The sequence below is a fragment of the Nycticebus coucang genome, chromosome 12, assembly GCF_027406575.1.
Source record: "Nycticebus coucang isolate mNycCou1 chromosome 12, mNycCou1.pri, whole genome shotgun sequence".
Classification (NCBI taxonomy): domain Eukaryota; kingdom Metazoa; phylum Chordata; class Mammalia; order Primates; family Lorisidae; genus Nycticebus; species Nycticebus coucang.
Window position 1 is genome coordinate 18163028 of NC_069791.1, and position 70951 is coordinate 18233978.

At 49.2% G+C, this 70951-nt stretch overlaps 1 protein-coding gene across 1 annotated transcript; it reads left to right on the forward strand.

Moving 5' to 3' along the window:
• Positions 1-19731: 19731 nt before the first annotated feature.
• Positions 19732-57520, forward strand: VDR (vitamin D receptor). Its single transcript, XM_053555456.1, has 9 exons — positions 19732-20145; positions 24785-24932; positions 35640-35770; positions 43169-43353; positions 43608-43728; positions 46042-46213; positions 53180-53331; positions 53477-53593; positions 54855-57520. The coding sequence occupies exons 2-9, from the start codon at positions 24787-24789 to the stop codon at positions 55112-55114; spliced, it is 1284 nt and encodes a 427-aa protein (XP_053411431.1). The 5' UTR covers positions 19732-20145; positions 24785-24786; the 3' UTR covers positions 55115-57520.
• The last annotated feature ends 13431 nt before the right edge of the window (positions 57521-70951 follow it).

The window sequence follows — 70951 nt, forward strand, 5'->3', positions numbered from 1 at the left end:
CCAGGTTTCGGGACGTACTCTTTATCTCCTCCCTTCCCTTCACACCAATGCCTCTGTGGGGAAGGGGGAACTGGGGACCAGGGATCAGGGAAGCTGAGACTAGGCCCGCTTCTAAGAGATTCGCTGCAAGCCGGGAACGTGGTCAGCAGCCGTCGCTGCCGCGGGTCCTCGGGTGCGAGCGATGATGCAACTCCAGGTTCCACTTCAGCCGGTGCGCTCTTTTATCCTAACCTGTGGGCTCGGCCTGAGCTCCCGGCCTCTGAAGTAACTCCACGGCGAGCGGCACCCAGGATTCCCCACGAGTGCTGAAGAGAGCCGCTGATACTAGTCGGGAAGCGCGCCCGAGTCCCCGGACTTCTAAGTTCTGGGCGGGTCAGCTCAGGTGGGGGTGACGCACCTGGCGGAGGCGTCCGCAGGAGGCTGGGTGGAACCATGGCCGCCGGGGCGGCGGGGATGCATCACCAATTACCGCAGGCAGTAGCGTGGCTCTGCACGCACATGATTATCTACAACTCCGACCCAGAGGGCAGACGCATGCCTTGCCCCTTGGACTGCCGTCGTAGAACGTTTCAGGAGGCAGAGTCTCCAAGGCGACAATGCAGTCAGTGGTTGATTCCAAGTCCAGATGGTTGCAGCGCCAGGGGAGCGCTCGGCAAGGGAGGCCCGGGCGTGTGGGCGGGGCCGGGGCCGGGGCGGGGCCTGTTCGTGGGGCGGGGCCAGGTGCTGGGTTGTCTCTGCTTGTCAAAAGGCGGCAGCCGAGCCCGAGGCGCCGGGAACGCAGAGCAGCTTGTCCGCGGGCCGGCCAGACCAGGTGCGGACTTGGGAGCGGCTGGGAAGTGGGTCTCAGGATAGGGAACAGATGCTCGGAGCCTGCAGGGTGGGAGCCTGAGTGCCCGGGGTCAAGCAGTAGAGTGTAAGTCTCAGTACAAACTTGGCGACTGAGATCCTGGCTGTCGTGCCATGAATTTGGGACACTGAGGGGGCACTGAGGTCTGAGAAGGCTCAAGTTCGCCCCAGACTGGCGAGGGGATCGGGCGGGCGGCTTAATGCAGAAAGGCTCCGCTAGCACAGTGCTCCGCACTTGGGCAATAAGAGGCATTTGTTTCCTTCCTCTGTCCGGGCACCTTGGCATGGAGCGGAGGACTAAGAAAGAGAGCAGTTGGTTGACGGCGCTAAGGTCTTCTGAGGGTGGAAGTGTGTGTAGCCTTATTTTTTGTCTTGTAGGGCCCACGTATGGTCACCTGCGGTGGCAGAGTTGGGGCTTTTAAGTAGAGTATTTTTCTTTCTTTTTTTTTTTTTAATTTGGCCGGGGCTGGGTTTGAACCCGCCACCTCCGGCATATGGGACCGGCACCCTACCCGCTGAGCCACAGGCACTGCCCTAGAGTATTTTTCTTTCTTGACTTTTTGTTTTTTAACTGCCAAAGACCTAATTGGTCCTAGAGTACTGCATTTATTTTTTCAAGAGAGCCTGTCAATAGATGTCCAGAGGACCCTGGGGACAAGAAAAGTGAGGAGGGGACACAAGGAGTAGTTTCTGTTTGGGAAGTGAGGTGTCCTAGTCTGTGGTTGGTGTGTGAGGATTCAGAGACAGTATCTAGGGAGCAACAGCGTGTGGGCTCTAGGGCCAGTGGACAGCTGCCCCTCCTTCCTGCCACCAGCCCATGGACCAGAGGCTGAGACCCAGTCTCCTGGGGGAACCTTGAGTCTCTGAGCCCAGGCCCTTGCTGCTCCACCTCCTCCTCTTTCTCCTTCTCCTCTTCCTCCTCCTCCGTGTGGTGAGTGAGTCAGCCTCCTGTCTGGGCTCAGTTGCAGCCAGAGGGGCCAGAGCCCAGGCAAGCAGTTGGGCAGGCATTTTCTGAGCATTGCAGAAGCTCTCCTGGGCAGAGTTCAGCTCTGCTCCAGCTCCCTGCTGGAAGGTAGTCTTCCACACGGGGGTGGAGGGGAGGGAGCAGGGGCTATGGGATGATTCCAGAAGGAAGTGACTGTGGAGGGATTGTGGTTTTGTGGTAATTCCACATCTCTTATCCATCTTTTAGCATCAGGAGATGCATCCTGGCACTGTAGACTTTTGTAGCCCCTCATTCCATTTCTGCCTAGTGGTCTTATTTGCTGCCCATCTCTGCTAGTAAAGTGAGTAGGCAGAAGAAACTAAGAAGGTTCTGGGACCAGAGAAGGCATGGCATTGGCAAAGGTTTTAACCCAGTCTAGGGAATGGGGGTGATTTGCCAAGGTGGAGATAGGTTATCCAAATACTGGAGACTCAACTGTATTAACTGACAGTGTTGTGTGTTGGGGGACCTTCCCCCATCCCTTCCTAGCCAAATATAGGAGGTTAATTATGAATCTTTCTGGAATAGTTTCAGGACTGGCAGACAGCCTGGCTAAGAGGTAGCAAAACTTCAGATTTCTTGTGGCTTTTTTTTGAGCGCTAGAGATCCTTATACAGAAGTCGCCCCCTCACCAAAGTCCATGGCCCCATTCAGGCCCCAAAAAGCAGCCTGTCTGGACCTGTTTGAAAAGAGTCTTGGGAAGCCAAACAAGCCATGGGGCTGACTCAAAGTGCAAAAAGCTGGGGAATTTACAGTCTGTGTTCTGGCTGTGTCCTGTGGCTTTAGGTTTGGCTAGTCCTGATCAGGTATGACTTGGACCCTAACACACTATAGGAGGGACTGGAAAATGGGTTAAGAAAGGAAATAAAGAAGAAGAGTTGGTAAGCTTTCTCAGCCCATTACTCTTTTTTTCACCAAGGCCATAAACTTTGTACAAATACTATGGAAGGTTGCGTGTTGTTCTGGGATGCCCTGATAATCTGTGGTTCTCTCTGTCCACCTTCTCCTATTTGATCTCAGACCTGATGTCATTTTGGTACTAAGACTCAGGTGAAGTTCCAAGAGGACCTCCAAGAGGGACTCTTCTGCCCTCTACCCTAGAATAGATAGCAGGTGTCCAAAGCCTTGGCCTTCAATGGCCTGGGCCTAGTGGGCCGGACCAAGTGGTTATCTAAGACAGGAGAGGGAGTTCCAGTTGTTCATTTCTTCACCACACATCCTAAGGAGGCAGCATCATGCTGGCTGGGATGGGCCTCTGGCTGGAGACCCAAAGTCAGAGTACCTGGCTGACATTCTGTTTGTTACTGAATAGAGAGTTACAGGGCTCTGGCTTCCATTTGTCACTGCTATAAGCCTGTTGTGGATGCAGGTAAAGGGAAGTAAGGAGACACCAGATCTGATTAAAAGATTCTTGTGTGCCCAGCATGGTTCCAGGAGCTCTAAGGAATGATAGGAATCAGAAGCTACCATACCAGGCCTCAGCTGCAGGATGATCTGAGCCCCAGGATGGGCAGTAGCTCTTGGGTTCACCCTCCATGACTGTCAGTTGTGAGAAGATCCGCACGGCCTAAGTCAGCCTGGCTGTTGCTTTGGGGCATTGAGACCTCACTTCTAGTTCTGCTTCTCTCTGATTTGTCCTCAAACTTTTCCTGCATCAGTTCCCTCCTAGATATGCTAGAAAAGTGACTGTGTAATTTATCATCCAAACTGGGATACTTTTGGGGGGTGAAAGGAGATGCTTTGCATATGCCAGGACAATGAGCACAAAGCAAAACCATCCAGGGCAGAATGGGGTCTTCTAATCATCCTAGTGAACCCCATTCCAAAGCCAGCAGAAGTTAAACAAAGTGATGAGGAGTGATAGGGATGGGAGAACTTAATGCTAAGGGAAATATGGGGGTAGCTTAATTCTGAGCACAGCCCCAATACCCCAGCCTGCTCCCTGCTATTATCAGCCAGTTTCAGTCTTTGCCCTGAGGGCAGCACTGCTCCCAGACACTCTGTCCCAGGACACAGCCCACCACTCCGATGACTTCCCTTCACTCTTGACTTGTGATGGCCTCACCTTTGGTTTTCCGGCCCCTCCCCTACCTCAGACAGGGACAGGAAGGCCTGCCAGCTCCTCTTCAGCTTTCCCTGGGGGAATCAGTGCTGATAGTGCAGCCAAGACTCAGTCTATGCTTCCTCTTCCCTCTTCCCCGTATCAACAGCCTCCTCATTTTGTCCATCCAGCTTCCCAAACCTCTTCCCTATGTGGGGGCCATACTATCCCACAGGGAAGGCTGCCTCTGAAGCATAAACACCAGGAAGGGAAGGATATCAAACCTTGCCCAGGTAGATAAAGGACACAGGTCACTTGTAATCAGGTTCCAGGGAATGGTAAGCAAAGTGGAGGCCAAAGCCAGAGAGAAGCTGCTGAGCAGGAGATGCAGTCAGTTCCCACGGACACTAAAGTTTGCCTCTCTCATCTGGTCTGACTATTGGGGAAATGGTCCAGGGTGGGGACAGACTGTTCTTGCTCAATCCAAGTGCTAGGCGTTGGTGGCAGCGACTGCATCCTGCTGTGGTGACATATGGAAAAGAAACTGCCCTCCCTTCTGAATCCTTGGCCCTCATGGTCCAGATCCTCAGGGTGGGTTCCCTGGAGAGTCCCCAGAGGTCCAGTGGGAGTGATTTGGCATAGGGCACGGAGGGAGAGGAGGCACTCCCATGACTCTTGTTCACTCTGGCAGGAAGGAAGTCGATCTCATCACCAACACACGAAAGGGCAAGTGGAGACCTCTTGGGAAGTCCCACCTTTGAAGTGACTTGTGGAGAGGAGGCAGTCATAAGACCACCACCACCACCCCCCCTCCCCGGCTGGCTGAGGGAGGACAGGGTGGCTGGGCGGTAAGTGGCAGCAGCAAGAGGCAGAAACGGTCGGTGCTCTGTGTGTCTGAGTGCGAGTCATGCTTTTGCAAACCTGCCCTGCAGGTCCCGCGCCAAAGAATAGACTAAGCAGTGTTCCCAAAACCAGATGCCACACAAAGTCTTCATTCTGCACAGGGCAGAGTCCCAGTCCTGAGCAGGGTGTGGGCAGCTGCACCAGCGGGAAAGTGGAGTCTGGGCAGGACTCCACGGCTGGTTCCTGGGAAGCTGCTGCCTCTCACTGGCCTTCTGTTGTCAAGTTAAAGCTTCCCGGTGTTATGCAAGGTGTGACATTCCAGGCACTGTGGACTACCCAGGAGGCTGCAGGCTTTGCTGGTGACATATCCAGTGTGTGCCACCTGCTGGCACTGGAGTTAGAGCTTCAGTAGTAGCTGCTTGCTGAACAATCACTTGGTACCAGATGCTGGACTGTGTGTGTTACAGTCATGGCCTCCCAGACCCACCACTACATTGAGAGAGAGGAATCACTGTCATGTTCACTTTGCAAATGGGGAGACTGAGTCTTTGTGGGGTTAAGCAATATGCTAAGATGACACAGCTTGCAAAGAAGGGAGTCAGGACTCATGCTCAGGTGTGCAGAAGCTCATGCTCTTAGCATCCATGGAGCTCTATGCTCTCTGCACTCACAAGATGGCCACGGGGCACTCAGTATCCACGTCTTGCATATTATAGGCCTGCAATAAATGTCTGTGAGCAACAAGGTGAGATTTACTAGCCAGTTTGAACAAGTTGACTGGAGAGCAAGCTCAGTTTGCCCAAAGGTTACTCTGAGACAGTGACCTCTCAGAAGGAGGCTCCCTCTGCCAGTACCTTTAGATCTCAGTGCCTCTCTGGCAGTCTTGGACACCTTGGGTACCAGATTAAGAATAAAAAAGAACTTGAGAGAGGCAGTGCTGTGCAGAAAGATTGCCGGGACTTGAATAAGACTCTGGAAGGCAAATAAGAAACACTCTTTCAATTTCAAACAAGCCACTTTATCGATAACCTACTAGGTGTGAGGTGAGTGTCCCACTGGCTAATGGGGAGCTGTTCTCACTTGCCTACCTCATTCCCCTCATGGTTATCCTTTAAGGACTCCTGAACCTAGGCCAGCTGGAAGGAGGAGACCTAGCCCAGCTGGGGGGCTACCTCTAGCCTCCTCTGGTAGCCTCCTGCCAGACCCCTGTGCTGTTCACTTTATCATCTCCTCTAATCTCACAGCTTCTCTCTGGGGGTAAGGCTGTTACTCTCTCTAGTATATATATGGGGGAAACCAAGGTTTAGGGAGATGCAATAACCTGCCCACAGCTGCAAAGCCAGCCTATAACCACTGCTTTACATTGCTTGCTGGCCCTGGGCCTGCAAGTGTCAGAGCCTGAAGACAGGAGCCCCCCAGCTCTGGGTCCCAGGGTTCTTTGGTATATGATTGAAACTTTTAGATTTTTTTTTTCTTCTTTCATTTATCCACCACAAAGAGTTGTAATGACTGAAATTTTAGATAGTGCCATTAGATAGTGCTAGCAGCAGGGTAGAACAGAGAAAAACAGTCTGAGTTAGACATTTGGATTCAAATCCTAGCTCCATCATTTTCTAACTCGTGAACTTGGACAGGTTTGTTAATCTCACCAAATCTCAGTTTCCTTATCTGTAAATTAGGGATAATAATAGCTCCCTTGTAGAACTGTGTGAGAATTAGATGATGTAAGTCGAGTGCTTGATCCAGTAAGCACCCATATTAGTAGATATGGGTCAAGGGCCTACTGTGTGGCAGGAGCTGTCCAAGATGCTGTGGATTGAACAGAGGGAAAAAAAGAATTTTTGGAATTGTTTTCAAATTTTCTAGCCCAGCACCCACCATTGGCATGAGGCCCCTTTAGAAATCAAGAAAAGCTGTCCTGGTACCTGGCTAAACTCAGATTGGGTAAATTGATTTCTCTTTCTGTCATTTGTTAGCTGATAAGCTTGGAAAGGTTATTTAGCATCTCTGGGACTCCAGTTCTTCAATTCTTTTGCTTATTTTTTTTTAACTGTGTAAATATATCATGTGCACAAGAGTCTGTAATATGCTTGTGTATAGATTAAAGGATAGTACAGCAAACTCTGTATCTGCCACCTAAATTAGGGATGAACACTCAGGACACCTTTGAAGCTCTCTCTGCCTCTTTCCATTTGCATTCCCTTTCCTCACTCCTCTTCCCAAAGTGAGTTTTGCTTAATTCTTTGCTTTTCTTTGTAAGTTATCATCAATGTGTGTTTTGCAGAACAGTAGAACAGTATGTGGTTTCATTTTACATGGCTTTGGCATTTACATACATGTACGCTTCTGTGATGCACTTCTTTTACTCAAGATCCTGTTTCTGAGATTCGTCAATGCTGGTGCACATTACCGTGGCTCGTTAGTTTTCACTGCCGTGTGGTATTCCAATGTACAAACACACCATGTTTTGTGTGGCCTTTCTCTTGTTGATAGACATTTGGGTTGTTTCTAGTTGGGGCTACTATAATTGGATGACACTGCTAGAGACATGTTATACTTGTCTCCTGGTGCATGTGGGAGGGTTTCTCTGGGGCATATCCCTAGGAATGGAATTGCTGGCTCAGATGGGGGCATATGCCTGGGAGTGGACTTGCTAGATCACATGGGGGCATATCACTAGGAGTGGAATTGCTGGCTCACATGGAATTCCATGTTCAGCATCACTATCTGAAGCCAAACCATTTTCCATAGTAGCTGCCTCAAACAACACTGCTTTTCAACAGCAGATGAAAGTTTATAATGAAAAAGAAAAAAAAAGAAAGTTTATAATGTTCCCATTCCTTTTCAACACTTGATACAGACTTCATTTCTAAAATAATAAAACTGTACTTGCCGAATTTCTATAGTCTATATTAGAAATAACAGAGCCCTTGACTCTGTAATTACTCAGTCAACTAGTGCCTGTCAGTTCCAGGGCAGGCAGGTGCCTCTGCCCTGGCCTCACCTTGACTGTACTGGGCTCAACAGCTCGGCCCCACCTACTCTTCAGCCACCCCCTCACCCTCAACTCCACCCAGAGTCTCTTTCTGGACACCAACCTTTGACCCTCGTGAGATTACCATATTATATAATAGTTCACAATCATAGTAACCAATAGTTATTTATAACTGACTATATTCCAGGCACTGTTTTTCATGAATTTTCTCATTTCTGTCTCTCAATAATCCTACAAGATAGGTAATATTATGCCCATTTTTATGGAAGAAGAAAGTGAAGTTCAAATTTCTTGCCTAAAGTCACTGAGCTACTAAATCAGAGCTAGAGACCAGAACACACGCCCTTCCTCACTTGTCCACTGCTTGCTTGTCCCTGTGTGGTGTCCTCAGGTTCCCCTGTCCTACCTGTCTGAGGAGGGCTGGAAAGAGGCAGCAGGTGGTGTGAGGGGGAATGGGGCAGTTCCCAGCTGGCCAGGGAGATGCTGGAAAACACCTTCAGGGCAGAGTTCTTTGTTCCAAAGACTCTGAATTTCCGGACTGCTGCCAGGGGTGGGAAGTTACTTTGCCCAGCCTATCTGGCAAGCACATCAACATCTTGGGTGCCATGATGTTAAGACGTGGGGGATGGGCTGCCTCAGGTAAAATTCCATTATAATGAGCTCCATTTGAGATCTGACCAGCTTTATTAAAATCATGTGTGCAGCCTGGGAAACTGGAGGTGAAGTGGAGCTAATTTGAAGTTGGGTGTCTTTTAGTAAAGCCTCCCCGCCCAAATGATTGGAGCCTGGAAGGAGGAGAAGGGTCAGACCCACCTCCAGGTCCTTCTTAATGCCAGGCTCCTGCACGGTCTGGGCAAGGCTGTGTTGGGAGAGCTTCATGCATGACTTTACCTGGCAGTGCTAGAACCTTTTGTTCCATTGGCCATCCCCCTCATTTAGCTGTGTGCCCCTGAGAACAGGTCCACATCCCATCTCTGAAGTTTCACTGCTCAACAGAGTACCTAACACATATGCTCAATAGATTTTTTTTTTTTTGAGTCAGAGTCTCACTATGCCACCCTTGGTAGAGTGTGCTGTGGCGTCACAGCTCACAGCAACTTCAAACTCTTGGGCTTAAGTGATTCTCCTGACTCAGCTTCCCAGGTAGCTGGGATTACAGGCACCCACCACAAGGCCTGGCTATTTCTTTTTTGTTGTTGTTGTGGTGGTGGTCATTGTTGTTTAGCAGGCCTGGGCCACTTTCTAACCCGCCAGCCCCAGGGTATGTGACTAGCACCCTAACCATGAGGCTACAGGTGCCGAGCTGTCAATAGATGTTTATTGGATGAAAATATGTATGTAGACCAGGTTCCCTGAGCTAGAAAAGAGAGTTGAAGGGCAATTACTTTGTGTGGTTAAATCTTTGAAAGCTGGGCTGCAATTCAGATGAATTTCTCTTTGTTATTGTAATGTATCAGTGTCTGTCACAGGAACAGACACTGTGACATTTACTGAGCAGGTACTAAGTGCCAGATGTCATCTCACTGAATTCTCATTTCACAGGCAAAGAAGCAAAAGCTCAGAAAGGGTAGGTCACTGGTTTTGGTCACACACAGCTAGTGGTAGGGAGAAACCTGGATTTGGACCCACTGGGCAGGCTGCCTGCAGAACCTGTTCTTTTAACCAAGTCTCCCTGACCACAGGGCTTTGCTGTCACTATGGGTGGGCTAGTCAGGGGCCAGAACCAGGTGAGTAATAAGTAAGTGTGGTGAGATGCAAACCCTGAGGAGAAGGACCGGAGGACACAGGCCTGGTTCAGAGGGCAGTCTGCCTCGGGCCAACAGGGTCTATGGAAGCCCGCTATGGCCAGATTATTCAACTTTTTCATAGAAAGCTGGAAAAATCATGTGTGATAAGTCAAAAGGAAACTTAATAGTCAAGGAAAGGATCTCTAGGCAAAAAAAATAAATAAAAATAAAAAACGTGGACGCACAATTTAGAATGGCTTGGTAGACAGGGAATGGTGCTCCTCCTGCATTATATGAAACCTCTTGTGCTTCTGGTGCTCCTGGTGGCGGGAGAAGATTATTCTCCCTGTAATCCTTCAAGGTCTTTTTTCACAGCCTTCCCCTTTAGATCTGAATTATTTCTCCTCTTAAAATACCCAGGAGAATACTAGTAGACCAATAGTTAATACTTTTATAGTGTGTAACAATTTTTATCACACATTTTAAATATTTTATCTTGGCTGATGTAATTGTATAGAATTCTCTTTTGAGGGTTGGTAAAATAGTAGTGTTTTCTTCTTCTTCCTTCCTTCCATTCTCTAGTCTAAGAGCTGGAGCCATAGAGGATGAAGACATTTCTGGCTCCCACAGGCCTTCTCCGGTCTGCCACCCTCTTGCCCCATATTGGTCCCCATAAATCCCAGCTCCAGGGGGAGTGCAGGGAAAGGCCCTAAACAGGTGGTGGCCCATGGCCAGCCTCCTCTTCCTACCTACTGCCCGCACCCTGAGCTATGGTTCCGAAAGCTGGGCAATAAATAACTCACTGCAGGAATTATTTTTGTCTCTGTTAAACTTCAACCCCTGGCTTCTGATGAGCCTGGCTGCAGGGCTGCCTTTCAGTTCAGGAGAGTTCTAGAGCAAGTGAGGGTGGGGAGGAAAGGGGAAGCACTGGGTGGAGGGGTGTCACGATACCAGGCCCTGACCACTGGTATCGTCCTCTAAGATGCTGCCCCTCAGCTGTCTGACTGCCCGCAACTGACGTAGTGGGTTCCAGCCCAGGCCACAGGAGCAGGGCTTCACCCACAAGTCCTTTAATTGAGACCAGGCTCTAAGATGGTCCATCGAATTCCTTCCTAGGAATGGTTGCCTCTGCCGGAAAGAGTGTGGAGTGAAGGCGGTGGAAATTCTGCTACCTGGCCTAGCTCAGGCCAGTGGGGGCAGGGGGTACAGACAATGACTGCCAGGAGGGAAAGAAGTTGGTCTTGAGTCTAGAGACAGTGGGTTTAGCTCTTACTCTGTCCTTAAGCCCTGGATACCAAAGAAAAACAAGGAATAGGAAGATGGCCAATGGGAAGGGGCAGCGAGGGGGCACTGCATTTTGGAAAGGGTTCACGGGTTAGGACAGGGGCAGCTTTTCCCTACCACTGTGTGGTTCTGGGGAAGAATTCTCCAGACAGATTCTGGTGTTTGGCCTGAAACATTGAAATAAGAGGGTTACGTTCAGTTATGGCTCTGAGGGTGGGGCCAGCTCGTGTTCTGTTGGACTCTGGAGATGGACGGGCATGTGCCTGTGTGTGGATGGACTTTCCACACGTGTCCATGGTGCAGGCTGTTTGTGAGCACCATGTGTTTGTACCTGGTACACTTCCCTAGAGCAATTCCTGGCAACAAGGAAATGACCTTGTGGACCAGGAGAGCAGAGCAGGCTCAGTGGACCAGTAGAGATGGGTTTGGGGATCTGGAGGCTGGGTGGTAGTCCAATGCTTTCTTTGCCCAGCAACTGTATCTGGCCACTCTGGACAGATGGATAAATTAAGTAAGGATTAGACTAGTGATCTACAGCTGAATTGTCACTAACTTTCCTTCCATCTGCCCTTATTGAATCATTTGTTCTTTCTTTTGATTTTCTCTTAAAGAACATATTTTCCCCTATTTGGCTGTGCTGAATTTTTCAGAGCTCCTTTTTCTACCAATTCCCTCTAGTTCAATAAGTGATGGTCCTTGTATCTCCCCAAAGGGCTGTGGGGGACATGGTTTTGTATGTACCCTGGCTGACACTTCAGTTTTGCTGCAGAAGAGGCCTGTTGCTTGGCTAACCTCTCAATGACACAATGACAGAGACCCCATTTTTATTTTCTTCACAGCACTCAAGGTGGATTCAGGTTGGAATGGGAATCTGAGTGGGCTCTGAAATGTCATTGCAGTAATTTAAAATTCCTGGTACTCCACATTCGTTGGGTTTAACTGGAAGAAGTACTCAGTAATGGAAAGAATGGAATGTACTTCCTACCGTCTTGAAGATGAGTGTGGTCAGTTGGCTCATCTCTCTCTGGCACCCTCTCGCTCTCCAGCCGCACTGGTCTGGTCTCTGCCCTAAACATGCTCTTTCTCTTTTGTTCTCAGCCTTTGCATGTGTGGTAACCTCTGCCTGGGACTCTCCTTACCCCTGTCCCCATGACCTCGTTAAATTCCTGGGCTCCTCCCAGTTTCTGTTGAGGAGTTGAGCGAGGACCTCCTCCAAAGAGCCTTCTCTTTTCATCAAGATGAGGCCAGGGGCCCTCCCATGTGCTCCCATATGCCTGGTGCTCACCTGGAGCATAGTGTGTTTTATACTGGGGCTTCCTGTTTGTCTCCCCTGGAGACTGTAAGCTTCAAGAGGGCAGGGTTTGTGTCTGGCTCGCTGCTGTATCTCTGACTTCTAACACAGGCTTTGCCATGTTGTAGGTGCTTAAAACTAGGCATGGTTACCATCTGTGACAGCAGAACTGATGCCCACCACCGTGTGAAGCCATGAAGAAACGCCATAACCTCCTTGGCCCTCTGAAAGGGTCCCCAGAAGGGAATCTACACAGAGGGATGGTCAGGAGCTGGCCCAAACAGGAGCTCTGGACAAATTCTTTAGGAGGAAATCATTCTAATCACAAACCGAGGAGCAGCTGGTATCACTGCTGCTCTCTCAAGTAAATGGCAACCTCCCACTTGGCCTAGGTCCTGGGAAGCTTCATAAATACTGTCCACCCTCTCACTGATAACCCAAAGGATGGAGAGGATGTCTTCGGGTAAATCAGCCCCTCCTCAGTCTAGTGCTGCCTGGTAGAGAGGTATCTATCCTAGCCCTGTCCATCTCAGAGGACCCTGGGAGCCTCAGAATATATCCCAGGATAAGTGAATGGCCTTCCCCAGGCCTTCAGAGCTGGGGAAGCCAAGAGTCTTGCCTAATGGGCAGAGCCAGCCCAGAGCCTGGAAGAGGGGCCACCTCGCCATCAGGGCTGCTGCAGCCTTCACTGTCACTACCCAGCTCCAGCCCCTTGACATACACTTCAGCCTTTCCCAAGCTCTGCCCTTTTGCTGCACGTGGTGGTGGGAAGGCATGGGTAAGGAGGTGCTCTGGTGACAGACAGAGGGGCCATCCTGGAGGTTGCCAAGCTTCGGGGTTCTCGGGGGTGAGAGCAGATGCAGCATAAGGAGCCAGCACTAGACGGGGGCTGTGGGGGAGGGGCGGCCCTGGAAGAGAAAGGGCGGTGGGCAAAAGGGGTGAGCAACCAGTGACAACTAGGGAGCCACAGGCCTCACCTTCCTTCCAAAGTCTGCATTTGTGGCTTATCTTCTCTGCTTGTTGGGGGAGGGATTGGAATGACCCATCTCTCTCCATCCCAAGCAGCCAGAGTTTTGGAAGCCACAGACAGTGGGTGGGATGGTCAGTTTTGTCCCGGCTCAGCAAAAATGTGGCTTCCTGGGATATGTTTGTTTGGCGTGGAGCTTCTAGGACTGTGAGCAGACGTCCAGCCCTCCACAGCACCTCTCTGGGGCCTGCAGCTCTCCCCCTTGTTGTCCTGGCTTCTCCAAAGATTGTATTAATGACAGACACAGTGCTAATACTGACAGCTGACTTGCAGACCAGTCATTTGATCCCCACAACAGCCCCGAGACTCGGGTGCCATCACATCCCTATTTGTAGATGAGGAGATGGGAATGGTTTGGTGGGAACCTGGGTAGTGGCTAGGTGGCCAAGGATTCAGGCTGGCCCAGGTGGCTGGATGTAGGCAAGGGATCTGGTACCAAGAATCTCAAATCTCTTGGAGCTGGCAAGACCCAGGCTTTGGAGACTGACCTTTCACACAATGCAGGAAGAGTTTGAGTGATTCAGAGATCATGTTGGTCCCAGAAGGAAAATAAGGGGAAGAAGCCCAGCCAGGGTGTGGGTTGGGGAGGAGAGGAGAGTGGGCCTCAGAGGAATCTTCATGGGCAAGAGTAGACTCAGGCCTACGTGGATGTGGGACAAACAAAATGGATGCTTGGCCTGGAGACAGGCACACGGGTGCTAAAAGCTGGGCTTGGGAGTCACTTGGAAGAAAGAAGCAGCTCTCTCTTAGTGTCCTGAAGCCATTTTTGTTAAAAAAAAAAAAAGAAAAAAGAAAGGAAGAAAATTCCCTTTAGCCATCAGCTGCACCAGCAACAGCAGAGGTTTGGGTCTGCCCAAAGGAGGGCTGGGCTGCTCTCCCTGTGTCCTTGGTGCTCTCGCTTTGGGGCTCCCTCCGTTTCTGTGTCTTGGTCTCCTAGTAATTAGACAAGCAGCCTTGTTGCCCTGTCAGTTTTCCCCTGTGCAGATATCCTTGGGAAGTATCCACCTCCTGGTATCCCAGGAAACTCCACCCAGAGAAGGGCAAGATCACGCCAGCCACATCCCTCAGCTCGTCTCTGAAGAATGAGGTACACATCCCCTTCAATGGCCCATGTCTCCTTCACACCACACTCTCCCTGGAAGTTGCTCAGGCAGGTGACTGGAGTCCTCAGGGCTGGGCCAGGTGGAGCTGAAGAAGCACACACCCTCACTGTGTGGCCTTGGACAAGTCACTTGCCCGCTGATGGCTTCAGTTCTTTTGTTTTTTGTTTTTGACTTTTCAATTTTTTTTCCTTTTATCTGTAGTCAGTAGATAATAATTGTACATATTTATGGAATACAGAGTAATATTTCAATATATAAAGATAATATACAATGATCAAATCAGGGATTCGATACCACATATCCCTCATCTCAAACATCTGTCATTTCTTTGTGTTGTGAATATTCAAATTCCTCTCTTCTAGCTTTTTGGAAATACATAGCAAATTATAGTTCACCATATTTGCTCTGCAGAGCTTCATAACACCAGGACTCATTACTCTAACTGAGCTATAATTTTGTCACCACTAACCAATCTCTCCCCCTCTTCCTTCCCATCTCCCCTTCCCAGCCTCTAATCCTACACTCCTGCTCTCACAGCCTCAGTTTCCTGAGCTGGGAAACCAGAGGGATGGGGCTGCAGCCTGTGCTTTCCTGTGCTTTACCAGCCACTGCTGGTGTCCACACATCCCAGCGGTGACAGGGCATAGCCTGCCCGTTACCTGGAGAGCAGTAATCAGCCCAGAAATCTTGTTGACAAAGCTGAGGGCAGAGTTTCCACTGGAAAAAAGCAGCTTGCAGGAATAATTGTTATCGATAAGAAGCGGAAATCTATTCAAGGAAGCCATGTATCGCCTGCCTCATCTCCTGAGGTGTCATGAATTCCCACCTCTGAGTCCTTCTGGGAAACTGCTTGTGCTCTCAAGAGTGGGAGGGCAGCTGGCCAAGAAGGAGCATGGGTGATTGGGAGCTGCCTGGTCTTGGTGCAGTGCTCCACTAGTCCTGACACCAAAGTGGGTCACCATGACTTTTGCCACGTTCTTCAGGGTATACCCGAAATGGTAACTAAGAACTGCCTTTATGGGTAAACTCCCTCCTGTAACTGCTGGGTCAAGAGCCACTCACTCTCCCCTGCACAGTCAGTCATTAAGAACGTTTGGTAAGCCTTGTAAATGTTCTTTGAGCTGCCGTGCCAGGGCCCAGCCTGGGAACAGCTGAGTGGCAGACCTCTGTGAAGTGAAGGCCCCAGAGGCAGATGCTGTCTGTACGGATCACCTTCCCTGCTGCTCTCACAAGGATCACAATCATACCTGGGAAGTTTGGGGGGTTAAGTCAAAATTAAATGTGACCCTGGCCGTCTGCTACCACTTCTCCCCTGCCATTCCATTCACAACAGCAACATTGTAGATTTTTATATTTTTTTAGGGTAATTTTCTGACTGATGGAGGTAAAATGTCTTGAGGAATGAGCCCCTTTTTCTAATTTGCACCATGGCACCCTATAGTGACCTTGCCAAACCCTCCTCTAGCAACCCTGTATGAATGGCAATAAATTCGTCTAAGCTGGCTGTAAAAAGTTGGTCAAGGACCAGCAAGTGAAAGTAGCATGGGGCCTGTAATCCCAGCCGCTCCAGAGGCTGAGGCCAGAGGATGGATTGAGCCCAGGACTTCAAGGTTACAGTGAGCTAGAATAGCGCGACTGCACTCACTCTGCAAGACATAATGAGACCCTATCTCTAAAAATTAAAATTAAAAATTAAAGCTGCAGGGGCTGTTTCATCTGTACATAACGAAGAACTTTCTGAGCATAGAGCCATCCAGAGAGTGGACTTCTGTGGGAGCTAGTTCCACATTAGGAAAAATATTCACACATAGACTAGAAAACTATTTGGCTAGAACATTATAGGTAGGATTTAAGATCCTTGGAGTAGGGGATGCTAAGTTACTTTCCAATCTTGAGATTTTCTGAGATGACTAGTAGTTAGTGGGTTTTACTTGGGACATCATACTCTGCAGAAAACAATTTCCATCCCTTCTCACCCATGTGTATGAAAGAACTGAGGAGATAGTTGCAGGCAACAAGTAGTTTGGATAAGTTCTATTTATACAACACACCCTCTCCCCTTTCCCTCATTTTCACTCTGTTTTCCCTCAACTTCTTCCGGAAGGTAATGCTGAGACTGTTCTGGGTGGAGAAAGTGGGTACATGTTGGTGGTGGTTGGGGGGAGGTAAAATGGGTATCTCCTTAGCTTGCCATGATAATTGCTAAGCCTAAGTTATATATTAAAATAAAGAAATGACAAATGGAAAGTTACGTAGGTCATGCGGTGCTCAGCATTCTAGGGGCAAAGTCAAAAGGATGATGACAAATGGCACATGCGTATGCAGAAGTGCGTGTGCAGTTGTGGTTGGTGGACACACGGGCTTATCTACTCCAGAGAAAGCCCAGCACGTGGGTGACTCTGTGTGTGCCAACTTTAGAAGGAGGAAGAATTTTCTCCCCCTCTATGGGGAAATCGCTTAGTTTTCCATTTTTATCTTGGAGTAGGAGCTTTGAGCCAATGTCAACAATGAGAAAGCCCAGTTTTAATTACTTTGTCCTTCCCAAACTGACTGAGGGAGGACCCTCTCCTGGGCTCCCATCCTCCACTGGATCTGTTAGGGGCCACATCTGCCATGCCCTTCCTGCCCACCGGCCTCTGGGATGAGTGGATCCCATTTACTCAGACGTGTGTTGGGGCTTATCTGTTACTGAGGGGTCTAGGAGAAAGCTCCATGAATGACTCTTCCAAGGCCTCCTTGCATGGGAATTCTGGGCTTGAGAATCGCACACTTTCAGAGCTGAAGAAGACCTTTGTGGTCAGACCTCTTGTTCACCCTGTAGTCTTCCTAGAGTCATAGCTTTTCCACCCTCAGGACTCTGAGGAGAGCCCAGTCTGTAGTGGAGTTAAATTGATCCTTGTCTTCCCAGGGCTCTGCCCAGAATACACCATAGCCACCACCCCACCAGCTGTCTAGGCAAGACTTCCTGGGGATGCCCCTTTAACAGAAGCTGCTGGAAGGTGTGGGTGCCTGTTGTGTGAGCTGACAGGCAGACGTGTAGGAGAGGCAAACAAAGTTTGTGGCTTTGGTGACTGGAAGGAAATATGTTATCTTCTCATTTTTGCTAAGACAAGGTCAAGACTGAGGTCAGCATCAGGCAGGGTTTTGATGTGGGATGCAGGCCAGGAGGAATGGAAGCTAGGGGCTTTCTGCAGATTCAGGCTCCTCCCCCTCCACTTCTCTGAAGCTCAGTGCTAGGGAATTGGGTATTTCTGAAGCAGGGTCAGGAGAGGGTCCTCTGGGGACAGCCCCCACAAAACCAGTATGATGCTGTACGTACTCAGAACATGAATTACTGGTGGGTGGGCATGTGACATGGCAGAGGCAGGGGACTGAGCAGGTTTTCCACCTGCCCTCTTTTTCACCCCGTGTCTTTGCCCAACAGGCTTGCACTTGGACGAAGAACTAAATCGAGGATAATCTGTCCTAAACCGACCATCCAGTAGTAAAAAGTTGAGACGGGGCGGGGAGCGGCTGAATAAGGTTTTCCCAGAGGAGAGGGGCTGGATGGCTGAAATCAGATCCTGGCTGAGGCCTGCTGTTCCCTGGCCTGGGCATCCTTGGAAGGAAAAAAGGCTGCACATTCCTCCCTTATGACCTAGGGGCTGTTCTCTGCATTGCTCCCCAACTTAGTGGAAGTGAAGGGCATCCAGGGCTTAGGGTTGGGGAAATGAATTTGCTAAACTGCCTAGATTCAAACTTCAGCTCCAAAGACAATCAATCTCCCCGTGCCTCAGTTTCTCCATCCCTAAGGTAGAGATAATAATGGCACCCACCTGAGGACCGTGGGAGTGGAGGTGTGCCTGCTGTACGTACAGCATCATACCACTTTTGGGGGGGCTGTGCCCAGGTTGGTGAGTGAGTATTCATGAAGAACTTGGAGTGGGGCCCAGGGCAGAGCAATAGGGGCCAACTCTGACGATTATGGTGGAAAATGGGAGGAGGTAGCAGGGGCAAAACCATGCACATGGACGCTGCAATCAGTCTGTCCTCTTTGGCTCCTAGTGCTACCACTCGTCTGCTCTGGGACCTGGGCAAGTCACTCCAAGTGCCCTAAATTCTGGCTTGGCCATCTATGAAATAGAACTTCTCCCCACCTCACAGAACGGTTGTTGAGGATTAACTGAAATAATGTAGGTAGAGCTTAGCAGGCCTGGTAGCTAGTAGATCCTCAATCAACTTTTTTTCTTAAGCTCAAGGGTGCCGAGCTACCTGGATGTCACCTATGACCTCTGAAAACCTTAAGGGCTGAGGATAGGAAAGCAATATCCTTTCTTTTTTTTTTTTTTTTTTTTTTTTTTGTAGAGACAGAGTCTCACCTTCTGGCCCTCGGTAGAGTGCCATGGCCTCACACAGCTCACAGCAACCTCCAACTCCTGGGCTTAAGCGATTCTCTTGCCTCAGCCTCCCGAGTAGCTGGGACTACAGGCGCCCGCCACAACGCCTGGCTATTTTTTGGTTTTTGCAGTTTGGCCGGGACCGCCACCCTCGGTATATGGGGCCGGCGCCTTACCGACTGAGCCACAGGCGCCGCCCGCAATACCCTTTCTATACCCACTTCACCCTCACTTCAGCCTTCCTGAGCATCAGGATGGGAGGCTGAGAGATTGATAAAGCCATAGGGTAGAGTCCAGAATGGTGTGGTCAGCTGGAGGGCACCGGGCAGTGTGAGCAGAGGGAGCAAAGGGGAGCCTGGTGTGCAGGGCTGCAGCAGCACGCTTGTTCCCAGCAGGCACACCTCCACTCCCACGGTCCTCAGGAGTGGGCTGGCCTAGCTCAGGCCATCTCAACTCGTGGTCCACTGGGGTTTTCCTTGGGTGTTCCCCTGGGAGCTGGCAGTGCTGGAGAGGGTGCAGATGAGTCAGTGTGCTGGTAGTTCTTGGACTGGGTCCAGGTCTTGGAAGCCTCTCTGGTTGTCCCCTTCCCTGCCTAATCAGGCCACTAGGAGACAGAGGTCTCTGAAGAGAGATAAAAACTGGGCGTCTGGACCTGCTCCATCTGGGGTTTGGCTAAAGGTCTTTGCCACGGTTCAGGGTCAGATACCTGCATGTCTATTTCCCCAGTCACCTCTTGTTGGTATCAGGGAAGAGAGTATGTGTGTGTCTGTCTCTATAGGTGAAGCAGCAGGGCCAGGATGGGTAGAAGTGGGAAGGGTGAAATTGTGCCAGTCCACCCCCACCCCCCGCCACCTTGGTGACCTGTCATGCTGCTGAGACACAGAGCCTGGGCCACAGAATCAGCTCCCCTGCAGCCTTTGCTGAGGCGGGGGGGTGTTGAGCATGTCTGGGGAAGAGCTAAAAGTGGCAGAAAACATCCTGTTTGAAAGCAACGTGTTGCTGTATTTAACCCCTACAGCACCTCCACCATACACCCAGTCCCCAGAGATCTCAGATGCCTGCCTTTGAAGCCGGCTGTCTCCACCCACCACCGCCAGGTTCAGCTTCTCTCCAGCTGCCCTGCAGTGGACTCTCAGCAGCTGCTGCGCTGCCCCAGGGCCCTCTCCAGAGCAGCAGCAAGCCTACCGTTGGGACGTGGCAGCGTTGGGGGTGGGGGGGGGCTCCCTTAGATAGTCCCCCTTCAGACCACTGACAGCCTGGGCTGGGAGAGGAGGACAACTGCAGCAGGGTGCTCTCCTCCGGCCTATTGCTTCTTGCTGCTCCCTGTCACGGGGAGGGCCCGTCCTGGTGGCTGCCCAGCCCTGCCCCACAGCCCTGTGCCGGTGATGACATGGCATGCCAGCCCCCAACAAGGCTCTTCAGCTACAGTCCCCAATGTTGGGGCTGAAGTCCCTGGAAAGAGCCTCTCATGCGCTCTCACTGGGCTCCTCAGGAGAATGGCTAAGAGGTGGGAGCTGTGCTTTAGAGAAAACCTTAACCCTTCTTTGTTTCAGAAGCTCTTCAGTCTAAAGTGTCCTGGAGCATTCACAGAAGAGCACCTTTGGGCTCCGCTTACCTGCCCCTTCAGGTAAGTGTTTCCCCATTAGCCACAGCTTCCCTGGCTTTTGTTTTTAGGGCATTGCGGTGGTGGTGGGGGGAGTCATAGCAAGGTGGTGGGCAGGGAAGGAAAGGAACACTACCCAAGCTTTGCCAGTGTGTCTGCATTTGCAGCTGAAACCTACAGGCATAGGGTGGGCATGGGTGCTAAGAGGGGCTCAGGAAGGTCCTTGCTGGCTCCCAGCCAGGATTCCAGGGGTCCGTCCCGCCTGTGTTTCCTACACAGCCTCCATCTCCTCTTTCTCTGTCCTGCCCTCTTTAGTCTCTGCCTGTCATTCCTGGGACTTTTAGCTCTCAGGCCATAGAATCCTAGGCCTCTTCTCCACATCTGGGCTCTGCTCCTGGCCTCTGGCTTTTGGTAGCAGCAAATAACCCTGAGCAGATATGTGTCTTCTGTCAGCTCCCCTAAAGTGGCCGTGCACACTTTGGGCCTCTACCTTTCCGTCCAGCCTAACCAGTGCCTGGCTGGCTTTTGTTTTTAGGGCATTGCGGTGGGGTCTCACCCTGGGTGAGGAGACCCTCAACCCACTGCAGGACTGGACTGCCGCTGTGCTGTGTAATACATGGTCCAACTTGCTTGTGCCATAGTATCTCCCAGTGAGCTCACATGATGCTGAACATTTGTTGAACTGATTTGACTGATAAGCCTTTCTACTCCCACCACCCCTGGAATTCTCTGTTTTCCACCAAATCCACCAGATGTTTGGAAGCCTGGATGATGACCTAAACTCTGCAAAAACATCATGATGACTGGGAGCTATAACATCTCAGCCAACCCGGGGTTAAGCCACAAACATCTTAGGCAGTTTCTCCTATTACCCAACCATGGTATTGGACCTCTGGGATCCCTGCCCACATCTTGGACGGGTACTATGTTCTAAAAATCTGTAGGAGTCAGCTGGGACTTGGGATGGTCTATAGCAGTGTTTTTCAACCTTTTTTTTTCTTTTTAATCTCACAGCACACTTGAACTTGTAGTTAAACTTCCATGGCACACTTAAACTATGTTAATTAAAAAAAATAGAGTGAAAAAAAAAAACCCCAGTCGCCATGCTTTGAACTTCTCTCAAAAATAATTTCATTAAGGATCCTTAAAAAGTTTTGTGGCATACCTAAGATCCCCTCACGGCACACTGGTTGAAAAGTCACTGGTCTATAAGGACAATGATGACAAACCCACAGGCATTTTTTCTATTTTTCAATTATGAAATATTTTATATATATAGAAAGGCATACAAACATAGACATAGTATTTTCCTTGTAATAATAAGATACCATATACCTGCCACTCAAAAAATAGAATGCTTCTGCTACGTAACACCTTACATACTACTCCTTGTCTCTTCAAAGGCTTCTGCTAATCATTCTTTTGTCCTTTTTTTATGTCTCTCTCTCTATATATATATGTATATATATAATTATATATATATAGTGTTATATATAATTATAACGCTCGAGTCACATCTGACTTCTGAAATTACAAAAGGTGCTCAAACACTGACATGTGTTCATCTTTTGTTACTGGTATATATTGAGTACTACAATTTTTTTTTTTTTTTGAGACAGAGTCTCACTTTGTCGCCCCCAGTAGAGTTTTGTGGCATCACAGCTCACAGCAACCTCAAACTCTTAGGCTTAAGCAATTCTCTTGCCTCAGCCTCCCAAGTAGCTGGGACTACAGGCACCCACCACAATGTCTGGCTATTTTTTGGTTGCAGTTGTCATTGTTGTTTAGCAGGCCCAGGGCAGGCTTGAACCCTCCAGCTTCTGTGTATGTGGCCGGCACCTTACTCACTGAGCTACAGGCACCGAGCCACAATTGTTTTTCTTTCTTTCTTTTTTTTTTTTTTTTTGAGACAGAGTCTCAAGCTGTCACCCTGGGTAGACTGCCATGATGTCACAGCTCACAGCAATCTCTAACTCTTGGGCTTAAGCAATTCTCTTGCCTCAGCCTGCTAAGTAGCTGGGACTATAGGCATCTGCCACAATGCCCAGCTATTTTTTTGGTTGCAGTTGTCATTGTTGTTTACTAGGCCTGGGCTGAGTTTGAACCTGCCTGCCTTGGTGTACATGGCTGGCACCCTACCCACTGAGCTAAGGGCACCGTCGGGAGTATTACAATTTTAATATAGTTTTCTCCTTTCCTAAAATGTATATACACATACATTTTGGGCATCCTGTGTATATAGATGAACATTATAGTTTAGCAAGTATAAATCTAGCAGTAAAAGGGATAGGCAATGGTGTCACTATTATGTTGAAGTTTCCAGGAAAAGTAAAGGTGAAAGAGAAGGTCAAGAAATCTCCTGTGTCTGAGACCAGGACTCGTTCTGTCCTTTCAGGACTGACAAGACTGTGTCCTTATTTATCTGCCCTATTTCTTTTTCTTGGCATGAAGCTCTTTATGAAATTTTTTAAAAGTAAGTATTTGGCTTGTGCATTTGGCAATAGTAGTTGCTAGAGCTGTCTCAAGGCTTGGGCATCTCTGGGGTCTCATTCAAAAGGGGTGGTACGAAAAGGAAATGACATGAGACTAATGAGCTTCGGTATTACAAAGCCTGGATCAGAGATCGGGGATCTCGGCAATGAAAAGTAGCTCAGAGCCTCACGGGGACCCCCAAAATCTACCTCTCTCTCCTAGGAGTGGGAGAAAATGGTAACCCTGAGCTGGAGGGGGGACGCTTGTCCCTCATTCTTGGCTTTCTCTCTTATTTTTCTTCTGACCTGAGGGAACTTCTTGCCTTAGGTCAGCCTGTAACATCCCTTGTGAGGATTCAGATGAAACTGGGAGAACTGGCTCAGCGCCTGTAGTTCAAGCAGCTAAGGCACCAGCCACATACACTGGAACGGGCTGGTTAGAATCCAGCCCGGGCCAGCCAAACAACAATGACAACTACAACCAAAACATAGCCAAGCATTGTGGCAGGTGCCTGCAATCCCAGCTGCTTGGGAGTCTGAGGCAAGAGAATTGCTTAAGCCCAAGAGTTGGAGGTTGCTGTGAGCTGTGACACCACAGCACTCTACCCAGAGTGACAGCTTGAGACTCTCAAAAAAGAAAAGAGAGAGAGAGAAGAAAGAGAGAAAGAAAGAAAGAAAACGAAACTGGGAGAACTGGGAGTCAGCAGGGTCTGAAAAAGTTTTACTGAGGCCTGGGATGTTCTGGAGTCAGCTCTGAGCCTGTCAGTGGTTGAGATCAGCGGCAGCAGCCAAAGCCAAGGGCCCAATTTGCCTAATGGAAGAGGCAAGCCAGCTGCCGCAAGCCAGCTGCCTCCCGAGCAGGGCCTCTCGAAGCTGTTACATTGTGTTCCTTGTCTCCCTTTTGCTCAAATGTGAAATCCATGTCTAGATGCTAATGCCTATTTATGAAAAACGGCCATGAAAACAAAATTAGTTTATTGCATATGATTCGCATGACCCAGGAGGATATTCAAACTAGTGGGTTTTTTTTTTTTTTTAATTGAGATGGAGTCTCACTCTGTCATCCTCAGTAGAGTGCTGTGGTGTCATAGCTGACAGTAACCTCAAACTCTTGGGCTCAAGTGATTCTCTTGCCTCAGCCTCCCTAATAGCTGGGACTACAGGTGCCCATGGTAATGAGTGGCTATTTTGTTTTGTTTGTTTGTTTAGCAGGTCCGGGCTGGGTTCAAACCCACCAGTACCAGAACATGTGGCTGGTGCCCTAACCACTGAGCTATGTTTTTATTTTTTCTGAGACAGTCTCACTATGTTGCCCTTGGTAGAGTGCTGTGGTGTCATAGCTCACAGCAACCTCAAACTCCTAGGCTCAAGCAATCCTCTTGCCTCAGCCTCCCAAGTAGCTGGAATTACAGGTGCCCATCACAATCCTCAGCTAGTTTTTCTATTTGTAGTAGAGACAGGGTCTAGCTTTGCTTAGGCTGGTCTTGAACTCCTGACCTCCAGCAATCCATCCACCTCAGCCTCCCAGAGTGCTAGGTGTGAGCCACTGCATCCGGCCCCTAAACTAATGTTTTAAATATTATTGCAAACCAAATGGAGGATGTGTTTTGATCACCTTGGTACCAGGACACTGTGGCAGGTGCCTGTTAGTCCTGAGCTGTATGCCCAGGGTGCTGGCTTGGGCGCTTGAGTCCTCTGTTTCCCTCATGCTCATGGGGAGAGAAGCTGAGGATTTGTTGCTGTTGGGGGGGGGGGTGTTGAAGTTGTGGGAGGGCCCCCCGTTTTCTCTAGGAGAATATGCTGAGCCAGAGAGAGGCCCCTAAGCTGGGTTGGGTCTGCTACTGAGGCAGAGCCGGTGCATGGCATGCATTATGTCCACCCATAGGATCATTGCTCATGCCCTAGAAGTAAAATGCCTCCTCAGACGAGGACGGGACGGGGCACCTCTTCCAAAGTAGCCCAGCAGATGCAGCCTCTGCTCCTGGGCAGTGCTGTGAGACAGCAGAGTGAGCAGAGCCACGTAGCAGGTGCTCCAAAAAAATCCGCATCCAGGCCTGGGCCCTGGGGAGCTACCAGTTTTACCGAGCCCCCTGGTGGCAGTGGGGCAGTGGGGGAGGGGTAGGTACTAAGGATGACAGCAGATCCTGGCACTGACTCTGGCTCTGGCTGTGACTTGCCTGCTGTTCTTACAGGGATGGAGGCGATGGCAGCCAGCACTTCCCTGCCTGACCCTGGCGACTTTGACCGGAATGTCCCCCGGATCTGTGGAGTGTGTGGAGACCGAGCCACAGGTTTTCACTTCAACGCTATGACCTGTGAAGGCTGCAAAGGCTTCTTCAGGTGAGGCTTTCTCCCGGCTCTCTCTAGGAACAAGGGAGGGAAAGGAAGGAGATGTTCCCGTGAAGGAAACCCCTGCATTTTCCATGTCTCTCCCTCCCCTCCGTGTACTGGAACATGGCAGCTCTCACAGCCGTGGGAGCAACAGCGTCTTGGTGAGGGATATCCTCTCCCCACTCCCAGCTCTACCTGTGGCCTCCAATCCTCTCAGAAATCGCCTTCATGAGGTTTCTGTGTGGGTCTACGTCTTCCTGTCACCCCTTGGAGCACAGCCCCCCCACACTGACCCATGTGTCTGTCCTTCCACAGGGAGGACAACTGATGAGCACAGCCTCCCAACCCACAAGATAGGCAGGTCTTTGGGGGAAGCCCAGGAACTTGGCTTCAGGGCAGACCTCCCCACTAGATCCAGCTGCACCCTGCTCTGTGCCCATGTCTTCACTCACGGCTTGTCTGTCCAGCCCTGAAAGCTAACCCCAGAATGCCCGGGCAGGGTCAGGAATGTATCAGCAATCTGGTTCAGTCAGGGCCAGTTTCTCTCCCGGCACCGGAGTCTCCTCCCCTTATGTGAGCCCAGGATTCCAAGTGAAAACGGTGTGGAGAAAGCCCCAGAAAAGCCCAAGGAGCTTTCCATCCAAAGCCAGGGAGGGATTATGGGAAAGGGATGGATTGCAGGTCGGAATTGGGAACCACAAGGGATTAGCACTGGTAAATATTGGAGAGAGAGTGAGTAATTGGAAGGTGGCAGCAGGAAGATGGCATCTGTCTAACAGTCCAGGTGGGAAGTGGCACAGTGGAGGACAGGGCTCTGACTGTCAAGTGAGGAAAGAGTATGTCGGGTCCAGAATGAGCACACTGAGTCTGGCCTGGCTCCTGTGTGAACGGAAGAGCCCACCTCACCTTGAGGGCAGAGTGAATCAGAGTGCCAGGGACTCATGTGGTACATACTTCTCTGGCTCAGGGACTCTGGGGCTCTCTGTAAACATAGGCTCTCGACTCCCCTGCCCTAAACCCCAAGAACCAGCAGCCCCAGGGTTTCATGGCCTGGAGCAATTGCCAGGCAGCAATGCTTCTATGGGTGCTAAATGTTCCCAGCTCAGGGGGTCAGACCAGCAGCACCGCTGGCTTTAGGATCTGTGGATCCTCAGGCTGGAAACCCACACTTCCTGCAGGGTGGACCTTCCACAGCCCAGGCTGTGTGTCTCAGCTGCCACCTGGATCCTTACTGCCAGAGCCTGAGAATGGAGGAGCTGCCTCCTGCCTGGTAGTGGTGAAGGAATCTGGGTGCACACATTGGGACCCAGTTCCTGCCGTGGAACCTGTCAGAAATGTGCCCCTGGATGCTGGCCATGAATGAATGGATGTCCTTGCTCAAACACCTTGACCATGTTTCAGTTAACTCACCTAACCCCCTGAGTGTGCCGATATCTGACCCCCCTGCTCGTAGACTTATCTGAGCATTAATGAGATGATGTATATAAAAGTGCTTTGAAAAACATGAAGAACAATATAAGTACATTATTTTTGAGCCAAATGGGCCACTACTACTGCTCTCAGTGGAACCGTGGCCTCATAAAATAAATACAAGTCTCTGTAGCCACCTGGCCAGCCACCCAGCCAGCCACCCTCATTTTGTGTTTTCTTTCACTCCCTCCCGCCTAGGTTAGAACAGACATCTGTGATCCAGCAATGGGCTAGGCACTGGCAATGTGGTGATTCTTACCAAAGGTCATAGCTTATTAATCTGCCACCAACATGTCCCCAACAGTTTTTGAGGCTGTTTGGTTAATTCATTGACCAAACAGCCTTGAGCTGACTCTTAATGCCCTCACCCTTCCCAGGTTGCCCACCCCCTAGGATCTAGCTCTGGGATATACAACCCTCAGGTGGCTGCTTATTGGATTATGACATGTTGGAGGTCATTTCTTCAATAGAGTGGCTCTAAATCCTGTCCTTGTGGTTGCTGCCCTCAGACATACCACTAGGCTCTAAATCCTCAGGACAGGACCATGTGAGGCATCTGGGTGGAGAAAGGACGAGTCCCCTCATGCCCAAGGCCAACTGTGGGAGATGGCATAAGGGATAGGGATGGTGCATTTACACATGCATGTCACCGGAGACCGACACTTTGGCTGTGTTGCTCGTGGGCACAAAACACTACCATGGCCTATCCTTGGCCCCTCTCGACAGGACCCCTTAGGATCTGTTGCTGACTGACAGTCACAGCCATTGCCTGTGAGGCCTGGCACTATGGCCGCAGGCTGTGTTTGTCTTATTACCCCGTCCTGAGCCTACCTGAATCTTTACTATCCCTCAGTCTGGATGACTGAGCCGGGCTGTACTTCCTAAAAAGCAAACACATCTCTGTCTTTTGGCTTGAATTTCATTTGGCATATAAATAACACACACACGTTGATCCTCATTACTCATGAATTCTGCATTTGCACATTTCCCTATTTGCTAAAATTTACCAAAATTAATACTGGCAGCACTTTTGTGGTCACCTGTACACATGGGCAGAGCAGGGAAGCATTTGCATTGCTCCAGCGCATCTTCTCCGCTGAGGTCGAGCAGGTGACAGCCTACCTTCCTGTTCAGCTTTCATACTATAAACAAGTGTCCTTCTCACAGTCTATTTAGTACTATGTTTTCTGTATTTTTGTGGTTTTTCTTGGTAATTTGCTGTTCAAAGTGGTGCCCACATGTGGTCTCCCTGTGCTGCAAGCTCCAAGCTAACAGAGACAGTGTGGAGAAATGTGTTCTTATTTGCTGGCCCCAAGGTTCTCAGGGACCTTGTTAATCACGGGTCCGGTGGAGTGCAGGGGGCAAAAAGCAGGCTGGTAAGGATCCAGAAACATAAGGAATGTTCTGTCACTCAGAAAGGTCACTCAGCTGGGGCAATGTGTTGCTCTTCTAGGAACGCTGATGTGAAGAGAAGCAGAGAAATGGGGCAAATATTCAGCAATTTAAGACTCAAAGTGCTTAAAGGCAGAGTAAATAGAGAAAAGGGGAAGAACAGCCACATAGGTGTTCTATGGGCACAAGTAAATGAGTCACCAAGAAATCAGTGTTGCTGGAGAGAACTTTGTCCAGGTCAGCTTGGCAGCTAATCTTCATCCACAGATGTGCAAAGAAGCAGATGAAAAAGAATGAATGGGGTTATCTGTGGATGGTCCAAAAGTGATGTTCAGAAGTTTTGGTAGAGGAAGCCAGAGTATTTGGAAAGGAAAAGTCATTGGAGTTGTCAAGAAAGACAGCTAGCGGGGCGGCTCCTGTGGCTCAGCAAGTGGGGCACTGGCCCCATATACCGAGGGTGGCGGGTTCAAACCCAGCCCGGGCCAAACTGCAACAAAAAAATAGCCGGGTGTTGTGGCAGACGCCTGTAGTCCCAGCTGCTCGGGAGGCTGAGGCAAGAGAATCGCTTAAGCCCAAGATCTGGAGGTTGCTGTGAGCCGTGTGACGCCACGGCACTCTACCAAGGGCAGTAAAGTGAGACTCTGTCTCTACAAAAAAAAAAGAAAGAAAGACAGCTAGCTGCAGGGATGTGTAGGGGATCTTACATTTCCTTTTGGTCATGTCCCTAGGAACTCAGAACTCTAACCAGGGTTCATTGGCATGAATTCTCTCTCAGCACACATTCAGAATCCTCTCTGTGCTGAGGCCATATAGAGCCAGTGGCGAGCGTGGCCAGACATTGCTTCCAAACCATCCATCTAGAGACTGCCAGTACCCTAGTGGCTTCTTGGTCCTAGGGAGTCCTTCAAATAGCCTGTTCTTCATGCTGCTGGACTTGGAGGAGGCGCGGTTTGTTTGTTTGTTTGTTTGTTTTGTCTTTTTCTTTTTTTTATTGTTGGGGATTCATGGAGGGTACAAGAAACCAAGTTACACTGATTGCATTTGTTAGGCAAAGTCCCTGTTACAATTGTGTCTTGCCCCCAAGAAGTGAGGAGGCATGTTTTTTATTGGTGCTCCAGTTTGGAATGAGAGGTGGTAGATTCGTGATGAGGACCATGATATGTAAGAAGAACAGATTCTTTGGGGTCAAACAGATCTCCATTCTAATTTCAGCTTTTGGCAGGTTGCAGTGGTTCATACCTGTAATCCTAGCACTCTGAGAGTCTGAGGTAGGAAGATTCCTTGAGCTTAGGAGTTAGAGACCAGCCTGAGCAACACTGAGACCTTGCCTTTAGTAAAAATAGAAAAATTAGCCAGGTACCTGTAATCCCAGCTGCTCAGGAGACTGAGGCAGGAGAATTGTGTAAGCCCAGAAGTTTGAGGTTGCTGCGAGCTAGGCTGACTCCATAGCACTCTAGCCTGGGCAACAGAATGAGACTCTGTCTCAAAATAATAATAATAATAATGTTAACAAAGCGGCGCATGTGGCTCAGTGGGTAGGGTGCCGGCCCCAATACTGAGAGTGGCGGTTTCAAACCCGGCCCCGGCCAAATTGCAACAAAAAAATAGCCAGGCGCTGTGGTGGGAGCCTGTAATCCCAGCTACTCAGGAGGCTGAGGCAAGAGAATCACCTAAGCCCAGGAGTTGGAGGTTGCTGCGAGCTGTGTGAGGCCACAGCACTCTACTAGGGGCAATAAAGTGAGACTCTGTCTCTACAAAAAAAAAATAATAATAATCCAGCTTTTACACTTGTTAGCTGTGTGACATTAAGCAAGTTACTTAGCTTTCTGCACCTTTTTGTATCACTTGTAAAACAGGGATAGTATCTACTCTGAAATGTTGAGCGTATCAGATACTATGTCAAGTACTGACATAGAACGCCTCAGTGGCGATAGCTAGTATCATCAGCCCTTTATAGTGTCCTAGTTCCTAAGGGCAGACAATCTATTACTCCTCTTTCTTATCATGGAACCTGGAAAGTGTGTTGGCAGGGGTCTCTGAAAAGAGGTCCCTGGACAGAAGGCATTAAACGTCAGGTATGGACAAGAAGGGGCTGGGTGGGGAACTCAGAGAGCTTCGTGTCAGTTGGACACTCAGTAGGAACTGCTGGTGCTCAGCAGGACAGGACAGTGGTCTGTGGGGCTAGCCATCAGGAACAACTTACAAAACTCTGTCTGCAGAGTCCTATGCTCAGCCCCAGAGGGTGGGTATAAGACATGGCGTCTGCCTGTAGGGTCTTAGTATCTCACTGGAATGGTTGAAGTCTGTGGCCACTCTTCAGTAGTCCTTGCCACGGCCTCTCCCTGCCAGTTTCTCTCCCTTCCCTTTACTTGGTGCTTCCTTTGTCCAGGTCCTGTTCTCCTTTTCATTAATTAATTCTCACAACAGCCCCCTTGTAGGGTTGTTTCCATTTTATATACGTGGAAACTCAGGCATGGGGAGGTTAAGGAATTTGCCCAAGCTTATGCATTAAGATTTAAACTCAAGCAGATCAGTCAAACCAAAGCCTGTATTTCATTTTTATTTTTTAAATATTTCTATGGATATGAATATTTTTGAGGGTGGTGCCTGTGGCTCAAGGAGTAGGGCGCCGGCCCAATATACTGGAGGTGGCGGGTTCAAACGCAGCCCCGGCCAAAAAAAAAAGATTTATGAATTTTTTTTGAGACAGAGTCTTACTCTGTTGCCCTGGGTAGAGTACTGTGACATCAGCCTAGCTCACATCAACCTCAAATCTTGGGCTCAAGAGATCATTTTGCCTCAGCCTCCCTAGTAGCTGGGACTACAGGTGCCTGCCACAACACCTGACTAATTTTTCTTTTCTATTTTTAGTAGAGCCTGTATCTTTTTGTTGTTCAGGGTGGTCTTGAACTCCTGAGTTCAAGAAATCCATCCACCTCAGCCTCCCAGAGTGCTAAGATTACAAGAGTGAGCCGCTGCACCAGGCCAATGAATTTTTTGAAGTAATGTCTGTATATGGTTTTTAAAAAGCAAACAGTTCAAAAGTAAGTCTCCTACTGAACCCAATTCTCTGTTTTTTATCTTCTCCCATGTGAATTCACCAATTCACCAAGTTCACATCCAGATTATATGAGTGTGTGCGTACACATGCACACGCAGATGGGAGTATACCGTCGTCCCTTCTGCATCTTCAGGCTGTTTCCCATTTCAGCATTCTTCCTTGCCTTTTCCCAGTCTCATGGCCGTGACTGGAAGTTCTCTGACATGCTAGACGAGTCCTCCCTTGATGGGCATTTAGGTTCAGTCTTTGGCTTCTCCAGACAGTGCTGCAGTAGACCACACTCCGGACTGATCTACCCACAAAATAAAGTCCCGGAAGTGAATTTACTGTGTTAAAGGGCCTCTGCATTTAACATGTTTGGTTCCTATCGCTAAAGTAAATAGTAAAAAGAAGTCTGTGCTCCTTACTACAGTGTTTACCCTTCCTTTAAGCTTTTATTTTTATTTTAATTTTTCCCAGTCCCTTAGTCAATTTGCATAAGGCTGATTTAAGCCCACCTGCTGAGAACTCCTTGCCCCTGCCCCATGCAAATCAGAGGCCCCAAACAGGTGACACGGATCTTGCTTTTGTTGTTTCCTCCAGCTTTATTAGGATGTAAGTGACACATAGAAGTGGCATATATTGTAGGTGTACAACTCGATGGCTTCCACACATATGTGTTGTGCAATCGTCGCCATTTCCTATGGCCTCACATAGGCCATTATGATCAGGAGCTCCATCTAGCTCCTGTATCCCGGCCAGGCACAAGGATCTCTGGTGACACTCAGCTGCAGTGGAGACAGAGCCCTGAGGGGGTAGTTGACCCCCTGCTTGGGTTATACAAGGTGTGTCTCTGCTGGCAGAGGCCACCTACTGGAGAAAGGCCCCACTGTCCCAGGCCTGAGGCCCTGGCCCCAGGCACTTGCAGCTTCTGTGAGCTTCTTGTCTCTTTTGTGTTTTTCTAAATTGGTCTCTGGCAGGAGAGTCCGTCAATGCCCTCTCTCACCTCTGGCTTTCTAGAAACTGCATCTATATTTAGCTCGGTCGCACCACCCTTACTTACTCCCCTCCAGAGCAGGGCGTAATTGCCAACTGTGCAGGGGATGACAGAGTTCAGACTCAGGGAGCAGCTGAGGAAATGGGCTCCCATGGAAACCCAAGGCTCTTGTTTTCTCAAAACCAAACCATTTCATAGGCAATTAGCATTGGAAGGAAAGCAGGGTGGGGTGAGGGACAAAGCACAGAGCCAGGGCTGGGCAGACACTAAATGCCATGTGTGGAAGTGCCCTTAGAAGGCGCAGAACAAGGAAGGATAGGACCTCAGATCCAATGGGACCTGTGGCCCAGCAAATAGCCATACTAGTCCAGATATACCTAAGGTATTTGTGTTCTGAGAGGGACCCCTGAACACTTCAGAGTGTGGTGGTATTTTCTTCTCCATTTTCAATACTCTTAGACTTCAGGCTATGACTCTTAAGTGGGAACCAAGGATGCAGGGTCCCTCCTTCCCCCAGTATTTTCTTTTAACCCAGCTCTATATTATTTTTTTATTCCCACTTCCAGCCTCATAGGAGTCCATTCCTATTGTTAGGCAAAGTTGAACCCAGCAGCTATTACCAAACTTTTGGTGTGTAGAATCCTGAGATTGGGCTTCAGAGTTTAAAACAACATGAGAAAGATAAACAAAAGATGGTAAAGTGTCAAAATCTGTTTCCTGGCACTGTTATAGTTTGGGGAGCTGCCCACCAGGGAGGGTCAGAGGCAGGACCCCTGGAGCCTAAGGAAGCACAGGTGGGCCTCTGAAGGGTACCAGGGCTTCCTCCATCCTGGGTCCTCCGGAAAATCGCAGCCCCCAGCTCAGGGCTGGTGAAAGGCTTTGGCTCATTATCTCTGGAGGTGCCCACTGGGCTCTGTGGGCGATGTGTGGTTTTGGTGCCTGCGGTCCTGGAGGCTTAGCAGGAAAGCTCTGAGCCAGAGCAGACGGTGGGCGGCAGGATAGAGCAATCCCACAGACCCTGGGCAAGATGCCTGGTTGTTAAAAAAATAAAAAGAAAAGAAATGAGAATTCATTCTGAATTAGAAGCTTCTGGTCATTGAGTAGCTTTAGAGCAGTGGTTCTCAACCTTTAATACAGTTCCTGTGGGTCTTGACCCACAGGTTGAGAACCGCTGCTTTAGTGATTGATGGGCATTCTGGTGCCTGAGCCTTTGTGGTAACAAGTGAAGCCTCAAGAGCTACAAGGTGGAGAAGAGGGAAAGAAGGAAAGGAGGGCTGCCAATCTCATATTCTGGAATATATAAATAAATGTGCCTGTGGGGATGACTGGATCTCATACCTGGGGGGCCCTAACAGTGCCCAAGCTACTTTCATATTCTCCTGTCCCTCCAGCACGCAGCAGTAGAGGTATAGAGGGGACAGAGAAAGGCTCTTATTTCTGTAAAGGTGAACAGAAGCCTGGCACACAAGTGTCTCTCTGGCTAGTTACTGCAGAGGCATGCCTGGGCCTGAGGCAGGATAGACATGGGGTTCCATACCCCTGATAGCCTGGGACCCCTCTACCTCCTTGTAGCCGTGCTCTGCTGGTGGCCCCTGAGTGATGACGATGTCACAGGAGGGTTCCAGAGCCAAAGGCCAAAACCAACAGCAGTTGCTTCCTCAACCACTGGGTGATTCTTGGCCTTGAGCTGTGCTAGGGCCGGCTGCCTAGAGCTATTCTGTGGGGTCAACTTCATAGAGCCCTTTAAGTTTCTGGGGTTGAAAACAATCCTGGAAGCTAAAAGCTGAGCCTCAGGTCCTTAACACTTCCAGACCTAGGAGCCTTCACTTTTTGCTGAATAGCCTGACTGATCAATTTCTCAACCTTGGTAGTCCCATCTATAAAATAAGGGGGTTATGCTAACCATCTCCTGGGTCCCCTACTGATTGAAGAGTTTGACTGTGACTGCCAACAGAGCCTTACTCTGGTCTCTTCTCCACTATTCCATGAGCCAAGTCAGTTTGGTCCCCAACGGTCCCCTTGCTGGAACACATCTGAACACTAATGAGTGCAATTGTCCTAAATCATGTGTGTTCTCATGAACATGAACAGCGAGTCCTTTTTGTTTTACCAAGAATAATAATTAGTGTCTGACATCTGGAGAAGGCAATGTCCCTAGGTCATTTCTGGGAAGGAAAGGGTTGTGGCTGGGTCTTTGCTTCTAAGATCTGGGCTCTTCCACACTCAGCAGTTCGTTGGAAGATGTTACTGCTCATGCAAAAGTTGATTTTGCCACCATCTTTCCCCAGAGAAATATGTTACCTGTATTGGGGCAAAAAAAGTGGGACCTGTCCCTGGTGGAGTTGGGAGGAGTAACAGGACCTCTAGGACAGGTGATGAGAAGCATAACAGTGGTGCCCGTTATGCAGACTCCCAAAGTCCACATGGTGTGGCTGGCGGTAGGGGAGAGTGTTAGAATTAGGAAATGAGCCCTCATGCCTGCCATGCATGCAAGGGTGCACACACGCGCGCGCGCACACACACACACACAGTACGCACACACGGGTGCACACACACACATGCACACACATACAATTGTATGTAGAATACAGTCATACGATCTTCCTAGCGAAGACCCCTTTAGAAGTTTTCTGTTCTCACCTCAAAGCACTCAAGCTAGACCTCCCATTTGATCCTGCAATCCCATTACTGGGCATCTACCCAGAAGGAAAGAAATCCTTTTATCATAAGGACACTTGTACTAGACTGTTTATTGCAACTCAATTTACAATCGCCAAAATGTGGAAACAGCCTAAATGCCCACCAACCCAGGAATGGATTAACAAGCTGTGGTATATGTATACTGTGGAATACTATTCAGCCATTAAAAAAAATGGAGACTTTACATCCTTCGTATTAACCTGGATGGAAGTGGAAGACATTATTCTTAGTAAAGCATCACAAGAATGGAGAAGCATGAATCCTATGTACTCAATTTTGATATGAGGACAGTTAATGACAATTAAGGTTATGGGGGGGAGGAAAAGCAGAAAGAGGGATGGAGGGAGGGGGGTGGGGCCTTGGTGTGTGTCACACTTTATGGGGGCAAGACATGATTGCAAGAGGGACTTTACCTAACAATTGCAATCAGTGTAACCTGGCTTATTGTACCCTCAATGAATCCCCAACAATAAAAAAAAGAAAAAGAAAAAGAAATAAAGAACTTAGTATACCAGTTTTCATATTAAAAAAAAAAAAAAAAAAGAAGTTTTCTGTTCTCATACAGTCATTGCTTCCTCTACCTTCCAGAAAGCCAAGGCCAGACTTCAGAGCCCCCACCTGCTTATCTGGCCTCTTCCCTTTCTGGGCAGGATTTCTGGGTGTCTGGAGCTATGTTGTGGGCCTTCTCTCCCTTCTGTGCACAAGTCTATCCCTGAAGCGGGAGTGTTCTACTCACAGATCTCTTGGACTCTGCAAGACAATGCTGAGACAGCATCTTTGCCTCTCACAATGGCTCATTATAAGACATTGTGAGGGCTACTGTGCAGTATTTTAACACACTTTTACTTGTGTATTTCCTGTGTAATTTTTAAGAGGGAGGGGAGAGAGATCTCGAAAGTACATACAAGCCATGATGAAGCTGAGCGGGCAGTGCAAGGAGGAGGAGGGGTGGGGGGCGCCCAGCCTGGTGTGAGCATAGCCAGCGGCTGGGAAGAAAGGTCTGGGGGCTGCGTGGGCAGGTGTCTCTGGTCACAGCCCTGGCAGGTGGTTCTCCGCAGCCAGGGCTGAGGAGCTAGAAGGCTGGTGACCCAGGGCAGGACGTGTGCTCTCTCTGCAGGCGAAGCATGAAGCGGAAGGCTCTGTTCACCTGTCCCTTCAACGGGGACTGCCGCATCACCAAGGACAACCGGCGCCACTGCCAGGCCTGCCGGCTGAAGCGCTGTGTGGACATCGGCATGATGAAGGAGTGTGAGTGCTCGGGGGCAGGGGGCATGGGCAGGAGAGGGCCTTGGCCCTGCTGTGTGGGTTTGGGTATGCGCATCTGCCTCTCTTCCTTTGTAGTCACCAGCATCTTTGGCTGGGGCATGGGTAGGACAGGCAGGTGGCAGCAGGAGGGACTGGAACTCCAGGGTCAAATGCTTTGGTCTGTCCTTCCTGCCTCTGTAGGATCTGTCTGTGTGTTTCAGAGACCCTGGGAGGACCCTTCCAGAGTGAGGCTTGAAAGGAGGGAGAGGCAGGGGTGGCTTTCAAGAGACCCCCCTCTATAGTGAGAGTCTTCCTGCAGGACAGCATCATATTCCCATAGCCCCTTTATCCCCGCACCTAGAAGAAAAAATGAGGCTTGAGGACCCCATGGCTCTCTGGACTTTGGAAGAGAGAGTGTTGGGAAGGGTAGGAGTGATGTGGAGAATGAATACTCAGAGCACAGCTGGCATCAGTGCTGCACTCCACCAGAGCCTTCCAGCCACGCTGGCCCCCTGAGCAGATCTGCAGGCTAGTGCCCAGGGGAGAGCAGAGGACCAAGTCTTCAGGGGCGAGGCACTAGGGCTCTAGCATGGCCCTCTGAATCCAGATGGAAGAAGTGGGGTGATTCCATAGGTCTTCCTGTCCAACATGGCAGAGTTACAACACTGGGACTTTGCATTGGAGCTGTGGGACAGTTATTTGGTAACCAAAGTAGCCATTGAATTCAGCAGATTCTGGGAGGGGCTCACCAGGCTGTCCCTGGGCTGGAGGAAACCACTGGCCCAGCCTGGCAGGGGTGCCTTCTGTTCACTCACACCTGCTCTGCCCCCCTCATTGACAGTGGTGGGCCTGAGGCATCTCAGCAGGGGTGCCCAGATGCAGGCCCTCCTGGCTATGGCTCCCTTCTTGAGGGATAGAGAGAAGACAGGTACCAAGATGTGTCGGAAACAGGAGAACAGTAACAGGATGGGGCTTAAGGGATGGGAAATTTCTTCCTTAATGGGAAAACCCATTCTCTCTTGTTAGGGCAAGGTGAGGCAGAGTAGAGGCCCTCGCTTTGGGCCTCCTCCTCAGCCTGGGCCAAGGCTTCTCTCCTGTGGGTCTCGACTTCTCACTGACGTGTCCGCTCCTCAGCCAGCCCAGGCAGCCCTGGGAGGAGTTCCCAGTCTTTCTCCTCCTCACTCTCACAGGCGGGCACAGGCCTGGACATGCACAGCACCTACCCCAGTCCTGCTCCACCCAACTGTATTGTTTATCCTGGAGAGAGTGAGGCGGGGAGTGCCTGTGGGCCTCCCACACAGCCTCATGGGGCCTGCTCAGCATGCAGCACTGTGTGGACATGAACAGGTGCAGCTTGCACAGCCCCTGTCTCTGCAGAGCACAAGGCCTCTGCAGGACCGGGAGCCTGGGCCAACAAAGTAGGACGTGGGTTTCACCATGGGGGTTCAGTAAGACACTGCTGCAGGAGTCCCCACTCAAGCTTTCTATTGGGGAGGGCAACCTCCCCATTAACTTAGAATAGGAGGAACATCTGGACTTCAGAAAGGTAAAGAGGTAAAACATCAGGACTAGAGTCAGACATCCTGGGGCTGAACCGGGGCTAGAGTCCAGCTCTGTGTGTCCTCCTACCTTTCCTGGTCCCGACAGAGAGCACCGTGTTCATGGAGAAGAGCAGCATGGGGCCTTGGGTGATTCAGGGACCCCTGCCCCCAGGAGCACCCCACCATGTGCTGGGGGCCAGCAGACCAGAAGTGCATGCCCACCCCCATCCACAGATCAGCTGAGTGCCTCAGCAACCACACCCCAGGCTAATCCTCCTCCCCTGGAGCCCCATGCCTCTGCTGCCCCCCCTTGCCCCCAACAGTCTTGTGATCCCATGCAGAGATGGGCTAATGGAGCTGGACTCCCAGGATTGGGCTCCAGAGCTCTAGTTAAAATAGAAATGTTGGGCCAGCACACAGCTGATGCTTTTCACCGCCCTGAAGGGAAGGTCATCCAGGAAGAAACATCGTTCCCTGCCTCAAGTTAGCCCAGCTTCCAGAGGCCTTGATGGTACATCTGGGCCTGGAATCCCCCAGCTCAGAATCCTGGGAGAGCTGCTCATTTATCACCTGGGCTGGTTGTTGTCCCCAAGGCTTAGCCTCCCAGAAACATTTGAGTGTCTTAACATTTGTAAAACCATAGAACGGGAGCTGAAAACTCAGGTTCCCCACTGGCCAGAGAAGGAGGGGGCCCTGGCACAGAGGAGGCACGGGAAGAAAACCAGAATTTCGTATTTGCTGACTCAACTGTGTGTTGGATACCATGGTCTGGAACATGGATTTTCTTTTTAAATTCCCATAATACTCCCGTGTTTTTAATAGCTGAGAGGAAGCTCAGAGGAATTAAAATACCACGCCCCTGAGCTACGATGACAGTATCAGCATTCATTCTAACCTAGGTTTGTCTACTTCCAAAGGCCAGGCTGTATGAGGGGCACCCCAGGGCAGCCCCTCAAGTGTCCCCAGTGGGTCAGAGCTCACTCCAAAGTGCATTTCCAGGCACTTCCTGGGGCCCCAAGAGATGTGCTAAAGAGACATTTGTTCCTATGGAAAACTACTTTTTTCTTTCAAGTCCTCATTAACTTTATGCCCTTAGCACCAAAGAAATTTCACAGTTAAGTTCTAGCTTCCTTTTTTTTTGAGACAGAGTCTCAAGCTGTCACCCTGGGTAGAGTGCCATGGCATCATAGCTCACAGCAACCTCAAACTCTTGGGCTCAAGAGATTCTCTTGCTTCAGCCTCCCAAGTAGCTGGGACTACAGGTGCCTGTCACAACCCTTGGCTATCTTTAAAGATGAGGTCTCGCTCTGGCTCAGGCTGGTCTCGAACCTGTGAGCTCAGGCAATCCACCCGCCTTGGCCTCCCAAGTGCTAGGATTATAGGCATGAGCCACGTCACCCGGCCAAGTTCTAGCTTCTTACTTATACTACATCCATTCCACACAGAGCCACCTATTATGTTCGCTTGCTTATTGTTTTAACAGATGTAAGTCTCCTTTCCCAGCATTAGCACAGCCCCTGGCAGATAGCAGGTGCTCTATCAATATGCATCAAATGAATGAATATTAGCTCCCTGTCATGTTTCTTTGTATCTTTATCTGGTCTATAGATCAGTAAGATTCTCCCAGACCTGATATTGTCTTTGTTATTTGTTTGGAAAAATTTTATGTCCTCTTCCCTGTCGTCCTTAGGCCACCCTGGGCATCTTGAAACATTTTTATATTGTTTATGTTTGCAGGTCTTCACTTTCCAACTTGATTCTCAACTTCGTTAGGCAGGAAACACTTCTGGCATGGAAAAACTTGCATAAAATTACTTCACATTCAACAAGGAACTTAGAAGGAAGTCACAAAAGCGACAGAGCAGCCATGTAGGTTTTACAAAGTCCCACATGCCAAAGCTCCTTTTCTCTCCATATTCATTGGAGAGCCCAGCAAATGTTCTTTCAGGGACAATTTACTCTTACTCTAGGGCAATGTGTTTTCACTTTGATATATGTGTCTTTCAACGTGATAGTAATGACATAGTAGTATCGATTGATTGAGAAAATGATAAAAAATTTCCTATGAAATTAATAGCCCCTTTAAATTATTTCATAAATCACAACAGCATCTGCATATGTGAGAGACTTAAGATTTAGTCAGTCCCCAAACAATGTTGCCTTTTTGGGAGGCCTGTGATTAAGTGACCCTGTTTGAAACCAGTAGACCTCAGCTTCTCTATTACCCACACAGAAGGTGATGGCTGCTATTTGGTACAAGTGACTGGGAAGAGCAATGTTGCAAGGTTAACCATGAATCTTCTTGGTATTTTGAGAGTAAGTCTTTTAAGAGCTTTGCTTCTATTTCATTTTCACACTCTCCTAGGGATTGGAGCCCCTTGTGGGTCAGGACAGCATGGCAAAGAGCCAGGTCCTACTGAACAGTTATAACTGCTTATAATCAAATACAGTATAGGGTAGTGGCTATGATCATTGGCTGCAGAATCAGACAATCCGAGTCTGAATACCGTGTCCACCACTGGTTAACTGTGTAACTTTGAGCAAGACATATGGCCTATTAGGGCCTCAGTTCCCACATCTGCTAAATGGGGATAACAATAGTGCCTACCTTAAAGGTTGTGATGAGGACTAAATATATAAGTTAATAACACCAAGCATGCAGAATGGTGCCTGGTACATAGAAAAGCTCTGTTATCCATGATTATTAATAATATCTTTTTATTACATCAAACCTGATCACCAGGATTTCTAGCTCCCAGCAGATCAGAAATAACTCTTTCTTTCTTTTCTTTTCTTTTTCTTTTTTTTTTTTTTTGAGACAGAGTCTTACTATGTTGCCCTCAGTAGATTGCCGTCACATCACAGCTCACAGCAACCTCAACCTCTTGGGCTTAAGCGATTGTCTTGCCTTAGCTTCCCACGTAGCTGGGACTACAGGCACCCACCACAATGCCCAGCTATTTTTTGTTGCAGTTGTTTAGCTGGCCTTGGGCTGGGTTCGAACCCGCCACCTTCAGTGTATGTGGCTGGTGCTGTAACCACTGTGCTAGGGGCACTGAGCCCAGAAATAACTCTTAAGGTGGAGAAAAGCACAATTCTAGAAGCAGGCACCAATAAGAAGGGACAACACATAGCCTAACACTGAAAGCTATGAGAAGTAGTTGAAGAACTCCAGAGCAGTACAGGCTGAGCCATGCGATGGAGGGCAAAGAATCCCACACAGCACTGGGGTCATAACTATGTCCCGCAAAATCAGCTTGAAACCATCAGGAAAAAATTATACAGTTTTTAAAAATTTTCTTTGGGTTTTGTTGTTGCATTTATTTATTTATGCATTCATTCGGTCTCACTTTGTTGCCCCAGGCTAGAGTGTCATGACATCCTAGCTTATAGCAACCTCACACTCCTGGACTCAAGTGATTCTCCTGCTCCAGCCTCTTGAGGATCTGGGACTATAGGCACATACCACAACGGGGTCTCACACTTGCTCAGGCTGGTGAGCTCAGGTGACCCACTCGCCTCAGCTTCCCAGAGTGCTGGAATTATAGGCATGAGCCACTGTGCCTGACTATATAATGTTAAAAGTGTCCCGTTACAAGGTTTTCTGTCTTGAAAATGTTTCACTCACAATGATTAAGATGAGAGAGCACAGTTCTGCTCGATCATCCGATGGACTGGCGTGAAGTGCACCATGCCCCTTGATGCAGGGCACAGGCAGCGCTTAGGACCCCCTGCTGATCTCTCCTGAGCCAAGAAAGTGACTCACACATAGTAGGTGCCATCTGAGTTGATGTGCTTGATGTCTGGTGTCAGACTATGGAGCAAGGGACTGTCCAGGCAGCCCCCCTGTCCTAGGCTTTGTGGGAGAAACATAAGAATCATAAGATGTGCGCCCTGCCCTTAAGTGACCTGAAGTCTAGGGGAGGAGACCTGGGACTTCTTAGATTCTCTGTGGATGTTCATTGAAGCTGTAGTAACCATGAGTCTTACAGAGTGGAAGACAAGTGGGTGCCAATATGTGCAGAGAAAGACTAAATATGCAGCAGGCATAAAAAAACGAGGCTCTGTGCCCATGGGGGCAATCCCAGAAGGCTTCATGCGAAAGAGGACTGGCTGGCGCTGGGCACTAAAGAACTGATAGAGCATGCGGGGAGACCCAGCTGGACAGGCACCAGCAGAGGTAGAAATGCAGCAAGTAGCCACAGGTCATGGTCACAGCCAGCATGCCTAGTGCAGAAGCCATGTCCAGAGGCACTGAGAAATGAGGTTAGACAGCCTTGACTTTGATTTGGGCATGGTAAGCAGTAGGAGCCAGGAAGAATAGGGTAATGGCATCGTAGAACCGTGTAGCAAAGTCCAGTTAGGCTGAGGGACAAGCCTGTAGATACCTGTGTGTGACTGGGAGAGCCAGGCCTCCCACGCTCCTGGGTCGCCATCTCCTCTGCCTTGGCTCTCAGGTGAGCAGGAAAGATCAGATACCTAATCTTGGATTCCCCAGGCCAGGGCCTTATACCTTGCCTTTTCCTGGAGTGCCCTCTGCCCCTTCCACTCCCACCCTGCATGACCCCATAGGGTCTGGGCAGCCACCCTCCATGGGAAGAGTGCTGGCAGCTCTTGGGGCAGGTGAGTCAGTCTCTGGGGTGTGGTCTTCTCCCAGCCGCCTCCTGGTAGGGTTTTCCTCAGCTATGGAGGGATGCTCCATCTTCGTGGTAGGCTTCCCTTTCTGGCCATGCCTGTGGCACTGGGCGTTCACGCTCTCCACCAACTTCTCTCATCCTCCTGTGACCTGAGGGGCCTGGGCCAATGGGCCATTCTTGAAGCCTGGAACTCACCCACTCTGGGGTTCTGATTCCTTTCCTTGCTCTTGTGAAACTCCCTAGCTCTGTGGGCAGATGCCCTGGCAGCACACGCACCGAGCAAGTAGCTACAGGCCAGCACTCTGCAAGCCTTAGCCAGGAGGTCTGTTTGCTGGGCCCCCATGCCAGGTGTCCCTGCTCCCAGCCCTGCCCTCCTGGGCAGCGGCCCCAGCACTGGGTGGCAGGCGCAAGGCTCTACACAAGCCCACAGATGGCATAGGGTCTCCCCAGGGCCTTCAAAAGGACTTGAAAACTCCATGGGCAGAAATGTTGAGACTGTGCAGGTGGGAGGAAGTGTTGTTTTGCAGAGAACCAAAGAAGCCAATTCTTCCGCTTTTGATCAGAGTAGACCAGATGCCCAAGTTCTAAGTCTGGAAACCTGGAAGCGGGAATGCCATGCAAAGGGGGCTTCTCAGCATTTCCTGTCAGTGTCCACACAGTTACTCTTTCACCCTCTCTGCACCCCATGTCTTCTTCAGGATTATGGAACACAGTGGGGAGGGATCAGGGGAAGAGAAGAGAACTGAGGTTTAGTGAGGAGCCTCTGCTCTGTGCCAGGCACGTGTGGGGGTCTCAACAGCATAACCTGCTGCACCTGAACACATACAGGCTTTATGGAGGACGGTACAAGAAAGGGACCTCAGATGAGATTACACGGTCCAAACCTCTCATTTTCCAACCTAGAGAGCAAACACCCAGAGAATTTGAAGTTTGCCCAAGCTATCACAATGTATTGTTAAGGACCAGACTCCCTAAAGCCCAGAGACCATCTTGCCTCTCAGATTCCCTTGTTCTTTCCCTTGCACGTGCCTTTTTATCACAGGAAACCCCATTTTCCTCCATTTGGTGGAGTTGGAGTGCTCTGTGGCAGGAGGGTCCACCTGCCCTGGCAATCCCGAGTGTTGAAGCTCCTCCTAACTCGGGCCTTTGGCAATGGAGGAAGGCTTCCTGGAGGAGGAGGGCTTCCTAGAGGAGCGGCCTCCTGATGCCCTTTCCCCCCACAGTCATCCTGACAGATGAGGAGGTGCAGCGGAAGCGTGAGATGATCCTGAAGCGCAAGGAGGAGGAGGCGCTAAAGGACAGCCTGCGGCCCAAGCTGTCGGAGGAGCAGCAGCGCATCATCAGCATCCTGCTGGACGCCCACCACAAGACCTACGATCCTACCTATGCCGACTTCAGCCACTTCCGGGTACGTCCCCTGCTGACAGGGCAGGAAGAATTGACCTGGAGGAGATGGGGGGTGGGGGGGGTGCCAAGGGCCAGGGGTGTCCTAGCACAGAGCAGGGGAAGGGACAGGGGCTACCCTTCCCCTCTGGCATCCAGAGGCCTTGCCCTCCCACAGCCTTCCTCGAAGCCCTTCCAATGAGAGATCAAGGGCCAAGGGCAAAGGCAGGAAGGTGGCCCCAAAATGTGCATCTCCAAGACTGTACCTTTCCCTTCCAGCCTCCAATTCGCAGAGGTGCAGGTGGAGGGAGCCATCCTTCCAGGCCCAATTTGAGACACACCCCCAGCTTTTCTGGGGACTCCTCATCCTCCTGCTCAGATCACTACATCGCCTCTCCAGGTAAGCAGGACTTCATGCCTCCCACCCACTTGCCCTTGCGGGGAAGGAGGCAGAATTCTCCTGATATGAGTGGCACTCAGTATATAAGTGCCTCAACACAGCCCCTCCTTTGCAGAAGAGGAGGAAGGGGCTGGGTTGGGACTCTGGCTGTGTTAGGGGTGCCCTCCTGAGCCATGCCCTCTTCTCCAAGAGACACTTCTGCCCAGGGCTGCTTTCCTGGGGATGACCTCATTCCCTTGCATGACATCTTGATCCTGAGCCCTTTAGAAGGTGAAATTTGGAGTAAAAGGGAGAATGAATGGGTCCTGTTGCAGCCTACCCTCCACCGGAGCCCTGGGGGATGGCTCTGGCCCTGGAGGACCTGTCACCTCCAGCTCATGTGAGAGTCAGGGAGGTAGTATGCTTTTTTCTTCAGGTCCTTTCTACCTTCCTCTTCATCATCCTGCCTCATCCTTCCTCTGCCCTTGTCTTTCCTCCCTCTCACCCAACCCTGGCATTCTCTGCTTAGGCCCTGCAGGAGGGCAGGGATGCAAAAGCTCCCTTCCACTAGGGCAGCCTGAACTCTGAAGGTATGGCACTCCCAGACTCAGTGACAGATCTGGGGGTGGATCTGGAAGGGATCTGAGTGCCACTGGCCAGACATTGTGGTTGGAGCCAGACAGTGTGTCAACCCACCCAGAAATGACAGGGAGGGGGCTACAGAGAAGCACTGACCCCTACACCGACCCTCCCAGAGCCTCACCTGGTAGATCCATCCCTCCCAGGTGTTACATTTTCTGCCCACTTTCCTGCTTTTCTTACTCGGTGGCATATTCATTTGTACTAGCAAGGGTCAATCTGTATAAGCTACACATTGGTCTGTACTTTATCTTTTGATATAATTGCATATTGTTTAAGAATTTTGATGCCCTCTCATGGGCTAATTGATTCAGAGTGCGCACTCCCACCAATGACATATTCAGAATAGCATATAGTTCTTTAAAAATCCACACAAGTGAACTTTTTAAATTAAAAAAAATTATGATGTAAAAGTAATACATGTTCAACATAGATATTTAGAAAATATAATCTAAATTATATGTAGATAAAATCTTTTTTTACTGAGCAATAATAGTAATAATGCAAAAAAAGTAACATTCACATTGTCAAATATATAGAATTATATATATTTAGATATATATATATAATAGAATGCTTTGACTCTGAGGTTCAGTATGGAGTCATCAGTTACATATATAAAATCTTTAATCTTATTTATGTATATAAAATCTTTAATCCTATTATCCAAAAATAATCACTGTTAATACTATGATGTATTTCTTTCCAATCTTTTTCAAAACACGTGTGTATTCAGAAATGGAATTGTGTAAGCTAATGACTTTTTTTCTCTTTAGAGTATTTTTATATCTATTTCTATAGCATTCAGTATGCATCTAGAATATCATTTCTAAAGGATTGGTTATCTAGAATGTTTCTGAGTTTTTCAGTAGGATAGTATAGTTTGGCTCAATATTTACATTTATTCTGGATCTTTTCCTCATGATGAATTCGTGGAGGTGGGATTACTGGTCAGAGAGTACACATAAATCGTAGGCTTTTGACCCATGATGCCAAGTGGTTTCTGGATTACCTACACAAATGTACACCTCCTTTATTGCCCCACCTCTGTATAAGGACTGCCTAAATTCCTGCATCTTTACAAGTATGGAAAAAGATTGGAAAGAAACATTTATTTTTTTGATTTCATAATACTATTGGGCTACAAATGTTTTGGTTATATGACTTGATTTTGTACAGTTTGAGTCAAAGTTATAAGTGTGCCCCTCACCCAGATAGAATGCCTTGTATCCGTTAGGTGTGGATTTACCCCGCCCCTCCTGCCCCCTCCTATCTGCTTGCTTTCTGTTGAGTTTTTCTACCATGGCATCATATTTAAACATAGTTGTTTCTAGGTTACAGATGAAAAGTGTGATGTTTCACTTTGCAGTCATCAATCACTAGCCAGGTTGAACATTTTTTTCCATGGGTTGCTTGGGACCAAATTCATTTTTTATTGAGTTCATAAGGAATAACGTGTGGTCTGATAATCAAGGCTTGAGGGCTCCTCATTTCTCTGAGTATCTCTGGCTCTTTGATTTTACTGCCTCCTGCTGCTGAAGGAAGAGACTAAGAGAGTGTAGAGAGAAGCCTGGAGCCGAACTGTGACCTGTGGAGAGAGGAGGGTCACCGCAGGATCCCAGCTGGTACCTGCCATAGGCAGAAGGGGCCAACCTGAGTGTCCTCAAATAGCTCCTCTTCCCTCATTTTTCCCAGACATGATGGAACCATCCAGCTTCTCCAACCTGGATCTGAATGAAGAGGACTCAGATGACCCTTCTGTGACCCTGGACCTGTCCCAGCTCTCCATGCTGCCCCACTTGGCTGACCTGGTCAGTTACAGCATCCAAAAGGTCATCGGCTTTGCCAAGATGATCCCAGGATTCAGGTAAGAAGCTTCTGCAACCTTTGGGGAGCACAGTCAGAATCCTAGGCTGAGCTAGAAGAAGAAGAGATCACTAGTCCACTATGTTCCCAAAACAGAGATGCAGGCCCTAACCAGACCGCCTCCATCAGAATCTCTGGGGTAGGCCCAGGGATCTGTATTTTAGGAAGTGCACCCCATCCTATACCACTCTGTGGGCCAGCACTTGATAGCTAGTCAATCCCTGGATGGCCTTTCTGGATGACAGACTAAAAACCCAGAAAGGGCTAGCCTGGGTCCCTGCCTGGTGTTGCAGCCAGCATGTCAGAGCTAGGCCCAATTCACTGCTGTGTCCACTCCTGCTGGCTTGACTCTAAGCCTCATATTATCCCTCAAATTCAACCTGCATTATCCCTCCATACCCAACTCTGAGGTCAGAATAAGTGATAGAGAAGAGAAAGGTTGGCCACTTGTGAAATAGGAGGACTAGAGGGAGACAGGTATAGTGGCATATGTGCCCTGGGCATCTTTCACCAAAATTTAAATTTAAAGATCATTTCCTAGCCATATTGACACCTTTTTGCCAAAATGGATATGTATAAGGAGTTCTACTAAAGTAGGGATCCTCCTCTGTGAATTCGCTCATACAAACTTTGCTCATTCATTCCCATGTTTTATTGTATTAATACCAATATTCAAATATTCTTGCAGTGTTAACTATTCTTAAAACCATAGAGTGTGACACTTTTGGTAGATGTTGGGAGACAGTTATAGCTGTAGTTATGTACAAATGGTCATATGGGCATTGCCATAAGAAATACATAGTGTAGCTGAGAAATAGAAGTAAATCAGTATCAGGCAACATCTGGGAGCAATAGCTGTAGTTATAGCAGAAGCAGCAGGACGCTTCCCAGGGACTGGTATCAGATTTAGTGCTGGACTTCCCGGAGCTGGAAAGGAGTTAACATTGGCCAGTGCCAGAGAAGACCTGATATGGGGTGCCACTTATCTCTTAGGGAAGCCATTAGTTATTATCTAAATCGCTCCCTTGCCAGCTAGATGTTGGAAACTCACAGAACTGTTTCTGCCTAAAAATAACTGGTTCTGTGTTACTTTGTGCCTCTCACCAAGCCAATACCAGAAACTCTCCAATGCTCTTTCCCTAGAATTATTGTGAAAATTGTGAGGAAAAGATAAATATCAAATGGTGCTGAGACAGTCCTTGGTGCTGAGACAGTCCTGGTGCATCATACATGGTGGCTGTATGATAGGAGCAAGGGCCCCTGGAAGGCAGGAAGGAGCAAACGACTGGTCCCAGGAGCCTGGCAGTGTGCGGGGTCTGTGGTTTACCCTCAGAGCTCTTCCTTGGAACTGACAACACATTCCACCGAGCACCAGCTTCAATGCCCTCCTCCATGCTTCACGTTACAGTTTGCAAACTTCATGTATTCCAAAGTTGTGTTTTGTATAAACAGCTAAGAGAAAAACACCGAGGCACTGGCATCCGCCCTAATGCCAGCAGCAATCCTCACCTAGCCAGGATTTGTCTTTCCTGGCTCTGGTGGGGAATTGGATAGAGGGCCCCTGAGTTCCTGATACCAAGGTTCAGAGTTCTAAGTGGTATCTGGGATTGCACACACGGGAAAGCTGTCCTAAAAGGAAAGTTACTTTTCAAACCAGATTACCCCAATGATGCCCCTATCACCAAGTAATTCTAGTAATTCACCAAGTAATTCACCCCATCCCCTTGGCCTCCTTACTCTCTGACCTATACCTGACCTGAAGAGCACCACCCTCCCATCAATTTCTCTCCCCGGGGTAAAGCTGAAGCATGCGCCTTCCTTTCCTCACTTTCTCCAAGGTTCCCTAGTCTAGCCGCCCTATAGTCATGACCAAAGCGAGGTGCATATGGGCAGGTTCTGGAGCTGGGCAACCATTGAGGCAAAATGAGTTAAATTCCTCCTGAACATTCCTGAGTTGGCTTCTCCCTCTTCAGCATGACTTGAAAAGTCCCAGAGCAGAACGTTGTCTAGTGAAAAGAGCTCCTGAGGGGAGCACACTGATGAGGACACTCTGTGGCTGGTCAGAAGTGATGCCAAGCCTGGACAGGAGCCTGAGTGCAAGCTCCACTTGGGCCCAGTGGGACCAGCCCAGCAGCTCTCTGGTTCTGCTACTTTCTACACTTAGGGGTTTGTTTTTCCAGGAACTGAAAGAACCGTGGCTGCCTGTCGGCAGGGGTGGAGGGTGCGGGGAAGGTAGGATGAAGCTTCTATGTGAGTGGGGGCGGGGGGCAGGATGAGTCTTCTATGGAAGCATGAGACTGATGTGGGGCGGGCCTGGATGGGCTGTTCTGGGCGTGAACTGCTCTGCTTTGAGGCCTTGGCCTCGTTCCCTCCTGTCACCCCCTCCCTCGCCGCTCAGCCTCATCCCACAAATCTCCCTGCTACAAAAGAAAGGCGTGAAGGAGGTGGTGTAGGGAGCAGCATCTAAATGGCCAGAAGCCTTAGATCCAAGGACCCAGGACCCTCAGGCTTCACTGCCGAGTAAAATGCACAAGAGAAAAGGCCACATCAGCTGGATCCCAGCCCGTGGGCAACATAAATGCCTTCCACTTCCCTGCCATTTCCATTTCCATGGCCCCTTCCTGGTCCAAAGCTTAGTGGTCACCACTAAGCTCTTCTCCTGTTCCCCTTCCTCCACATTTGTTTACTCATCCATCCAACAAGTAGCCTTCTTATGTAAACTGCGAGGGATAAAAGTCGACTAGGACATAGTTCCTGGCACGCCAGGATGCAGTGTCTGATGGAAGAGATAGACATGTAAACAATTGCCTCAGAGATAAGCACTGCTACCCTCGTGCTAGAGCTACCGTGGGAATCTGGGAGAGGAGGCCTGGACTCTGCCTGGGGGTGGCAGGGACAGACAGCCATGCAGTTCTAGGGCACGGCTCAGATGTGAAGACTGAGGCGGGTGTGAGCATCACACAGGTCAGAGCTGGGGCTGAGCCTGCATTGCAGAGCCAGGGCCGGAGCCCAGGCTGAGCCCGCATCACAGTGCCAGGGCTGAGCCTGTGTGACAGAATAAGCTCTCTGGCTAGCTTCTCCTTCACGCTGCCTCAACTCCCACCCCGCCACTGTCCTAGAAAGTCCTTAGAAAGTCTTTAGCCTGTGGGTGATAATTTGAGGTCATTTTAGGTCTGCTCTCATGGCAATAGTATTCTGAATCACCACTAGCAGTGATCCCACTGAAGTCTCTCTGGTTGCACATCCATGGGACGCATGTTCACTGCTGGCCGTCTGCACTGAGTGGGGCATTAAACAATGTATTATGTAAGAAAATACTCCACACAGAATTACCCAGCAAAAGTTAGAAGCAAACAGAATGTTCTAAAATAGGCACATGGGAGACTGAATAAGTAACTTATAGTATATTGCTGTGATGTAACATGATGCGGCCCACTAAGAATAAAGACTGTTAAATGATATAGGAAGTGAGATACAGAATTAGTATTAACTCAGGTGTGTTCAACACACACGTGTTTTTCATAGAAAAAAGAGAAGAAGGAAATACACCAAAATACTAAATGTGCTTGTGAGCAATGTTTGTTTTCTTATCTTTCTTTCTTTTTCTTTTTTTTTTTGGTATTTTTCCAAAGGTTTAATAATACATTTTACTTATATAACATGTTAAAGGGGAGGTGCCTGTGGCTCAGTGAGCAGGGCACCGGCCCCATATACCGAGGATGGTGGGTTCGAACCCAGCCCCGGCCAAACTGCCACAAAAAAATAGCCCGGCATTGTGGCAGGTGCCTTTAGTCCCAGCTACTTGGGAAGCTGAGGCAAGAGAATTGCTTAAGCCCACGAGCTGGAGGTTGCTGTGAGCTGTGACACCATGGCACTCTACTGAGGGCAACAAAGTGAGACTCTGTCTCTAAAAAAATTAAAAAAAAAATAACATGTTAAGAGTAAAATAGGGGTGGTGTTAGGTTTTATTTTTTAAATGTGGATTGCTAGAGAAAAGTGACAAGATGGCGAGACCTTTAGACACTGTGTCATTAGACTGTCTGTCTTGGAGAAGATGAAAAGAGGACATGATAATTTTCTTTAAAACAATTAAAAATCCCATTAGCTGTGGTTAAAGGGAAGTCCATGGCCAATGGAGAAGTCTGGTCCTGTGTTCCTCGAGAGTACAAAACTGTCAGCAACAAGGGAGTACATCGTCATGTGGGCTGCAGCCCAAAAGGAAAAGAGACCATTAGGCTGGGTGCAGTGGCTACTCCTGGAATCCCAGCACTCTGGGAGGTGAAGGTGGGTGGATTGCTTAAGCTCACGGGTTAAAGACCAACCTGAGCAAGAGCAAGACCCCGTCTCTAAAAAATAACTGGGCTTTGTGGGGGTACCTGTAGTCCCAGCTACTTGGGAGGCTGAGGTAAGAGGATCACTCGAACCCAAGAGTTTAAGGTTGCTGTGAGCTATGATGCCACAGCAGTCTACCAAGGTCGACAAAGGAAGACTCTGTCTTAAGGGCGGCTCCTGTGGCTCAGTGGGTAGGGTGTTGGCCCCATATACCGAGGGTGGTGGGTTCAAACCCAGCCCCGGCCAAACTGCAACAAAAAAATAGCTGGGCGTTCTGGCAGGTGCCTGTAGTCCCAGCGATTTGGGAGTCTGAGGCAAGAGAATCACCTAAGCCCAGGAGTTGGAGGTTGCTGTTAGCTGTGATGCCATGGCACTCCAAGAAGGGCAATAAAGTGAGACTCTGTCTCAAATAAATAAATAAATAAATAAATAATAAGAGACCATTAACACAGACACTATCTAAGAACCGTAGCTATATCCAGAGGCCATGAGCTCCCTGACCAGGAGAATCTCGCAGAGGCTGTGTCAGAGCCACGTGTCAAGAACGCTGAAGGAGGAACTAGACCAGACAGTCTCTGGGAGGAGCCTTCCCACTCTAGTCCTTTGTGGATTTTGCAATACACATCCTTTGCTGGTCATCCTGACCACACCAGCTTTTTCTTTTTTTATTGTTGGGGATTCATTGAGGGTATGATAATCCAGGTTACATTGATTGCATGTTAGGTAAAGTCCCTCTTGTAATCGTGTCTTGCCCCCAAAACACATCAGCTTTTTCATTCTCCCTCATCTATCACCTGCTGATGTGAAACTCTTTATTTGTTAATATCTGCTTTCTGTCTTTACATACCAACATTCAGCCACAGGGGGGAATGACAGCCTGTCTATAGGATGTCCAGGAGGAAGCAGACCATCAGGAAGAGAAAGGGAATAAAAGCCTGGAAGCAAATTGAAATATGTGGCCCTGCTTTTTCCTTGCCATTGTTCAAACAAGCCTGATGCAACTCATGACTCAGAATAGTGGATTGGCCTCTTGACTCATCACACATATTTATTGATCCTCTTGTTGTGCTTGGGGCTCAATGATCAGTGTGTGGGCAACATCTGTGTAATTAAGAAGTGGTACTGGCTGGGTGTGGTGGCTCACGCCTATAATCCTAGCAGTCTGGGAGGCCAAAGTGGGTGGATTGCCTGAGCTCAGGAGTTCAAGACCAGCCTGAGCAAGAGTAAGACCCCCTCTTTAAAAATAGCCAGACATTATGGTGGCTATAATCTCAGATACTTGGGAGGCTGAGGCAAGAAGATGAGTTGAGCCCAAGTGCTTGAGGTTGCCATGAGCTATGATGCTATGGCACTCTACCGGGGGTGACAAAGTAAGACTCTGTCTCAATTAAAAAAAAAAGAAGATAAGGAGAAGTGGTAGCAGCCCTCCATTACCTCACAAATAAGAGTCAGAGGCTGGATGTGGTGACTCACACCTGTAATCCCAATACTTTGGGAGGCCGAGGCTGGAGGATTGCTTGAAGCCAAGAGTTTGAGACCAGCCTGGGCAACACAATTAGACCCCCACACCTATCTCCACAAAAATATTTTAAAAATTAGCTGGGTTTGGAGGTGCATGGCTGTAGTCTCAGCTACTCAGGAGGCTAAGACAGGTGGATCACTTGAGCCCAGGAGTTGGAGGTTGCAAGAGCTATGATCGTGCCACTGCATTCTGGCCTAAGCAACAGAGCCAGAGAGAAGTATATAAAGAATAGAGCTGAGGGGAAAGGGCAAAATAAGAGCAGCAGCAATGTGCAATGGGTCAGAAAGAAATGTTGGGGACTGCGGGGACCAGAATTCAGGATGGAACATAGAAAGGTATTCCTGGCTGGAGCCACAGAATGCTCAAAGGCTCAGTGGTGTGAGGGTGCCCAACATCTGAACACAGAGCATCCTGATGCTGCTAGAATGGAAGGTTGGTGGAATACGCAACGGGAAAGGGGGCTGGAAAGACAGGCTGGAGCCAAGAGATGGAGTATGGGCTTGATCCCAGGTGTTTGAGAGTCAGTGAGAATTTCTCAGCACAAGAGTGACATTTACTGTAGCAGGAGGAAGAAAGATGAGGGAGAGATCTGAGACTTGAGTACAGGATTCCGGGAGGAAGCTATTGTAACAGAGGATGGAGTTCTGAAACACAGCAGTCTTAGTGGGGGGCGGGGGGCAGGGGCTGAGGTCAAGGCCTCAAAAGACAGCCTGGAGACAGAGTTGGCTGAGCTTGCTACTAAAAAGGACTGGAGGCCAGGAAGAGGGAGAAGGAAGCAAATCGTGGGTGATGTTGAAAATGACTCTGGCTGTATCATTTGCAGGCCATCATGTTTACACCAGGGCACTGGGACCTTCCTCAGACTCTGTCTTCCTGTGCCTGAGAGCTCTGGCTGCTTAGTCGCTGAGTTTTCCTTGTCTTGGTACTGAGCCACTTCCCTCCTCGCCTTGGCACATAATGTTGCGTCTCTCAGGGAACACTCTTGTCCTTTCCAACCAGGGCGCAGTCTCCTTGATGGGGACTGAGGGCAGGTGTATACCCATCAAAAACACTGAACTGATTTGTATGACTTGAAGGTCTTGACCTTACCTCCTCTCCTGCCCTCCCTGGCAGAGACCTCACCTCTGAGGACCAGATTGTGCTACTGAAGTCAAGTGCCATCGAGGTCATCATGTTGCGCTCCAACCAGTCCTTCACTATGGACGACATGTCCTGGACATGCGGCAGCCAGGACTATACATACGATATCAGTGACATGGCCAAAGGTGCGTCTGGACTCCAAACCAGGCTCATGGGTGGGGGCTTAGCAGCAACAAGGAGAAAAGAGTGAGGGGTACACCGGTTGGGGTTGGCGGTGGGGTGAGTGGCTCCTCAGCTCTGCCCACAGCACCTGGCCATTGTCTCTCATAGCCGGACACAGCCTGGAGCTGATTGAGCCCCTCATAAAGTTCCAGGTGGGGCTGAAGAAGCTGAACTTGCACGAGGAGGAGCATGTCCTGCTCATGGCCATCTGCATTGTCTCCCCAGGTACGGGCCTAGCAGGGAGGAACTCAGGGACCTGGGAAGTAGACAGTGTGAAGGACAAAGAGCTCTGAAGGCCAGCAGAGCTGTTTGCAGGGAGAAGGGACCAAATCAGAGGCAGATGAAGAAACGCCCACTTTTGCTGGGTTTGCTCACTCCATGTGGTATATGTTGAAAGCTCCCTTGCTGCCCTTGGCTTTGCCCTGCAGAAACTGTAGGCGACCCATTGGTAGGATCTGAGGAATGAGATGAACACAGTTCCTCAGGCCACAGAAAGGCCTGAGTCTTCCCATACTCAGGCTCTGCTCTTAAGTGAACTGAGTCAAACTTTCCTGTCACTTGAGGCTCTTTGAAGGCAGGGTACAAAACCCTGGGGCCAATGAACAGTTCTGCTACATAGTTTATCAGACTGATTTTGGAAGCAATGTACTGTGACTCTTGGTTTCTTCTGCTTGTTTGGGGTAAGAAGAGAGAGAAAAGCCTGAAGGGGAAGTTATTGTGGCCCTAGGAATGTTATGTTGGTGATGAGTCCTCAAGGGAGACAACTCTGCCTCTGCCTGGATGGTGTTTAGGGTACAAGCTAGTGGGCTCTGCCCAGGGATGCTTTTCTGGGCTGGGGGCCTCCCCTGGCCCAGCCAGCATTCACACCTTCATTCATTCATACACACAGCAGTGCGCAGCTCACTTTATTGAGCACCTAGTAGGTACCAGGCACTGTGCTGGGCATAGGGATTTAGCAGCAAACAGGACACAGACTCCTCCCCCATGAAGCTTAGTAGGAGACATGAAATAAGTTCTACCAATTCCTAATATGATGAGATTTATTAAGAAAATAAAGACACGATACTATGGGAGGATAAAATAGAAGGAAGGAACCTGATGTGTCTAGGGCATGAAGGTAGAGGGTTGTCGGGAAGCTGTTACCTGAAGCATCAGTAAGAGTCAGGCAGAAATGGAAGCACGAAGTTCCAAGCTGAAGGCACACAGCTGTGAGGCCGGAGGCCAGACAGCATGGCGCATCAGGACAGTGATGCACAGAGCAAAGTCAGGGTGGGGTCCGGACAGGGGACCCGGGACTCCATTACAATGCAATAGGAAGGCGTTGTGGGGCTTTGGGCCAGGCAGTGGTGTCACAGATCAGTAGCCCTAGGGCTGTGGCCTAGAGGTGCTGTGGCTGGGTGGCTGTAGATGGGGGTAGGGCAAGACTGAGCAATGAGGGGCCCAGCTCAGAGCTCCCGTGTCTTCTCCCCAACTCCGGCACCCACAGACCGTCCCGGGGTGCAGGATGCCACGCTGGTGGAGGCCATCCAAGACCGCCTGTCCAACACGCTGCAGACCTACATCCGCTGCCGCCACCCACCCCCGGGCAGCCACCTGCTCTACGCCAAGATGATCCAGAAGCTGGCTGACCTGCGCAGCCTCAATGAGGAGCACTCCAAGCAGTACCGCTGCCTCTCCTTCCAGCCCGAGTGCAGCATGAAGCTCACGCCCCTCGTGCTCGAGGTGTTTGGCAATGAGATCTCCTGACTAGGGCAGCCTGCGGTGGCACCTGGGCAGGGTTGTTTCTCCCGGGGCACAGGCCCAGGCCTAGGGCCGGCTACTGCCCGGCAGCCCTCCCATCCCCTCTGGAGTTTAATCCCTCCTCTGCCACCTTCCCTCTCCGCCCAGCCCAGCCTCTTTCCTGCCCAACCTAAGCCCAGGTTCCCCTTTCCTTCAGGCCACAGGCTGACCCCAGCCCCTCAAGACCTTGGTCATGAGGACTTGCTGTTATTTGATAGAGAAACTCATGTGGGGGCAGAGGGCAGAGGCTGAAGTCAGGGCCTTGTCCAAGGACACCTCCACCACTCCACAGGTGGCTGCTGGCTGGCACCGAGGGAACAGGTGGGAGATGAGCACCCATTCCTCAGGGACAGAGTACCTCCCCCACTCCAGGCCCACATGTCCAGAGCCTGGTGGGGATCTCCCCCCGCCCCCCACCATGACAAATAACTGGCCCACAGCCCCACTCTTCCCCATCTCACCCTGGCCACCAGACTGTGCTGTCTGTCCCCAGGTGGCAGGCCACATGGGGCCCCTTCCTCTGCCTTCCCACATGTCTAGGACACTTGCTGCCAAGAATGACCAAAAACAAGGTGACTAAGGCCCAATTCTCACCTCCCCCCATCTCTGGAGGCCAAAAGGCACTTGCCTAGTCCCTCAGTGCCCACCTTTGTCCCATTGCCACAGTCAGCCTCTCCTGGGCAGTAGGTCTGGGGAGATGAGATTTCTCCCTGGTGCTGGAACCACTGGCCCAGAACCCAGCTGTGGAAAGGCCCAAAGTGGAAAGAATGCAGGGCCTGGGTGGTGGGGAACAGACAAGACCAGCCTCCCAGAACAGGAGTGGGTGGTGACCATCCCTGTCACCAAGCCCATGGATCCTCAGCCTGGGTCGCAGGGGTTGGTTGACGTGGAAGTGCTCCTTCTAGCAATTCATGTGGCAGACTGAATTGCCCCCAGGTTGCAGAGATACCCGACCTGGTGCTCACTCCTCCCCTGCCAGTGCCTTAGCTCCCACCCTGGAAATGAAGCTCTCCCCCTCAGAAGTTATTGGATCTCCCAGCAGTGTTAGTGTGGAGAAGCAATGTCTCCCTCTCTGCTTACCAGCTGGGGCCACATCCTCTCTCCTGGGCAGGGTGGGGTGGAGGAGAAGAATCTTCAGACCCCAGCAGATGAGCCTGTCCTCCCTGCCACCCATCTCCAACACTGCTCACCTGCAGAGCAAAAGCCTGTGCTGTAGCACCCCAGTGTAGGTGGAGGGAGAGGGGGCAGGCTCCTCAGAGAGAGACGGTGGAGGGGTGGGGGTGTCGGACTGGTTCCCTTCTAATTTTCACTCCTACACTCAAAAGCGAAAAGGAGCCTGTGAAACAGGGGTAGGGGACTATAACTTCAGGCTCCATGTTCCGGCCCAGGAGGTGGCGACCCTCTGTTTATTCCAGGGTGGGGTTTCTTGATGAGAGTGGGTTGCAGGTGTGTGGGACCAGTGAGGAAGGGGGTTCTTCAAATCACTAAGTTGGGGGAACATGGCTGCATTTGAGGTATCAGCAGGGAGGTAATGTCAGAGGGACATGATGTGCCTCCCCCACCTGCATCTGTGGTTCCTTGAACACCTTGAGAGGAATCTGACTTAACACTGCAAGGGCCGTCAGTGTCCAGCTGGCCCTGCCTCTCTCAGAATTCGTCAGGTGGGAAAATCATCCAAAAGCCACATTCCTTATTGCAGAATAGCCTATGTAAGAGTTAATCTTAAGTGTTAGATGTGAGTTGTTTTCAGAATCAGATTCCATTTGTACTATATTCTAATACAGAGAGGAGCAGTTGCCATTGAGTCAGAGATATTTGTGGAGGAAAAACTTGCATTATGAAAAGTCTGTACATTAATTATTGTTGTTGTTATTTTACATGGGGCTAGGGAGAGACCCTTGTGAGTTTAACTTCAGAACACCTTGGTCCTTACTGCTATTCAATAAGAGAAAAAACTTGAAAATTGCTAAACTAGTTCAAGCCCCTTAAAAACTATCACTAAGAGGAGGGCATGACTCGCCCAACCTCAAAAATTAGAAGTGGCATCAGGGCTGGGCCAGACTTTGGACTTGGGGTCCAGTGTCCTTTTTACTACACCACACTTAAGCTCAGACCCCATTCACCTCCTGCAGAGGCTGACCCAGTCCCCTAGGGGAAGCCCTGGGTTTCAGACAGAGCAAGTGTCCATCCAGGACCCCTTCCTTCCGTGGGTTTAATGCCACCATCTCATCAAGAGGAGGAAGGACACTCAGTCTCTGTCTCCATGTGAGTGAAACCCCCATCTCCGTGTGGCCCTGGTCCATTGGACTCTCTGACTCAGCCCTGTATAATGCTGTTGCCTTATCAATAAAGTGCATTTGTCTTTGTAAAGTCTCCGCTTTCCCAGCTGTCCCTCTGGCCCTGTCTTTTCCAGGGGACTCGACTCAACTTTAGGTAACTTTAGGTCCTGAGGCCCACAGAAACCCAGAACACTCCCAAAAGGAAGTCTGGGAGCTAGAAACAAAAGAAAACAGAGGAAAGTGAGGTTTTGTGAGGCTGAATTGAGAGAAAATGTTGTCATCTATTGTCTAAGAACAGTGATTTTCAACCCACATCCTGCAGCACACTGGTGTGCCGTAAGAGGATCTTAGGTATGCCACGAAAAATTTTAAAGATCATTAATTATTTTCAAAGCACAGTAAGTATATTATTATTTTTTGCTCTTCTTTTTTTGATCAACATAATTTAAGTGTGCCATGGAAGTTTAACTATAGGTTCAAATGTGCTTTGAGATTAAAAAAAAAAAAAAAAAGGTTTGAAAACACTGTTCTAGAATGAGAGTGTAAAAATAGACATTTATAAATCTAAAACTTTTAAAGTATATTATTGGAACTGAAGGAAATACCGCACCAAAATGCAAAATAGACTTTTTTTTTTTTTTTTTTTTTTGCAGTTTTTGGCCAGGGCTGGGTTTGAACCCTCCACCTCCGGCATATGGGGCCAGTGCCCTATCCTTTTGAGCCACAGGTGCCGCCCCCAAATGCAAAATAAACAAGATTCTGGGAGATCAAAAATCCTCCCACTGCCTAATTGGAAGCAGTGAGGTTAAAAGAGGAGGCTGGACTATCGGACAGATTGGGTGAAAGCTGGAAATGCAGCAGCCAAAGAAGGCTGGTAGACAGGGCCTGCTGAGTGATTTCCACAGAGAAAAAAGTTTGCCAGAAGCTTGTCAAATAAACCAATGAAGAAAGCTCTGCTTATGGTAATAAAAATGGCTCAGACTTACATAGCACTCACTTTGTTGCAAACACTGCTGTAAATAAATGCTTTATGCAAACCAACTTGCCTTCTCCTTATAAGGACCCTATGGGAGATGGACTATTATTACCCTCATTTGATGGAGGGCATAGCTTGCCCAAAGCCATATGGTGGGAGGGGAGAGAAATGGGATCTATACTCTTGGCTGCTAGCTCCAGAAGCCATTAATTAACGGCTACATTATACTGCTTCCTACTGAATTGAGGGCCTGACAAGTGACAGTCTTGCTAGCTCTCCTAGAGAGGATGTGGAGGAGGTTCCCAATCCTAAAGTGGGCTCTGACACGGGAAAATCAGAGAGGCTGGATCAGGCAGTGCTCTAAGGATGTGTTCAGGCAAATGTGCTGGGCCCAGTTAAGTGTAGCACTTACCTGAGAATGTCCAGAATCAAAACCATGCACCTGTTAGCAAAGATGTATCTTGTATTAGAGATGGTTGGTGTGCCAGTGACTTGGAGGACTGCAAATGACTCCTGTGCAGACTCCAGCGGGGCCCGGGGAGTTACAACCAATGCACCCCTCTCTACTTCCCAAGGAAGTAGGGTTTATGGTGAAGGGCAGCATTGTTCAGGAAGCACAGCAAACAGAAATGGCCAAGGACAGAGCATAGCCATCTGTAACTGGGGAAATCATGTCCAACCTATATACGTATGTTTAATAAGTAGGCCCAGAAATCTGTGAATGTGATTCTCTTTAATTTTTCAGAAGCATCTGAAAAGATTTCAAACCAAAGGCTACAAGGTGTTGCAGGAGGATGAGACAGAAGTAGAGGAATTGGGAATAGAGCCTGAGGGCTATTTTGTCATGAATAATAAATGGGCCTAGCAAAAGGAAACCAATAGCTACATAGACGGGCATGTCTCTGGTTGGAAAAGTGTGAAGAACAGAGTTCTGAGGAACTCATAAGAGAATATCATTTAGCATCTTTATAAGGTGACCTAGACTAGGTACACAAAATCTCCAAGGCTGGGTGTTATAATCAACTGTTTCAGATAAATTGAAAGGAATAAACCTGAAGAAATTCTTGTAATTAAAATCAAGTGATTTTAAGCTTTCACATTCTTGCTTTGGTTCTATACTTGCACTGTTCAATAAAGTAGCAGCTAGTCACATGCAACTATTTAAATTAATTAAAATGAAATAAAAGTAAACATAAACGTTGAGCTCCTTAGCCACAAAACCACAGTTCCAGTACTCAGTAACCTCAGGGCTACTGTTACGGACAATGCAGAAAGTTCTATTGCATGGCTGGTCTCCACAGTGCATCCTTATCTGGCATTAATCGTGAATGACTCCCTCAGGGTGCTGGTCCAATACCTTCTTTTATCTGTTGGACAAAAGAGCCACTAGACTGTTTGATATCATGAGAAACATAAATAGGGAATATTCTACTCTTATATTGGACCGTGCTGCACCCTGGCTACTGTGAGCAAATCTTCTCAAAAGACACATAAAGAACATTACACAGGCCATGGGGCTGATAGGCTCAGAGCATCATGTGGCATAAAATAGATCTCTGGTGTACTGGGAAATATCGATTCCTTTACCCTTGGAGGCTGCCTATGCAATGAAAGTCTGTCTACCCACCATGCAGCCCTGTAGGTGATAAGGAGGATTGGTGATATCTTGACATTTCCAGAATGGCTGAGGAGATGTCTCATCACACCTGTATCCTATCATCCTGTGGGCATCTGGTCCTCATTGTATGCACACGTATCATATGTGACATACGGGAAGGTGTTGCAAGTCAGGTTTCAGAGAAATATTCTCTGAAATGTAAACAAAAGAGCAAGGAATTTATGGGAGAGAGGTGGAGGGAGAAGTTGGGCTCAACGAAGGTCTCAAGCAACCTCCCTGCATGAGGCCTCTGAAGCTAGAATGGCCCTTTGGATTGTCCTAAGTTAAGTGAGGAAAATGGGCTCTTATGTTCCTGAATCAGTTAGTCATTGGATGCCAGCTTCCTCCCACACTCCCAGGAGATAATGTGACTTTAGCACGACCTTGACCTAGGTGGCTTTTTTCAGCCAAGGACCAGTAGGACTAAGGGGCGTTTTTTTCACATTTTGTATAACCAGGCAAGCCCTCAGAGAGTGAACTGCTCTGGCCTGGGGAGGGCTGGAAGAGTTCAGGCCTCCCCTGTGGCTCCATGGAGGGGGACCGCAACCGTTTCGAGAGCTACTTCCAAAGGAGGGTGTTCCCAGCCTCCTCCAAGGTACCGATTAGCAGATGCTGGTTTCCAGTCATCTTGAGCTTTACCACTAGGTGGGGCTACTGCCCCACGGGGACAGGTTTGAGCTACACAACTGCCTCTTCCCAGCCTCACACTCTGCCCCATGTTCCCCCTTTCCCTATCTCTGTGACAGCAGACTGAGATCCAGCAATGCTCCAAGTCCCTGCCACTGAAGGAACGTGGTGATATTTACCTCTCCTCATGCCAGGGACAGGGATGAGGGACCTGCTCTCTTGCTTCCCTGGCCACACCCGGGGTCACAACGACAGGAGAATCTGACCCGCGCACTGCTCAGCCAAGGCTCTCCTATGGGCCTCTGGGGCCTCTGAGCACTGTCTGCGCGGAGAGCACGGGAAGCCCTAGGTTCCTTCTGAGGTCCAGCCTGGTGGCGCCACCTTTCCGGGGCTCCCAAGCACGACACACCACTGTGCTCAGTGCTGGGGATACAGCAGTGAATAACACGGACACAGTCCAGAGGGAGGAAGCAGGACTAAAAACACGATTGCAAAGAGTGGGAACTGCAAAGCTTAGCAGTTAACAGCCCAAACTGCTGGGCCCCGTCCTGGCTCTGCCACTTGCTACTTGTATAAACTTACTGAATATTTTTAAGCCTCAGTTTCACATATAAGATGCCAACTATAGTAATACCCACCTCATAGGTTTGCTGTTGTGGTGGTGTCTGTATAAAGCATTGACCATAGTGCCTGCCACGTAGTCATCCACGCTGGCCAGCATCCTCATAAGATTGCAGGGTGGGGGGATAGCCAAGTAAGTTTTCATAAAGAAGGTGACGTTGCTTCCATGCTCTGAGCACTGATACTTGTGGAGTGCTGTGCAGTAGCCCCAGACTGGTCTTTCTGGCCCCTCTTCTGGAGCTCAGCCTCTGATGTTTTGAGGGCCTCCTGCTCTGTGAATTACCTGCTGGTCTGGGGGACAGTGTCATTGTGAAATCTGGCCACCAGGGGGCAAGTGTGCCACTTAAACGAAATTGGCCCCAACTGAAAGCTGCCTGGGAGAAAACTGTGGGAAAGAGATGGAAAGGTAGGAAGACAAATCTGAAACACATGGAACTCTACTTACCACCACCCCCAGCTTCTTTCAGTTATGTTCTTTCTTTGCCAGCATCACCCTCCACAATTAGCACCACCCAGATTTGCATATTACTGATCCGTAATTAATATCCATATTCTCTGGTAAGGAGTGGCTTATGGCCAGAGAAGGGGAATCAATACACGTTTCAAGAATCAGGTTTAAGTTTTACATTTGTTGCATCATTGAGTCTCGTTCATTTATCCCAGCGTTCATTGGAACCCCACTCCTGCGGTGAGGTATAAATCCCCCCAGGATCTCTCCATCACCAGCATCATGTGTCATTGGTCCAGATGCTGAAACTCAAGCCATCACCATATCCAACTACTTGCAGCTCTCTGAAACTGCAGGTCGGTGGCCTGCCTCTAAACCAGCCAATGGTTCTTTTAAAAATAAAGACCTGAAAGAACTTTTGCTGGCCAGTCATCATAGCTCACACCTGTAATCCAAATGCTTTGAGAAGCCAAAGTGGGAGTATTTCATGAGGCCAGGAATTCGACACCAGTCTGGGCAACATAATGAGATCCTATCTCTACACAAAATAAAAATTAAGGGTGGTGCCTGTGGCTCAGTGGGTAGGGCACTGGCCCCATATACCGAGGGTGGCAGGTTCAAACCTGGCCGGTCAAACTGCAAACAAAAACTAGTCGGGTGTTATGGCGAGTGTCTATAATCCCAGCTACTCGGGAGGCTGAGACAAGAGAATCACTTAAGCCCAAGAGTTGGAGGTTGCTGTGAGCTGTGACGCCACGACACTCTACCAAGGGCGACAAAGTGAAACTCTGTCTCTAAAAAAAAAGAAAGAAAATTTAAAAATGAGCTAGGTATGGTGGCTCATGCTTATAGTCAAGTTACTTGGGAGGCTGAGGTAGAAGGATCCTTCCAGTTCCAGGGTTTGAGGTTACAGTGAGCCCTGATTGCACCACTGTACTCCAGCCCAGGCAAGAGAATGAGACTCTGTCTTTATGAAAGAAAAAAGAACTTTTGGTCATGTAGGTTATATCTATCCATATTCATGTTAAAAATTAAAACTGAGAAAATTTGTAAATGTATTTTGAAATCTTTAAAAATGACAATGAATCTATTTAAAGCTAACATAAGTAACAGATTAGCACTGTGGGAAGCCAAGACAGACTGCTTGATCTCAGGAGTTTGAGACTAGCCTAAGCAACAGCAAGACTCCATCTCTAAAAACTAGCCAGGCATTGTGGCAGATGCCTGTAGTCCCAGCTACTCAGAAGGTTGAGGCAAGAGGATCACCCAAGAGTTTGAAGTTGCTGTAAGCTATGACGCCACAGACTCTACTGAGGGTGACAAAGTGAGACTTTGTCTCAAAAAAAAAAAAAACCAAAAAACTCAAAAAACATAAGTAACACAATTTTTTAAAAAATAGCCATTTCCTGGCTCGGCTCCCGTAGCACATTGGTTACGGCGCCGGTCACATGCACCTAGGGTGCTGAGTTCCAACCAGGCCTGGGCCAACTAAACAACAATGACAACTGCAACAAAAAAATAGCCGGGTGTTGTGGCGGGCACCTGTGATCCCAGCTACCTGGGAGGCTGAGGCAAGAGACTTGCTTAAGCCCAAGAGTTTGAGGTTGCTATGAGCTGTGACGCTACGGCACTCTACCGAGGGCGAGAAAGCAAGCCTCTGTCTCTACTGAGGGTGACATAGTGAGACTCTGTCACCAAAAAAAAGGAAGAAAAGAAAAGAAAAAAATACCCATTTCCCAAATAAAACCAAATTAATGATAAAAGAATATTTGTTTTACAGTTTTGCAAATCTCTTTACTATTTGGCTTAATGGAAGGCAGCCAGATTCTCATCCTGGTTTCTACATTCAACATGGTATAATACCACACGTCAAAGAAAACTCCACTGTACATTTGTGAATGAGAGTAGAAGGGAAATACTACCTTATTATTGTGAAAATAGTTTTAATTTTGGAGACTCCCCTGAGTCTCAGAGACCCAGAGGCGTGCCTTTGAATCTCCTGCTGTGCACAGTTCTACGTGATGTTTCCTGGCCCTGTAATGCCCTCTCCTTGTTCCTTATCCCCCAGTTTTCTCCACAAAACAAGCTCCTACTGCTCCTTAAGCTTCCAGCTCAGGCTTCATGTCTTTTATAAATTCTCTCCTTACCTTCGCCATCCTGTGCCCTGCCTCTGACTCGCCCCATTTGGGCAGAATTGCTCTCCCACTCTATTACAGCATGAAATGTACCTTGTAGTGTGTTTTAAATTTCTGTTTTTCCTTTGGGGCTCCCTACCCGCCTGGAACAGAGTAAGGATTTCATAAATGCATAAATGAACGGATAGATGAATACGACCCACTTCTGTTAGCATCTAAAAGATCAAATCTTCACGATAAATGTCAAGTTAAACGACTCTTCTTGGGTCCCTATCTAGAAAATGAAATGCAAACAGTCTTATGCAAATTTAAACACCTTCCCTTGAACTTTGGAAACTGAGAAGTTAAGTCCATGTGGCTTTAGAACCCACCTACTATCTCTCCTGCAATGTCTCCTATATCTCCCTCGGCCAATTTGTTCTTTGACCAAATGCAGAACTTAGATTTATCCCTATCCGTATTTATCTGATTTGATTTATCCCACGTTAACCTGTTCAAGTCTTTTGAATCCTTGTTTTGTCATCCAGTAGTCTGACCATCCCTTCTTGGCTTTGCATTTTTCAAACCTTAGGTCTGCAGACCCTGTTCAGAGATGATTAAGACAGAGCCAAAGACAAGGCCCTCTTGCAAGTTGACATTAGTGCATGACACTAATTCTTTGGTGCACTTGTTCAAAACCTCTCTGGGAAGGGAGGAAAAGAGGTGCGTAATGAGAGTTGAGTCTCAGGTGAGGGGAAAGACTCAGGCATCCCCAGGGATGAGGGAAGCTTGTCAGCGCTTCTATGGCTCCTCCCTTCTCAGGGCTCAACAGTCTCACCACCCCAAGTCTGACCAGACTCTTAGAGAATTAGGCCAGATCTGAGCCAGGGGTCAGAGAATCATAGTTATTTGAACTAGGACAGCAGTTCTCAACCTGTGGGTCGCCACCCCTTTGGGGGTCGAACAACCCTTTCACAGGGGTCGCCTAAGTACATCCTGCATATCAGATATTTACAATTACAATGAAATATTCAATCAGATATTTAAATTACAATATTTACAATTACAATTCATAACAGTAGCAAAATTACAGTTATGAAGTAGCAACAAAAATAATTTTATGGTTAGGGTTCACCACAACATGAGGCACTGTATTAAAGGGTCGCCGTGTTAGGAAGGTTGAGAGCTTCCTGATCCAGGAAGGAGTGAATCAAGTATCAAATTCCAAACTGGATTTTTCCGCAAACTCCATCTGAGCTGGACTCAGAGAAGAAAGGATACTAGTTTCTGCAAGGAGGACGGCAGAGAGATGTTCCAGTGAGACCCAGGAACGTGGGCAGAACTCTCCTTAGGCCGCCAGATCCTGGTGGGGAATGGAGAGGTCATACGTAACCCATTAGACCAGCAGTTCTCAACCTGTAGGTTGCGACCCACAGGAACTGTATTAAAGGGCTGTGGGATTAGGAAGTTTGAGAATCTCCGCATTAGATAGTCCTTGTTTAGCTCCATGAGGTCTCTCCACTGCCCTTTTTACTTGTACTCAGAACCCTGCTGGGCTTCTGGCAAACCCTGTGCCACCCTGACACAAACCCATCTAATTAAAAATCCTGTGGACACCTGTGAATATCTGTGGCACCCTGTGTGGGGTTAGGGCTTAGTTGAGGACAGGAGCTCTAACTTGATCAGTGCCTGGCTCCCATTTCCCCATTTGCCTACTAGAACGGCCACTTAGATCAAGAGGTCTGTCAGGGCATGGGCCCCTACATGGCTGGCCCAGCCCGGTAAGGACCATGAGCACCAGGTTAAGTGAGCCAGGGAAACCTTTAGCTTCTGTCTTAGATCCCCCCAACCCCACCGATTTAAATGTCTTACCCTCTTCTTCCCAGGAGCCCCAGGGGAGGGGAGTACTGGGGAGCAACCTGGGTGATAAAGGGGGGACGAGGAGAAGTGATAAGGGGGGGCGGGGAAGAAGACAGCTGCACTTCCTCCCTGATAGGGACCCCACCCCAAGGGGCTCCCTGGCTTGGGCTATGTTTACAGGAAGGACTCGAAGTTGTAGAAGAGTGGGGAGGGGTGGCGGGCAGGACATCTGTGGCTTCTGCAACCCTTTGCCTTGGAAGAAGACCCTTCTTTGTTCTGCACTGGGTTGCTTGTTGATTCACTCAGCAAATTGTTACCACACTCTTCCTGCCATCTCTGGCTGAGCTGGAGTCTGGCAGACTGAGCGCCATCACTCTCCCACCCTCTTTTCACTCCATTCCCTGGCCTTGAGGAAAGCATCTGTTAGTGAATAAGAGATGGACCTTAAGAGTAGGCCGTCCCAAACCTGACAGTGTCTCTCCCTGCTGTACGACCTTGGTGGGAAATGGCGTGAGCTCTCTGGGCCTTGGTTTTCTCATCTGGGAAAGATGATGTAGGGTCTTTGTAAAGACAACGTGAAGGAAGGCTTGCGGCATGCCTCCTGGCAGGGCCTAGTCTGGAGGTCAAAGCAGCACAAATCGCAACCCGTGGGAGTGGGCTTTGAACCCTGCTCTCCCACTTATTAGCTGGGGGATGGCTGGCAGTCCCGGACCCTCTCTGCGCCTCTCTTCTGTAAAGCGAGGGTGACGATGGCACTTACTTCATAGGAGTCATACGGAGCAAATGAGTTACCAGGTTTGAAATTGTGCCTGACATATAACCAAGTAATATTTGCCTTTAGTGCTAGAATTTTCATCTCCTCTGGGGATCCTCTCCTCTGGCTCGATATCCTCTAACCTGATATTCCCCTCCTCACAGCCAGCACCCACAATGCACACACATCCCAAGTCAGGGCTGGAGAAGGTGGAGGCTGGAACTCATAGGCCAGGCTGGCACTCCCCTGGGCTGTGAGGCTGGGGGCACAGGCCTTGCCTGGCATGGTGCCCCTAGCCCTCTGGCCCCCAGCTGCACAGTGAGGTGGGTGCAGTGTGGGGGACAGAGGGTGTGCAGCTTACCCCATTATCTCCTCCTGCAAAGCCTCCTCTGCCCGTTAACCCCAACCAAGATTAAAGCCCCTCAACTGTCTCCAACTGCTCTGATTCAGGGATAAGGCTGGACCCTCATCCCCATTGGCCTCATGGTGCAGAAGGGAGGCTTACTACTCCCTGGGAACTGGGGGTGGGGCTGGGGCTGGGGGACAGCTGCGCAGTGCGGTGTTTACAGGAAGGAGTTGCAGAGGAAAGCCAGCTCCTAACAGGGAAAGAGCCGAGTGCCCCCTGGGTCTCCCTCCTGGATCAGGGCTGTTCTTCGCTCCCTTCCTCCTTTCCTGTCTCTGCCTCTTGGTCTCTGGGCTGCCTCTGCAGTTTCTGCTTTTCTCTCAGGCTGCTCTTCCCCTGCCCCAGAGCCCCACACCTGGCTCCTCACATCAGATAACCCCTCCTGGCCCTGGCCTGTACCCCTCGCCTTCTTCCTCCCTGGCCTGCCCCACCTTGCAGCTCCCTGATCACCTAGAGGCCCCTGGGAGGGACAGGGAGGGAAACCCCAAAGCCTTGCTGGGTAATGAGGGCATGAGAAGACAACTCTTTCTACTCCCAGCACACGTGGGGAGCCCCCCCCCCCCAGTGGAAACTCTATACTCCAGTGCCTAGTAGGAAACTGTGAGGGGGAGGACCCAGGGACCAGGCCTTGGGGCAAGAGGAAAATCCAGCCTGACAAAGTGAGGGGGTTGGGGTTGCAGAAAGGGGCAGCCTCTGGGGTTGGGGGTTCCACAGCTTCCTGCTTACAGGCATAGAGAAGCTTCTTCCCTTTTCCAGGGCTTCCTGCTTGTGTGAGGTCAGCTCAAGTCCTGAGGCTACAGGCCTTCCCAGCAGAGCCTTCCTCTGGCAGGTCTGGGCTGGGGAGGTGGGTGGATAAAAGCTGGACCCGCCCTGCCCCCTGATCCTCAAGGAAGACCAAGCAGGGGTGGGGTGGTTGTAGGAAAAGAGGTGCTGAGATGAGAGACCCATGCAGGGCTCAGGACACAGGGATGGGGGTGAGAGCCAGGAGGGACACAGTGGGAAGTGGCGGCGGGGCCTAGGAGGGAGGGGGCAGGTTGGGGGTGCCCAGGAGCTGGAGGTTTTAATGCCTCTTGACAACAAATGAATCATAGGCAAATGATGTGGAAATGATGGCGTAAATAAAGATGTGTTATTTCAAGGCCCCTGTGTCGCTGTAGAAAGGGCGGGGGAGGAGCAGGAGGCTGCCCAGCTGGATGGTGCCTGTAGGTGGGGGCCCAGGTAGAGTTCCTGTCGGGGGTGGTGGAGGGAAGGGGGTGGAGGTGATGGCCCCTCAAATCTAATCTCATGTCACCTTCAGGGTGATATGAAACAGCAGGTGGCCAACCACAGCCAGAGCAGAGCAGCCCTCACACCTCCTAAGCTCCACAGGAGCCCCACCGTCCCACCCTCCCCTAACCTCCTCGGCTACTGTCACAGACGCAATGTTCTTCCAGCGCCCGCTCTTCCCTTCCCTTCATCCTTGGCCTTGTCCTCAGCAGGAACAAAGGAGACAGAGCACCCTGGAACCCAGACAGGGAATCTGGGGGGACCACCTGGCCCCAGACCCTTGTGGTGGGCTTTCTTCTAGTAGGACAAGGCTGAGCTAATACCCACAGCGACAGCCCCCTGGCATTGGACTGAGCTCAGCACGTTTACTTGCTAGATAAATGAATTCATGACTTCCTCATAGCCAAATCTCAGCTTCTGGTCAGCCCTCATCCCTGCTCCCCACAGCCCTCCACGATGCTGACAATCATTAAATGATCAAAAAAACACGTATGCTCATACCAACACACATCATCATTACCTATCACTGTATTTCTTCTTAATCTTTTCCTCCATGCCTATGTGATTTTTTCAATAGTTGCCATCATATCATAGGGCATGCACAAATCTATATTTTCCTTTGATGCTATGTTGCATTCATAAACATCTTTTTAACAGCATTGTAATTTTCTATTATGTGGAAATATTATAATTTAATTTACAATTTCTTTTTTATTTATTTATTTTTTTTTTTGGTTGTTGCAGTTTGGCCCAGGACAGGTTCGAACCCGCCACCCTCGGTATATAGGACTAGCATCCCACTCACTAAGCCACAGGCGCTGCCCTAATTTACAATTTTCTAATTGTGTTTGTTTCTAATTTTCCAGATTTCCATAATGGTAAGCATCATTATGCTCCTATTCCACTCCTTCTCCCCAAATTTTGGCCATTGAAATCTAGCTTAGGGTACACTGTGGGGTTATGGAGCCAAAGGGTAAGTAGATTTTGTAGCTCTTACTATATATTGCCACATTGATTTCATAAGTGGTTACGCCACTACCGACAGCACACACACTTCACCAGGTTCTCCCTGATGTTTGAGCACAGCACCTGCCTTCAACTCGTTTTAATTGACATCACTTTGATTACAATCAGGTTGAACGTTCCCCTACCTTTGCTTACGAGCTGTGTTTCCTCTTTCCTGGTAGAGTCTGTGTCTGTGTTTGAACTTTAGTGCGCTACTTTTTCAGTGCTTCTTAACAAGTTGTGTGAGCGCTCTTTATAAGAATGGTTTTAAAGCATTGACAATTGCAATCAAGTGCAAATCACTCTTTGACATTCTTTCCTACTTTGGATTTCCGTGGGATCCTTCCTCTAGCTTCTCTCTGACAGGCCTTCTCAACCCTCTTCTCCAGTTTCCCCTCCTCCACCCAACTGAAATCTTTGTTTTCTCGGATGTCTGTATTTTGCCATTTCCCCTCCACTCTCTTTCTCTCCTCTCTTCTCTCCTGCTCTCAGGTCTCATTCGTCCTGCAGCTTCATCCCTCACTGATCTCCGGGTCTTATTTGTACCTCACTCTTCTTTCTAGCTCCAGATAGCAACCGTCCACCAACATCTCGTAGTCCACCTGCCCAAAGCTCAAGTCTGCATTCCCCTCCACATTTGCTTCTCTTCCCATATTCCCTAACTTGGCTACCCAAATATTTTAGGGTTTAGGTTGTTTTGCAAAGGAGCAAGAGGAGGGTACAGGCGAGCAGACTCGAAGAGGAAATAGGAGTCTATCAGCCTTTAACTGAGAAGTGGAGGAAGCCAGTTGTCAGGGAAGATGCCACCTGTGACTCCGTTTCCTTGCCCACCTCTGTAATAGAAATGATTCCAGGTCTAGCGATGGATGCTTAAAAACCAAAGTGGGTAGTCACCCTCCTAGAGCAATCTCACCTTTACTGGCTTCCTCCTCCCTCTCTTGAGCTCCTCTCCAGAAAGGGACTGCAAGGAGTAAAGAAAAAGTTAAACTAGACAAGTCATCTAACCCTGCCATCAGCCACATGTGCCTGTCAAGCACCTGAAATGTGGCTAGTCAGAATCGAAATGTGCTATGAGTGTAATAAGATTTATACTGAATCTCAGACTTTGTATGGCAAAAGAAAGTAAAAGATGTCATTAATAATTTTTTATTTTGATTATGTATACTATCTTAGGTTAAATAAATAAACAATTTAAATAAATTTTGCCTATTTATGTTTACTTTTCTTTGGTGTGGCTACTAGAAAAGCTACACATGTGGCTCACGTTCTGTTTCTTTCAGACACTGCTGTTCTAGGCCCTGCCTGCAGGTGGAACATGGGACTCTAGCCTGAGGAGATAGGACAGTCCATGGCGGATACTGGCAGATGAGGGCCAGCCAAAGCTTCAACCAGATGTCTGCAGACAGACACCAAAGGATAGACTCTTGGTGACCAAACTCACCCAGGTAAAGCAAAGCAACATTTCCTGGATAATGCCTTCAGTCTTTGACTTTATGAGGGCCTATGAGTTGGGGCTTAGCTCTCCTGAGCTTGTCCCTGTAGATGCCAGAATCACTCAGAGCTTTGGATCTTCCTCATTTCAATAGTCCTTTGGGAGGTTCACTAGAGTCAGGCCCTGGACCCCTTTCCAGAAGTCCAAAGGCATTCTTCTTCCTATCTGGAGCCCTCTCTTCCCACCACTTGGGCATAGGCTGAGAAGAAATAAAGATGGAGGTATATTCAACTTGACCTTGGGCCTTTAGACACATTACCTGGGTTAAAGGCACATTTCGTGTTTCATTTCTGATGACCTCC

Coding starts and splice junctions, on each gene's coding strand:
- VDR (XM_053555456.1), top strand. CDS start 24,787: ATGGAGGCGATGGCAGCCAGCACTTCCCTGCCTGACCCTGGCGACTTT. Junction 24,933..35,639: donor GGCTGCAAAGGCTTCTTCAG/GTGAGGCTTTCT, acceptor CTCTCTCTGCAG/GCGAAGCATGAAGCGGAAGG. Junction 46,214..53,179: donor AAGATGATCCCAGGATTCAG/GTAAGAAGCTTC, acceptor CCTCCCTGGCAG/AGACCTCACCTCTGAGGACC.